At 48.5% G+C, this 54358-nt stretch overlaps 1 protein-coding gene across 2 annotated transcripts; it reads right to left on the bottom strand.

Moving 5' to 3' along the window:
* Positions 1-14415: 14415 nt before the first annotated feature.
* Positions 14416-53743, bottom strand: LOC309346055 (neuroglobin-like). Of its 2 annotated transcripts, none has more exons than XM_081869718.1 (6): positions 49883-49922; positions 43959-44238; positions 19805-19912; positions 17317-17437; positions 16072-16152; positions 14416-14730 (listed from the first exon to the last, which is right to left on the bottom strand). In XM_081869718.1, the coding sequence occupies exons 2-6, from the start codon at positions 44180-44182 to the stop codon at positions 14605-14607; spliced, it is 660 nt and encodes a 219-aa protein (XP_081725844.1). In that variant the 5' UTR covers positions 44183-44238; positions 49883-49922; the 3' UTR covers positions 14416-14604. The 2 variants fall into 2 exon arrangements, with proteins under 2 accessions (XP_081725844.1, XP_081725843.1); XM_081869717.1 differs by lacking the exon at positions 49883-49922 and adding an exon at positions 53321-53743 and having other exon boundaries at positions 14417-14730.
* Positions 53744-54358: the final 615 nt, after the last annotated feature.

Raw genomic sequence — 54358 nt, 5'->3', positions numbered from 1 at the left:
GGTGCCCTGTCTGTCTACTGGGTGGCAACTCTTATGCAGCCACAAGAATACCCTGCCACATTCAAGGGTATTAGGTGTGGAGTTACCAGGCCCAATAGTTCAGGCAGTATTCTGGGATTTTGGGAGACTCGAGCCACCACAATAATCAGAGGTGGGACTGCAGAATTTACAGGCACCTGTTCAGCAATTTTAATGTGCACCTGATTCAGACACCCTCCCATGCAACACCTGGAGTAAGATTTTGGCCTGGTTTGTCAAATGGGGTTGATATATCGCTTTACCATGTAACCAGCGGGCTATTCTCCCACAACCACAAGAGCAGTCTAGAACTCGATAGATTTCGACCGATCCTGCAGCTCTCCGGAGGAGCCACATCCAAGTGCGCTGGGCAATGCAGTGAATAAAGAGCCACAGTGGGAGAGTGGGATGCTGTACTGCGGCCGCCCTATTGAACCCTCGTTCCCAAGAGCCAACGCGTATGCCGTCCCTTACCACCGGCAAGACGAACCAGTCATAGCAGAGGTCAGCAGGCCAATAGGGTTGGTATGGCTCGGTAGGGTCAGGGCAATAAGACATAGAGCAAATCAATACAGAAAATAAGAGAGAAAATATAAAGTCTTTGTGACTGTCCTTGTGATGAGTAGTCGCAGGATCTCGTTGCCCGTGGCTCAACGCATTCCCGGTAGCGTCAAACACAAGGTGATGATCAGCTTCAGAGGGTCAGCAGGATTTCAGACGCGTGTGATGTACCCAGGGGATCACCTCGGCTACTTTCACTGCAGTTGGGGATGAGGGGGTCGCCAGACGCTGTCACCCAGAGGAACTGGTGAACCGGCTCAGTGAGACTGCCGCGGGACTGCACGATGTACGCTCGAGGGAATACCTGGAAAGGAAGCAAACACACACACGACAAACAAAGGGATTGCACTTGTCCTTGGGTGATGTGATTTTTTCATCTGCCCCAAACTGGCGGGGATGTCTCGGACGAAAGGAGGTGGCCTGCCATATAAAAGCTCAAAGGGTGATAGTCTCTTGGTTGGTGCACAGGACACAGTTTTGGGATATAGCAGCAGTTAGTTATAGCAACAGTTAGTTGTAGCAGCAGTTAGTTGAGATAGGTTGGTGATGTAGAATATTCTCCCAAGGTGTGCTTTAGCAGCTGGGCTTCCCAAATGGGTGGATTCGTGGTAATTCTTCACAATCACGCTGGCCAGATGCTGGGGCACCAAAAACACGGCTGTCTGGTCCTTCCTGGAGCGTTGCTCCTTCTTGGCTGGCCCACTGCCGTTCATCAAGGGTGTAACGCGGTTCCACATCATCTGGAGTGAGTTCTGGGATTATTCTTTTGGCATAGCAGGCATTTCCTGGAAATCTGGGCTGCCAGTTGATAAAGGTTGGCTATATAGACATACTTCTCCAGCTGCTTGGTTGTGGCATCTGGCCTCATGTGGGTGGACTCATAGTATCTGGTTTGTTAGCAGTGCTTAAGATCGCTTCTGGGACCACTGCTCCAATAACTGAGGCTGGGGCTGGTTACCGGGCTGCTTCCTTGGCCACTCTGTCTGCCAATCGATTTCCCTTGGCCACTTCTCCTGGTCCAGTCTTGTGTCCATAATCTCAATGCAATCGTGCGTCTGCTCCTCACCTTCTCCTACCGGCAACAGGGTAGCTGGGTTGAGGGCGGTGGTGACCATGTCCCGACCTCTGCTATGGCCTTTGCAGTGCATCACATCAATCTCTTTGGGGGCCCATACAGCTTCTAGTAACGTCTCAACTTCTGGACCGTATTTCAGAGCTTTCCCGGCTCTTTCCATAGGGCGCCATGCGCATGCAGGGTTAAGAAGGCATATTTAGAATCAGTATAGATGTTAGCCTTGCATCCAGCTGCCAATTGCATGGCAATGCCTTTCGCTGTTGGACTTCACCTCAAAGGACAAATAACTCTTGGAGACTTTGGCCTCCTCAGAACTCTTGGAATGGCTTGCCTGGCCTGCACCCCCACTTTTGGGTGCTCTATTGCCTGAGGAACAGCTTGCCACTGCCTTTTCAGCCTTTCTCCAACACACAGTCCATCACACAGATGCATTGAACCATAGAAACAACTTCCCAAAGCAACCTCAGCCCCCTCTGGGCTTGGTACTCTTTCTGGGCATCCTCTAGGTCCCTCTGGGCTTTCTGGGCGTCCCACAGACCCTTCTGGGCTTCCAGGTCCCTCTGGTCTGGCTTCTACTGCAGCCTGACATGCCGTCTTCACTGCTTGCCACACAACCCAGGGCTGCTCAAGAGCATCAACCACGTCTGCTTCACAAGCCTCCACTGCGCCTGTAAACTTCTTAATGGGCTGGGCAAAGCCTGTTTCAGCCTGTGTACTTTCCCATAGCTGCTTTTCTGCCAGTCAGTAATACATGCATTTTGACCAGACTTCCCAATTGGCTCCATGCAGCCTTTTACAGGGGTAATTCTTATGGCCTTGCTGTTGCTGAGCAGGCATCTTCCTCCCCTTGGCTGCGGGTCTCTGAATGGCTACGGCGGACCCCTCGGATCCCTGGGCTGTGAGCCATTGCCGTGCCTAACACTGCTGCCTTTTCTTTCCTCCACTGCTTTTTTTCTCCCTCTTCTCAGTCTCTCCTCTTTGTTTAAACACCTTCTGGGCGATGGCCATGAGCTGAGATCTGGACATGTCCTGGAACCCAGGCTGTTTTGGATTTTGGTTCTAATGTCCTTTGCACATTGTCCTATGATAGGTACTTAGAGCATTGCGATTGTCCACATTATTTGGGTCCCACTGTGGGTTGGTTAAGGGATATCGTTGAGGCCACTCTGCCTCCTGAACCTGCTGTTCTTTTAGGTGTTCTAAAGCCTGTGTATTAATTCTCCTCCTTTCCTCTGAAGTAAAGAGAGTGTTCAGCAATTGCTGACAGTCTGTCCAGGTAGGCTCATGTGCTGCAAATATAGAGGATAGTAAGTCCACAATTGCCTGGGGCTTCTCGGCAAACGCAGGGGTGTGGGTCTTCCAATTCATCAAATCAGTGGTGGTGAGGGGGACATATTGAAGGGTGAATGTCCTAGGCTGCGGTGGCGGGGCAGGTGGGGCAGAGACATTGTGAGCACCGTCTTGCCCTGCCGGAGGTGCAGGGGGTGGAGGTGGTGGATTGTCAAAAACCACGCGAAGGGGGGTCAGGACTGCTGTCCCTGCCTCTACACTGGACGTGGGCTGATTGGATCTGCACTGTTTTAGGTACTTTCAAAAGGCTTTTTCTCGACCCCTGTGATAAGCGTCTGCAGCATCTCGATACATAGTGGTCGAACTTCTGTATTTGCTCATCTTTTTCCTCAATTCTGTAAGACTGGGGTATAATTCATCCAGGACCTGGTCACTGGGCTCTGCCTTGTGTACTTCTGGGCTGGCTGGCAGCCCCCCCTTTCCTGCTTTGGCTCCTGGGGCCGCATATCGGGGCAGCGGTGGAGCTTTGAGGATATGGGGCTGTCCCTGTCCTCCCAAGGGGCCACCACGGCACTTTTGCCTCGGATCCCTGGTAAATGGGCTTCTTGAGGCGTTTTCCTGCCTGTACTCCTTTAATTTCATTGAGCAGTCTTATATTTCTTCAGCCAGGGGGGTGGGGGGGTTCTCTATTATCACGTAAACCTCTAGAACTTCATCCATGTTCACAAACTCATCCAAGTTAAATGGAGAAAGTTCTTCCTCTTTTTTTTACAGGTTTTTTTTTTTTTTTTTTTTAAACTTCTAGTAGCTCTGCCAGCAGACACCTGACCTTGGCTGCTCACACCCTGTGGTCAGCTTCAGGTGTCCGGCTTGCTTCTTCATCTGTTCCCTCATCCTTTTTCTGTGGCAACTAACTTGTCAACTGTGGTGGCCACAAAGATGCAGGTCTTCTCTTGAGGCTCCTCTGCCTAAGCCTCAAACCAGGGGTCTGTTACAGTGTTCTCTGAGACACACCTGAGCTCTGAGCCATCCAGCTGGTGCCTGATTAAGAACACCAATTAAATTGTCCTCCCTGTCTCAACTGTAACTGCTATAGGTCTGAAAGCATTTCGTATTTCCTAGCCATAGACCACCTCTCACTAGTCATCAGAGAAACTAGGGGGCTGCTGGTGGTTTCCCCTGATGTGTTCCAAATTGCCGCTGGTCACAGAGGTACCCAGCTCTTCCCTAACTAAGTTCTGGGATTTAGGTTGACCTCCCTGGTCAAGCTGTAGCTACTATAGGGATCAAAACTATTGGAGGTCTGCAAGGCTCATGTGCTTCCCAGTTCAGTAATGGGCTTTGGAGAAACTAGGAGGCTTGCCTTACTACCAAAGCCACAGCTCAGCAGAGAATTCTCCAGCTCTGCCTGGCTGAACTCTTGCCTTCACTGAGGTCCAGAGATCTGAAAGCTTTGTATGCACTCTAGTTCTATATACTAACTTGGATAACCTAAGGGATCTCTGGAGCGATCCCCTCCATCGCTCCCAGAGCTGCATCTGAGTCTGAAACTCTTCCCTAAGTAGATACTCAGCCTCAAAAGAGATACTCCTTGTTGCCCTGTCCCAGCTAGGGCCTCTATGTTTCTGAAAGATTTGATGCCTGATGACTGAGGAACAGGCATCAGAAAAATTTGGGGGTGGTTATTCCTTTGAGGCCTCCTCTCTCTGATTGCAAGCAGTTTGGGCCAAATCAAAAGCATTCAAAAGGACTACATTGGCTTGCTTCAGACCCCATTTTTTCAGATACTCCGCTGAATCCTTTCTTGAAATTGTTCAGCATGCACTGTAGGGGAGTTATTGGACCTTTCGAGCCACCCCCTCCCATATTTAATATGGTCCTTGTGCAGCGTCCCCAAACACCAAACACACACATATGCAGTTCCCAATTTTCCTTGCCCAGTCGAGCTTGCGCTGCTGGGAAACGAAGTACTTATTGGTTCTACCCCAGGGGAATACCCTGGGGTTGCACACACACACGCACCAAGTGCCTCTTTCACTGGACGCTGTACCATACACTAGCCTCCCGGTTCCCCCCCTTTTTCCTTTCTGCCTTCCTTATACCTTTAAATCCTTAAGCGTGGGTGGTTTTCAGGGGCCAACTCTACCCTTACTGCCACCAAGCACGCTGGACAGGTGATCAGTCTGTCCCTTCTCCTTAGCCAAGGAGGTTTCCTATGTCCTCAGGGCCCTTTGCCCATGTACTCACCCCAGCCGGCTGGTCTCTGCCCTGTTCTCCCAACCTCGGTTCTTCAATCCGTTGTCTCCTCTCACAGGATCCAGCAGAAGGGTCAAATTGGCTTCGCCCTCCTCCGAAGAAAAACCTCGGTGGCGCCAGGAGTAAGCGGCCTATTGGCCCTTCCCCTGCGTCCTGCCTAGAAAAGGACAAGGGAGCTGCCTTCTGGTCTTTTTGAGGACTTAAGGTCCTTGATCCGAGTCACCTGTGGCACCAGAAATGTTAGAGACTTCAGATTCTGTAAATTCAGAATCTAGACCAGAATGGAAAAATCCAGGCAGCAATATTTTTATTGACTTTGGTTTATTTGTCAGACAAGCAAAGCAAAGTGGGTACATTCAGGAAAAATGAGAGAATGCCCACGAACACCAGGGGCAGACAACTTTTATACCTTTTGGCAAAAGCACAGTTCAGCCCTTGACCCACCCCTTACACATTCCTGCTCAACCAATTAAAGAATTGATGGTGGCCCTTCGGTTCCAGGCTGCGTTATCCACTAGGTGGCGCTGCAAGTTTAAAATCTATCTGACCTCTTTGCAATTCCTGGTAAAACCACATCGGCCATCCGTGTTCTCACCTTATTTTGTGGTGGGCTACATCTTTCCTGTTGTTCGCTCTATTCTCGGTCTGTTTACTGGAATTGGGTCAGCAGCTAGAGCAGGTGTGAAGTGCTCAGACCACATTTGCTGCATTTGCAAAGAATGCTTTTGCAAACAGAAGAGAGATAGCTTTTAGCCTTTTAGTTTGCTTTCTAAGATGGCTTTCAGCTTATAAAATGGCTCCAGCCTGGCTCTCCAAAGTGGACCCAGGTGGACCCCTGGTCCTCACTCCTTCAATAGCAAGGCCATTAAAGGCTTCAGATTGCATAATAGATGGATGTTTATCTTCCCAGGCTCCAAGTATGAGTCGGTTTGCACTTGCAAAGGCTCATAAAGCCCAGTTTTGTGGTTCAGTGTTATTGTTTGGATGCATTTACATAAAACGTCGATGCCGATAAAAACAGGGCTCGACAACCCCACTTGTGTGATTTCTGCTCCTGACCTCAAGCAAAGACATTAATTGCGAGAAGCTCCCATTCTCATTTTGGATAAAACGCTCAGCCGACCCAATTGTACAAATAAACCTTTCGCCATTCTCCCCTTGCCTCCTTTCAGGGCAGGCAGAAATCCAACTGGTCCATTTCCAGGCAAACCTCAGAGGGGCTTGTTGCTGATCTGTATAGAACTCTGTGCAACTTAAGGGCCAGGTTATCAGAAAGGTGGCATTCCTCCATAGAAGACAGCTTGGTTTTTTTAAGAAAGATATCTGGGAGATGTCTGACCCTTTCACCAACGTCTGAGGCCCATTTGGTGGAAATTCAGGGAAGGGCCTTCTCAGGCTAAGCAGGGCCAGATTTAGGTTCGATGAGGCCCTCAGCTCCTGAAGGTAATGGGGCCCTTTCTATGTCCAGCTGTCCTTTGACCACAACAAATTGTCACTGTTTTTTGTGTTGAATAGACGCTAGATGGTAATTTGTGGACCTAATAGGTATCTCAAGCCATTTGCACATGTTTCCATGCAACCAGTTCATGCAGAATGTAGGCACCCTATATATATAATTTTTTTTTTGACCCCTGACCATTAGGTCCAGTCGTGGCCGACTCTGGGGTTGCGGCGCTCATCTCGCTTCATTGGCCGAGGGAGCCGGCGTACAGCTTCCGGGTCATGTGGCCAGCATGACTAAGCCGCTTCTGGAGAACCAGAGCAGCGCACGGAAACGCTGTTTACCTTCCCGTCGGAGCGGTACCTATTTATCTACTTGCACTTTGACATGCTTTCAAACTGCTAGGTGGGCAGGAGCAGGGACTGAGCAACGGGAGCTCGCCCCGTCATGGGGATTCGAACCGCTGACCTTCTGATCGGCAAGTCCTAGGCTCTGTGGTTTAACCCACAGCACAACCCTATATATAGAAAGGAGCAAAGCAGTGATATTTTAGGGAGCAGGCTAGGAGGCGGGGCCCATGACTTACATCATAGGAGCCGACACAACACAAAACACTGTTGCTGTAGGTAGGTTTTGTTTCATTTGTTTTTTATCTTATATTTTGGAAATGTACATCCAGTTTTTTCTCCCTTTAATTTTTTTGGGGCCCCCAAGAGAGTGGGGCCCTAAGCTAGAGCTTATTTAGCTTATACATAAATCTGGCACTGGGCGTGACGGACTGAGTTCTGCTCATTTTGTTGGGTCTGCTCCGAGTGGCTGCAGTAGTGTCGCGTGTGGGGCAGTTGCCCCGGGTGCAAAATTCAAAAGGGTGCAAAACTGTGACACCAGGTGCTGCCTCAACACAACTGTTCACTTCCATTGCTGGGCTCCACTGAAAATGGTTTCCCAATGCAATCAATCAATCAATCAATATTTATTTATTTATTTATTTATTTATTTATTTATTTATTTATTTATTATTTATACCCGGCCCATCTGGCTGGGCTTCCCCGGCCATTCTGGGTAGCTTCCAACAAAATATTAAAATACAGTGGTCTGTTAAACATTAAAAGCTTCCTTAAACAGGGCTGCCTTCAGATGTCTTCTAAAATCCTGGTAGTTCGTTATTTCCTTGACACCTGGTGGGAGGGCGTTCCACAAGGCGGGTGCCACTACCGAGAAGGCCCTCTGCCTGGTTCCCTGTAACCTCACTTCTTGCAGCGAGGGAACCACCAGAAGGCCCTCAGCACTGGACCTCAGTGTCCGGGTAGAACGATGGGGGTGGAGACGCTCCTTCAGGTATACTGGGCTGAGGCCGTTTAGGGCTTTCAAGGTCAGCATCAACACTTTGAATTGTGATTGGAAACGTACTGGGAGCCAATGTAGGTCTTTCAGGACCGGTGTTACGTGGTCCCGACGGCCACTCCCAGTCACCAGTCTAGCTGCCACATTCTGGATTAGTTTTCCGGACCTCTCCAGACAATGGAACGACTCTTCTGTTCTCACCTCCGCCACTGAGATTTCCTGGTTGATGCGGACGCCATTAAGCAGTTGGATATGCATGCATACTCCATCCGGCCCAGCCCCTCAAATGTTTTATGGGGGGCTGACGGGACCTCGGCCCCTAGGAGTTGGCTCTTATGGCTGACGGTTTTTAATTGTTTTAGAGCAGGGGTCAGCAAACATTTCCAGCAGGGGGCTGGTCCACTGTTCCCCAGACTATATTTTGGAGGGGGGGGGAATGAAAGAATTCCTATGCCCCACAAATAACTCAGAGATGCATTTGAAATAAAAGCACACATTCTACTCATGTAAAAACACACTGGTTCCCAGACCGTCCAGGGGCTGGATTTAGAAGGCGATTGGGCCGCATCCGGCCCCCGGGCCTTAGTTTGCCTCCCCATGTTTTAGAATATCACACACAGATGCAGAGCTCCCCTCATCCAACTGCACATTTCGCTCGGTCCGTTCCGGCTAGCTGCAAAGACACGGAAGGCAATAAATAGGAAGAGGCAGGAAAGCGGAACTGCTGTGCTTTTGTTTTTTCAGTTTTCTAAACTTTTATTAGGAATCTGATAGTACAGAAGCCAGCAGCAGGCTGGGAAAGCCCCAAAGGCACATCTTTCTGAAAGTACAAGGGATGGAAAGGAGATGGGAATCAAAAGGCTCCTCTGTTGGGGGTCCAAAAGTCACCGGGATCCAGCGGCGTAGCGTTGGTTGTCAGCACCCGGGGCAAGGCAAGTAATTTGCGCCCCTAACCCCTAACCCCTAACCTGCTGCCGCTGCCTGGGCTGGGTAGCCACGGCGGCGGCGGCGGCGGATCCTTGTCAGGTGATCTGAGGCGAGTTGCCGCTGGCGCTGCCGCCCAAACGATGCCGCTTGCCCGGAGGAGGAGGAGGGCAGAGAGGCGAGGAAAATGCAACATGGCCCAGCAGCTGCAGCAGCAGCGGCGGCGGCGGGGCTGTGAGGAGGGGCTGCCTGGTGCGCCCTCTGTGGCCCTGACGTGCGGGGACCACGGCGAGCGCTGAGAGCCGCTGCCTGCCGGACGCCTTCAGCCTGGACGCGCGCATAGCTCGTCGGTTCCGCGAGACATGGGGCTCTGCTACAGCCTGCGCCCGAGGCTCTTCGGCGACTCCAGAGGCGGCGAGCGCCCCCCCAGATGTTGCGCCCGGTGCAGCCGGCCCCCCTGACCCCCCATGCTACGCTACTGCCGGGCTCGCAGATGTCCCACCCAGATGTTGGGAGCCGGTGTGGTGTGGTGGTTAAGAGCGATAGATTCGTAATCTGGGGAACCGGGTTCGCGTCTCCGCTCCTCCACCTGCAGCTGCTGGGTGAGCTTGGGCCAGTCCCACTTCTCTGAAGTCTCTCAGCCTCACTCACCTCACAGAGTGTTTGTTGTGGGGGAGGAAGGAAAGGAGAATGTGAGCCGCTTTGAGACTCCTGAAGGGGAGTGAAAGGCGGGATATCAAATCCAAACTCCTCTCCTCCAGAGGGAGCCAAGGTGGCTCAGTGGGGCAACTGTCGGCATGGAGGGGGGAGATCGGGGAAGCTGTTAAAGCCAAGTGGGTGGGAGGCAGTCCCACCATGGGACCGATCAACCAGGAAGTTCTCCTGCCCAATTCAATTATTTCAATCTGGAATGCAAAAGATTTCCCAAGTCTGTTTTGATGCCACATGGCTAACAGCATAAAAGACTTATCATCTGTAAATGCATTTGTCCTGGAAGACAACACTTCGCGCTTGGTAGTTTTAATTTTTTGCCCGGAAAGTTTGTAATAATTGTAAAAAATTAAGAATAATGTAAATGAGGTCCTGGGCAGGAGAGCTTTCCGGTGGGCTCAATCTCTGCAGGCCTCTTTCGAGATATAGCCTGCCCTCTATTTTCTTTTGCAAAACGATCAGACTGCTTTCAAAGCAATTAACGCCAGTGAGTAACCAACTACACATCGCAGCCCTAAATTATAGAGAGGGGTGGGGGGTAATTACAGAGAAGGAAAAACTGCTCTGGGAATATCCTGTGGGCAAACCATTTGATGGAAAGCGAGAGCACATTTCAAGGCAGCCTAATTGCCGAAATCGCAAGCAAATCATTTTGCAAAGCAGCAGGGCTTGAGGAGCGCGAGGCAGTAAAAGGCAGGAGGAACAGGAGCTGACGTATCAAGGGCTCACGGTTTGCTCACAGGTGATGCAAAGCAAGCTCCCAAATGCTCCATCCCCGTGAGATGGGACAAAAACATCTGGAGCGCAGGTGTGGCCAGTCTGACGGTATCTGCAACCCAAAGCAATATCTTCAAGGGCAGCAGTGAGGCTACAAAACAAAGTAAAACCAGGTCAGGCTATTTTTTTGTCTAGGGATGGTAGGCAAATCTGTCCGTCTGGGTCCATTTCTTCCTTTCTTTAATTTCTGGTTTTTATTGGCATTATAAACAACCCCAAAGTGATGTAGTCGGGTATTGCTTATGGAAAGCAAATAAGCAATAAAAAACAGACACCTCACCTTGCCAACAAAGGTCCGTATAGTTAAAGCTATGGTTTTCTCAGTAGTGATGTATGGAAGCGAGAGCTGGACCACAAAGAAGGCTGATCGCCGAAGAATGGATGCTTTTGAATTCTGGTGCTGGAGGAGACTCTTGAGAGTCCCATGGACTGCAAGAAGATCAAACCTCTCCATTCTGAAGGAAATCAGACCTGTGTGCTGACTGGAAGGACAGATCCTGAAGCTGAGGCTCCAAGACTTTGGCCACCTCAGGAGAAGAGAAGACTCCCTGGAAAAGACCCTGATGTTGGGAAAGATGGAGGGCACAAGGAGAAGGGGACGACAGAGGACGAGATGGCTGGACAGTGTTCTCGAAGCTACCAGCATGAGTTTGACCAAACTGTGGGAGGCAGTGGAAGACAGGAGGGCCTGGCGTGCTCTGGTCCAGGGGGTCACGAAGAGGAGGACACGACTAAACGACTAAACAACAAGAACAATAGAAATGGCGATGTACTGATATCAACAGAGCCATCTCTATTTCCTAAGGAGGCATGGATGGTGGATGTTGAGCATCTGAGTCCGAAAACATAGAAAATAAAATGCCGCCAGATAGCACAGAAATATTCTGGATCCTCCACCTGCCTGGAAACGTGCGGTTCATGCGTATTCCCCGCCCCCCAACAATAGCCAAAGACCCTAAGCCTTATGCCACATGTAAGTTCTTTCCCATTACTGAGCCCTCGAAATCCTGGCTGCAGCTAAGACCCATGACGAAAGCTCTATTGGGTGACAAGCTTTCATGTTATTCGTTCACATATTGAGTGATGGCAGTTGTGGGGGAGCCTGAACAACTGGATTTAATTATTTTAGAGATTTCTTGGGACCAGAACAATGAAACGCAAGGGCATTCCCATCAAAGTTTCTCATTTTTCCAGTCATGTTCAGCCCTCTCTCTCTCTCTCTCTCTCTCTCTCTAATATTCATGAAAATTAATTAGCATTTTAGTGTGAACGTCTAATATATGTGTTTTTCTATGCAAGTTTCCTAATATTTTTGCAAAGCAATCTCCCTAATATGATTGATTCTTGTATGTATGTTCTTTTATTAATAAATGCATTTTGGGGCCTACTTCATTCTAGCGCATGCATTTTAAAAAATACAAATCTGCATTACAAAAGTGCAAGTTTCGAAGGACGGGCTGTGCTTTGGGTTCATGGGCTGCAAATGCGAATCAATGCAAACCAAATCTTTTTCTTCTTCTTCAAGCCTAATTGGGTTGTCAGAGGCTTTCTAAGGAAACGCGTCTCCCCCATCACCACAACCCTTTTAAAACCGGAGTCGCTGGGGGGGGGCACGGTTCAACCTGGGGCATTCTGCATGCATTTGAAACAGGCGTTCTGCCGCTGAAAGGCACAAACTAGACGCTTCCTTTTCCTGGATCTACAGCAGAACTACCGTACTTTCCCGTACGGTACCTGCACTCGTTGTAGACATATGACTGTATTTCATCTGATCCATCCACTGTAATTATTTAGTTTGCAGATGATACCACCATAATGGGCCTAACTGCAGGTGGAGATCAAACAGTGTACAGGGGGGAGGTTCAAAAAGTATCTACATGGTGCTTAGAGAATAACTTGCGGGTGGCGCTGTGGGTTAAACCACAGAGCCTAGGACATGCTGATCAGAAGGTTGGCGGTTCGAATCCCTGCAATGGGGTGAGCTCCCGTTGCTCAGTCCCTGCTCCTGCCAACCTAGCAGTTTGAAAGCACATCAAAGTGCAAGTAGATAAATAGGTACCGCTCCGGCGGGAAGGTAAATGGCGTTTCCGTGCGCTGCTCTGGTTCGCCAGAAGCGGCTTAGTCATGCTGGCCACATGACCCGGAAGCTGTACGCTGGCTCCCTCAGCCAGTAAAGCAAGATGAGCGCTGCAACCCCAGAGTCGGTCACGACTGAACCTAATGTTCAGAGGTCCCTTTACCTTTAAATATTAGTAAGACAAAGGAGATGGTGTTGGACTTCTGGAGGAAGAGAGGGGAACCTGTGCCGTTGTATATTGGGGGGCTGTGTGGAGGGAGTCTCCTCCTTTAAATTTTTAAAAAATCAAAGATAGACAGTCTGAATGATTTTCGCCCTGTGGTGTTGACACCCATTATAATGAAATGTTTCGAAAATCTGGTGAGGAACCGCATCATATCTTGTCTGCCAGTGGGACTTGACCCTTACCAGTTTGCGTACAAGGCCAGAGATCCACGGAGGATGCTGTGGCAATGGCTTTACATGTTGTCCTGACTCATTTGGAGAAGAAAGGGAACTATGAGAGACTGTTATTTGTAGACTTTAGTTCTGCATTTAATACTATTCTTCCGCATAGATTGGTGCCCAAACTATTAGACCTGCGACTTCCACCGTGTTTGTGCAGGTGGATATTAGACTTTCTATCAAACCATTCCCAAAGGGTCAGGTTGGGTTCCCACGTCTCTGCGGATCTCATCATGAATACGGGGTGCGTGTTGAGCCCGCTTTTATATATGCTCTATACAGCTGGCTGTGCCCCCCAAAACCCCAATAATAAGATCATTAAGTTTGCAGATGATACAACGATGGTTGGTTTAATCATGGCTGGAGAGGGAGAGGCAGCCTATAGGAAGGAAGCTGAGCAGTTGGGGGAGTGGTGCAGGAAAAACAACTTACTCCTTAACTTAAAGAAAACAAAAGAGATTAGTGTGGACTTTAGGAAATGTAAATTGAATATTCAGCCACTCATTATTGAGGGGAAGTGCGTGGAACAGGTCTTGGTGTTTCAATTTCTGGGAATGCAGTTGAGAGATGACCTAACCTGGGGAGAAAACAGCAAAGACCGGGTGAAGAGAGCACAGCAGAAGTTATATTTTCTGAGAATCCTCTGGAAAAACAATCTCTCAAAGGACCTGTTGATGGCATTTTCCCATTGTACTGCTGAGAGTGTATTAACTTATGGCCTGTGTGTGTGGTTTGGGAGCTGCACCATCAGGGAAAAAACAATGCTGTCCAGGGTTGTAAAGACTGCGGGGAGAATAATTGGGTGCACTCTTCCCACCTTGGATCAAATCTACACTTCCAGGTGCCATAAGAAAGCTGCAGAGATCGCGCAGGATAGTGCGCACCCCGGAAACGATCTCTTTCAGCTCCTGCCTTCTGGAAGAAGGTCCAGGGTTATAAAGACTAGGACCAGCCGCCTGAGAAACAGTTTTTATCCAAATGCAATTTTGGTTCTAAACGCAGTGTAAGGTAGTCTCTATGGGAGTATATGGTATTTAATTATGGGGTATCAGAGTTTTTAGGGGGCTAACCAGGCTGGGATAGCTGGGATAGCAGGCTTGTGGGTTTTTGAATGTCTGATGTAGTTTTTTCAATTTCGTTGTTCTGTGTGGGGCAATGACAATAAAGTTTATTGTATTGCATCGAAAATAATTTAGCGAAATTGACTTGCAAGGTGGTGTGTTGTTCGATAAGAGATTGAGTGGGGAGGGAGGGAGGGAGGGAGGGAGGCTCATTTAATTTCATTGCACAGAGGTTGTACAATGACAATAAAAGTATTATTATTATTATTATTATTATTATTATTATTATTATTATTATCAGGAGCCCTCTGAAACAGCAGGGCAACTCAGCTGAGCAGGACTCCATTCCTGCAACAATCCCTTCCAAACATAAATACGCATTTATAAAGCTCACGAGAAGGAGATTGATGGATGATTGGGTCCTTCTTTCAAGGACCCACAAATCCTTGCCTCGGGTTTCTTTAAAAAAAATATTATTACCAACCCCTGTTTCCAACAGAGATAGAATCACTGCAAAGGACTTTTCCTGCACCTGGGAGTTCCACTTGGAAGAGAGGAGCAAAAAGGGGGGGAGTCCAGGGGGGTTGTCCATCGTCGAGTCACATCAAGAGCAGATTTTGTCTTGCTAGTTTTTGTTTGGAGTTGACTCAGCGCAAGCCTTCCTCGAGGAAAGAGACTTGCCGGTTCCCGCAGTCTTCTCCTCCGTGTAGAAGCCTCGCCGCATGGTGGCCGCCAAATATTTGAAGAGGCTCTGGGGGGGAAGAGGGAAGAGAGAGGCAAATGTTTACTGGGTGAATCCTGCCCCCCAAAAGGGGGAGGGATGGGGGGCATGGAGGGCTATGGCAGAACCAGGGGGTGAAACGGTAGGACAGACCACGTTCCAAAAACACAGACACAACACCCGACCGATGCTTGCCATTTTTACGTCAATCTGAAATTTGCTATGGCCTAAGTCAGATAAGGGGGGACGCGGGTGGCGCTGTGGGTTAAACCAAAGCCTAGGGCTTGCCGATCAGTCAGCCCAGAGTCAGCCACAACTAGACCTAATGGTCAGGGGTCCCTTTCCCTTTCCCTTTACGTCAGATAAACAACAGGTGCTAGATTCAGAAAGAAAACCCACATGGAATGATTAAAAAAAGACACACCATATTCTTGTTTTAAGAGAAAACAAGAATAGGATATTTCTATGGAGCGGAAATCTAATTAAGGGCCTATGAAATCAAACCCGATCATGCTTGTCCAACGGTTTGTCGGAAGGTACCCAAAAGAGGCGCCTCCCCATTGATTGGAAATAGCACATTGGACTGGCAAGCTCAGTCCCACACAGGTTTAATCGGGGGAAACTGTTTAATCGGGGATAGGAGGACCAGAGGGAGGGGCGGTGGGGGGGGGAATAACATAGTTCTTGTTAAGTTGTGGGTGAACATATCAGACGACACAGCGATTCTTCCAAAGCAGCTCTTTATTTGTAAGCTGGAACAGAACTGGCTGAGGAGCTCAGTCAGCCTGCTTATATAGAGCTCCAGAACAATGTAACTGTTGCCATTTTCTAAAACTATCCAATCACTGAATGTCACTTTCGATCCTTCATTTGCATACAAACTATCCAATCACTGAACGTCACTTTCAATCCTTCATTTGCATAACTATTTACAGTACCCCCCTGCTGGGCCAGGGTGAGAACTTCCGTACATAACAGTTCTGTCCCATGCTGCTTTCATGCATTAAAAAAAGAAATGCCCAGAACTGTTTCGTCTCATGCTGCTTGTGTGAGGGTGTTTATTTATTTCAGAAATATCCCCCCCCCCCAAAAAAAATGGTTTGTCAATTTTTACCAAAAAAAAAAAGAAAACACTGTTGCTGTATGTAGGTTTTATTTTATTTGTTTTTTATCTTATATTTTGGAAATGTACATCAAGGTTTTTCCCCTTTACAATTTTTTGGGCCCCCCAAGAGAGTGGGGCCCTAAGCTAGAGCTTGTTTAGCTTTTACGTAAACCCGGCCCTGGGCGTGACGGACTGAGTTCTGCTCATTTCGTTGGGTCTGCTCCGAGTGGAACTTAACTGGAGTCAACCCTGCAAGTTTCTCTTACCTGCCAAGCCTTCTCGACCTCCGAAGTCCAGTGTTCTTTTAGAATGGGCTGGACAGCTTGGATGAACTGAGCGCCTACGTACTGGGGGAGAAATCCAGAGAAGGGAGGGTTATTCTGGGAGGTGAAAAGAGAGAGGAAGAAGAGAAGGGCAGCTTGTATTCTCTGCTCAGCTCCATCTTTTGATTCTGGAAATGAGGAGAAGGGAAGAACCATCCAGTTCTGGCAAAATCTGGGGGTCCTTAATACTCTTTTTCTTGGATGGTTTGGATGCACAGCGCATAGGAATGGGTGAATCTGCCATTTACCTTCCCGCCAGAGTGGTACCTAATTATCTACTTGTACTTTTTGGCGTGCTTTTGAACTGCTAGGTTGGCAGGAGCCGGGACTGAGCAACAGGAGCTCACCCTGTCGCGGGGGTTTGAACCGCCAGCCTTCCGATCGGCAAGCCCAAGAGGCTCAGTGGTTTAGACCACAGCGCCACCCGCGTCCCTAACAATAATTGACGACCCTCAAAAAGTGACAATAAACTAAAAACAGATTGAAACTCACATCAACTTTCTAAATAGCTGGGTAAAAGGTAAAGGTAAAGGGACCCCTGACCATTAGGTCCAGTCATGACCAACTCTGGGGTTGCGGCGCTCATCTTGCTTTATTGGCCGAGGGAGCCGGCGTACAGCTTCCAGGTCATGTGGCCAGCATGACTAAGCCACTTCTGCCAAACCAGAGCAGCGCATGGAAATGCCATTTACCTTCCCGCCGGAGTGCTACCTATTTATCTACTTGCACTTCGTGCTTTCGAGCTGCTAGGTTGGCAGGAGCAGGGACCGAGCAACGGGAGCTCACCCCGTCGCGGGGATTCGAACCTCCGACCTTCTGATCGGCAAACCCTAGGCTCTGCGGTTTAACCCACAGTGCCACCCGCGTCCCCTAAATAGCTGGGTAGGCATGTCTAAATGAAAATGGTTTTTTGCAGCCGCAGGAAAGCATACAGGGAAGGCACCTGCCTGATATCAAAGTGCAGTGAGTTCCGCAGATGCCGCCACACTGAAAGATCGATTTCTCCCAAATGTGGACCAGGTTATTACCTGGCACCTGTAGCAATGCCAGTTCTGACTGAGGTGAAGTATCAATCAAGGATTTCCTGGCTGCAGCTTCCAGATCTAACAAATTCCTCTCCCGTCTTTCCCGCGAACTACGTTAATCTGCGGGGCCGCAGAGGGGACCGCCTGCCCCTGCCTTCCTCACCTCATAGTACTTGGGGGGTGCTTTGTACCGGAAGTGATTCCTGCCTAGCTCGAAGGCCAAGTGCTCCAGTTTGTCCTCCTGGTCGAGTCTGGCCACGCTCTTCTCGATGAACGACATCACTCTGGCGATGGAAAGAGGGCATGGAAGAGACAGAGAAGGAAGCTTGGCGTCAGAACAGCCACGGGAGAGAGCCCACAACGCGCATTCAGACACATGCTATCCCTGTGGGATCATAGAATCATAGAGTTGGAAGAGACCACAAGGGCCATCGAGTCCAAGCCCCTGCCAAGCAGGAAACACCATCAGAGCACTCCTGACATATGGTTGTCAAGCCTCTGCTTCAAGACCTCCAAAGAAGGAGACTCCACCACACTCCTTGGCAGCAAATTCCACTGTCAAACAGCTCTTACTGTCAGGAAGTTCTTCCTAATTGTTACGGCTAAAATCTGGGTGCGAGGCTGCTCTGCCACCCAGCTCGTCGGACTAAGTCCGTGGGTCCCTGTGGAGGAAAATGAGCTCAGCCGGAGACAGGAGCAAGCAGCAGAAGATCCAAGTTTATTGCGCAACAGGTTCAAGGCGAGATTGAACAGTGAGAAAGGGGTGACATGAGTTTTTGAAACTCCCTCCATGTCCCAGAATACAGTGCAAAACATGTCATGAATACATTAAAGAGAGGTTTGGTTACACAGATTACATCATGAATATATTAAAGGGAGGTTGGGTTACACAGATTAACATATGGAGGAGGGAGGGGGGAATATGCAGAGTCGGAGATATGCGCAGATAAACACTTCCTGAGTATTGGAGATGAGAAGACAATGGTCCAGTCTGCCACCTGACATTGCCTGGAGGAAAGGCTGATCAGAGCGATTTGACCGGATTAGGGTCTTGACACCTTGAGGGATTATGGAGGACAGGGGAGGGGTGATGGAGTCCTAGAGAAATTGAGCAAATATATTGTAGCGAAGAAGGTGAAGAAGACATGCCCCCCCCTTCCGTAACATAATGTTTAGGTGGAATCTTCTTTCTTGTAGTTTGGATCCATTGCTCCGTGTCCGCTTCTCTGGAGCAGCAGAAAACAACCTTTCTCCCTCCTCTATGTGACATCCTTTTATATATTTGAACATGGCTATCATATCACCCCTTAACCTTGTTGCAGGAAGTAGGAGGCATACAAGGCCCCACCCAACTGTCTTGAGGACTCCTGATAAAGATGGTCCTTGCCAGGGAACTGCCATCAGCTCGGAGGGGAGGAAAAGAAGGGGAGTTGTGTTACAGGGAGCCTCTGAAAATCTTGTTCCTCTTCCAGGGAGGAGGAAAGCCCCACCTCTAGTGGGGAAGAGGTGCAAGAACCAGAGGATGCTGGTGGGAGCCTTGACAGCTCCTGGGCAAGGCGGACAGGAGGGAAACACACCCTTCATAGAATCATAGAATCATAGAGTTGGAAGAGACCACAAGGGCTATCGAGTCCAACCCCCTGCCAAGCAGGAAACACCATCAGAGCACTCCTGACATATGGTTGTCAAGCCTCTGCTTAAAGACCTCCAAAGAAGGAGACTCCACCACACTCCTTGGCAGCAAATTCCACTGTCAAACAGCTCTTACTGTCAGGAAGTTCTTCCTAATGTTTAGGTGGAATCTTCTTTCTTGTAGTTTGGAACCATTGCTCCGTGTCCGCTTCTCTGGAGCAGCAGAAAACAACCTTTCTCCCTCCTCTATGTGACATCCCTTTACATATTTGAACATGGCCATCATATCACCCCTTAACCTCCTCTTCTCCAGGCTAAACATGCCCAGCTCCCTTAGCCGTTCCTCATAAGGCATCGTTTCCAGGCCTTTGACCATTTTGGTTGCCCTCCTCTGGACATGTTCCAGTTTGTCAGTGTCCTTCTTGAACTGTGGTGCCCAGAACTGGACACAGTACTCCAGGTGAGGTCTGACCAGAGCAGAATACAGTGGCCCTATTACTTCCCTTGATCTAGATGCTATACTCCTATTGATGCAGCCCAGAATTGCATTGGCTTTTTTAGCTGCCGCGTCACACTGTTGGCTCATGTCAAGTTTGTGGTCAACCAAGACTCCTAGATCCTTTTCACATGTGCTGCTCTCAAGCCAGGTGTCACCCTTGCCAATGCCCATCCTGCACAGTAGCCTAAGGCACAAAGAGGGAAGGAGAAGGTTGGGGGTAACAAAACTCTTATGTTGGGGGAGGTCCAAAAAAAGACCACTCCCGGATTCTGCTAGCGATTGAGCCAGACATGAGCTTTGGGGCTCTTCACTGTAAATAGTTTGCACCAAAATAAAAACCTGTAAAACACAGGTCTGGAGTCCTGCCTGGTTACTCTCGAGCAACCGCAACAGCCATCTGACAGGCGGGGTATAAATAAAAAATTATTATTATATTATTATTATTATTATCATCTGTCCTGAATCTTCCAACTTTCAGCTTCGGACCCAGAGAAGAGGGGCTGTTTTTGGCACTACCCACCTGAGGCCGTGGGCTTGCAGTTCCTTGCTCATCTTCAGCTGCTGCAGGTCATCGATGTCCCGGAAGAGGAAGAAAACGTCTTTGCACTCGGGGTGGGTCTCAAAGAGTCTGCAGAGGGAATAAGAGGAGAAGCTTCAGTTCTCTGGGTTATCCAGAGGGAAGGCTTTCCTCACCGTAAGGCTCGCCCACCGACGCCACTCTCCGACCACCAGGGCCAGATTTCGATGGACTAGAAGGAAATGGAAGAGTGTTATAAACAAAACTGAGTGAAGCCAAGGATGACGACGGGGATTTGAAATCCTGCAATTCACAATTTCTCCTCTAAAGGGTGTAAGATGTTATTGTTAAAACACAGTGGTTTTAAAAAATGCATAAAAGTTAAAATTAACACTGAAAAACTTTTGCACTAACCAAACTTTTTTTTTTTAAAGAATAGAGCTGCAACTTTATTTTCCTAAAAATGAATGCTTATTCCATGAAAGGTTTACAATGTTCAGTTATTGCGAAAGTTTTTCAGTGTTAAAAAAGGCACAAAAGTTAAAATTAACACTGAAAAACTTTCGCAATAACCGAACTTTTCAAACCTTTTGTGGAATAAGCATTCATTTTTAGGAAAATAAAGTTGCAGCTCTATTCTTATCCCATTACTTATCCCATTCTTCGGCGATCAGCCTTCTTTATGGTCCAGCTCTCACTTCCATACATCACTCCTGGGAAAACCAGAGCTTGAACTATACGGACCTTTGTTGGCAAGGTGATGTCTCTGCTTTTTAAGATACTGTCTACCTTTAAATACGGCCAGCTCCAATCCACACAGAAATACTTGCTCCCAGGAGAGGGTGGTGTTGGCCAGCTGATTCCGAGCTCTTTGCAGCTGATCTTTGTTCCTGCCACAAAGTCCTGCTTTGGGGAATTTAACAGGAAATGTCTAATGCATTGCAGCTGGAGTCGGTTATGGGGAAATATGCAAATAATCCATTTGTTTTAAGAAGACAAGAAGAGTTAAGTGGGATCGCCACAGTTCTTTTTTTTTTTAACTCAGCATCCTGACAGCAGCCACCCAAATGCGTACTTGGGAAACCTACAAGCAGGAGATGATGTTCTGATGTGTGGAAGCTGCTAGCCATAGTTTCCCAGCGTGGATGTAACAGGAGAGAGAGGGATGGAGCTCCTGCAATGGTGTTCAATGTGGGATGTGATCCATGAGAAGCAGTCAAGTACAGTGGTGCCTCGCAAGACGAAATTAATTCGTTCTGCAAGTTTTTTCTTCTTGCGAGTTTTTCGTCTTGCGAAGCACGGTTTCCCATAGGAATGCATTGAAAATCAATCAATGCGTTCCTATGGAAACCGCCTTCAGACCAGGTCCGGGGACAGTCTGTCCCCCGACCTCTTCTGAAGGCGGGGGGGGGGGGGACAAGGGCTTTTCTTCCCACCGCCAGCCTTCAGAAGGCTGTTCTGAAGGCTGGCGGTGGGAAGAAAAGCCCTTCTCCCCACCTCCCGCCCCGCAAGCTCCGGGGACAGGAGGGCTTTGCTGCCGACCCCCAGCATTTTAAAAGCCCCCGGGACAGCGGAGAAGACTTTCGCCCACCGCCTGCCTTCAGAAGACCTCCGCTGTCCCGGGGGCTTTTAAAGTGCTTGCTGTCCCGGGGCGATCTTAAAATGCTGGCGGGCGGCAGCGAAGCCTTCGCTGCCGACTCCCAGCATTTTAAAAGCCCCCGGGACAGCGGAGGTCTTCTGAAGGCAGGCGGTGGTCGAAAGTCTTTGCTCCCCCCCGCCTGCCTTCAAAAGCCGTCCGGGATAGCGGAGAAACGCGCTGCGCTTCTCCGCTATCCCGGGAGGGCAGGCGGGGGGGGGAGCAAAAACTTTTGCCCCCCGCCGGCCTTCAGAAGAGGTCCAGGACCTCTTCTGAAGGCCGGAGGGGGGGCGAAAGGCTTTGCTCCCCACCGCCAGCATTTAAAAGAGGTCCCCGGAGATTTCCCTATGGGCTTTCTTCTTGCGAAGCAAGCCCATAGGGAAATTCGTCTTGCGGAACGACTCAAAAGCGGAAAACTCTTTCGTCTTGCGAGTTTTTCGTTTTGCGAGGCGTTCGTCTTGCGAGGCACCACTGTACAACATTCCTTGTTTTCCTAGAGGGGACATGCAAGGGGATGTTTGGTCCAGCCAGACAAAACTTCCTGTTCTTCCTGGCTGGAGCATCCTTCCTTTTGCATGTGATAGAAGGTGGGCGTGTCCTAACCTGTCCAGGTAACAAAAGGACGAGTCACGCAGCACACCTCTCTCTTTTTGACTTCCTTCTTCGTTTGACCAGCTTCTAGCTAGAACTGGATTATTCCCCTGATGGGGTAGATCCACATGTACATACAGTGGTAGCTCTACTTACGTTCACCTCCGGTTACGTATCCTTTGGGATATGTACGCAACAAACCCGGAACTATTTTTCCGGATTTCACCGTGCATGCATGCACAGAAGTGCTCTACGTATCTTGCACATGCGCAGAAGCAGCACCTCCAGTTGCAAATTCCTCAGGATCCGACCGGAGCTCCGGAACGGATCCTGTTCACACCTGGAGGTACCACTGTATTTGTAACTAAGTCTGCCTTCAGGGATCCAACTGTGAACTGATGTAAGTAAACTTCTTTTATTGACTTTGAATAAGATGGTGGCGTCTTTATTCTTTTAAGAGGGATTAAAGGGAATTTACCAGGAACGTACAATTCAATCTGAGACAGACTGAATTGTATAATAGTGAGAGGCTCACACGAGCCTGCAACCAGTTATCTGCTGTGCTTGTAAAAAAGGGAATGTACAGTGGTACCTCGCAAGACGAATGCCTTGTAAGACGAAAAACTCGCAAGACGAAAGAGTTTTTCGTTTTTTGAGTAGCTTCGCAAGACGAATTTCCCTATGGGCTTGCTTCGCAAGACAAAAACATCTTGCAAGTTTGTTTCCTTTTTCTTAAAACCGTGCATTCAGTGGGTGCAGTTGCGACTTGACTTCGAGGAGCAACTCATAGCACGTGGTGTGGTAGCCTTTTTTGAAGACTTTGGTGATTTTTGAAGCTTTTCCAAAATCCGTGCTTCGCAAGATGAAAAAATCGCAAGACGAAAAAACTCGCAGAACGAATTAATTTCGTCTTGCGAGGTACCACTGTAAACTCTGCTAATGAATAAGACTGTGGTGTCTTTATTCTGTTAAGAGGGATTCAAGGGAACTTTCCAGGAACGTACAATTCAATAATAGTGAGGGGCTTACACGAGCCTGCAACCAGCTATCTGCTGTGCATGTAAAAGGGGAATATAAACTCTGCTAAGTAATGAAACTTGCTAGGGCAAGTTAGGATGGATATTAATAAACAATATATACCCTCCTGCCACCCTGGACATTCCCACACTCAGCTCCTCAACTGCTGAGATTGGGGCAGTATGCTTCTTGCTACCGGCTATCCCAGAGACATTAGACCTTTACTTTCCACCCTTGTCTGCAAATGCCAGATGAGATTAGGGGACGCATCCTGGGCAAGGGTCACAGTCTGTCTACCACAGCGCCTGGCCTGCAATTCTACATTCTGACTGACAATGGGGTGGCGCCACCGAGCCAGCAACCAAACAAGGCCAAGCACTGCAAGCAGCCAAAAACACTGCTTCCCTGCAGGCAGGCAGCAATGGCACTGGTGCAGACAACACTCAGGCCGATGTAGGCAGGCTGGGAGAGCAGACCAGGCAGGGGCCAAGGTGGTGCAAATGAGTCCCTCCCTGCTTACTCCTCTGTAGGTCCGCTTCCCAGGCAAAGACAAATTGTATGGGATGGGGAGGTTTTGATATAGGGTTGCCATATTTCAGAAAGTAAAACTGCTGAGCTTTTTTTAAAAGGGGAAACCACTGAAATTGTTTCGCTTTCTTAAGGAAACCCCCCAAAATGCCAAAAAACCATGATTTTCCAGTTGACTTGCCTAAGATCCATCGTATAGCAACCCTATTTTGTAATATTTTTAGCATGAGAATTAGTACTTTTTACGACTTTGGTGGTCAACGGAATGGTCTGTCCAGCTTGAAAGAAAGTACTCTTATATTTTTGTTTTTGGTATTTCTTGAAGAATAGTAATAATAATAATAATAATTTATTATTTATACCCCGTCCATCTGGCTGGGTTTCCCCAGCCACTCTGGGCGGCTTCCAACAAAACACTAAAATACAATAAGCTATTAAACATTAAAAGCTTCCCTAAACAGGGCTGCCTTCAGATGTCTTCTAAATGTCAGGTAGTTGTTTATCTCTTTGACATCTGGTGGGAGGTCGTTCCACATGGCGGGCGCCACCACCGAGAAGGCCCTATGCCTGGTTCCCTGTAACTTCACTTCTCGCAAGGAGGGAACCGCCAGAAGGCCCTCAGCGCTGGATCTCAGTGTCTGGGCAGAACGATGGGGGTGGAGACGCTCCTTCAGGTATACTAGGCTGAGGCTGTTTAGGGCTTTAAAGGTCAGCACCAACACTTTGAATTGTGGAGATGCTCCTTCTGGTTTACTGGGCCTTTGAGTCCGTTTAGGGCTTTCAAGGTCAGCACCAACATTTTGAGTTACACATTCTTACATATCAGAGATTTACAGCACAGCTCCAGACATGCCTCCTCAGAAGACTGTCCCCTTGATTTCAAAGCATCTCTTCAGCCCTAAGAGGAAGATTATTTCCGGTTTCATGGTACTTCATAAACAAGTTCTCACCCAGTATGGTAAATAGCAAAAAAAATTCCCCGAGGGATGTATTTGAGCTACTCTGCCTTCCATAATAATGACTGACACACAGGAGAGGTGGAAAGGCATTTAGAACCTAAAGCGAAAGAAGTAGGACCGGGAGGAAAATCTTCTCTTAATGTATTTTGCTGTCTGTCTGCTGGCTCTCAGCCAGCAGCACATGGGCTCAGTCCCCATACGTATAAGTTAAACAAGCTATAGAAGAAGAAGAGGAGTTTGGATTTGATATCCCGCTTTATCACTATCCAAAGGAGTCTCAAAGCAGCTAACATTCTCCTTTCCCTTCCTCCCCCACAACAAACACTCTGTGAGGTGAGTGGGGCTGAGAGACTTCAGAGAAGTGTGACTGGCCCAAGGCCACCCAGCAGCTGCATGTGGAGGAGCGGAGACACGAACCCAGTTCACCAGATTATGAGTCCACCGCTCTTAACCACTACACCACACTAGCTTAGCTTCAGTAGCTTCGGGCCTCATCAAACCTCAATCCGGCCTGCCCATAAGGGATGAACTCACACTATGTTCTGTAAGGTAAAGGTAAAGGGACCCTGACCATTAGGTCCAGTCGTGGATGACTCTGGTGTTGCGGCACTCATCTCACAATATTTAACGCTGTACTGTTTTTAACACTTGATTGGAAGCCACCCAGAGTGGCTGGGGAAACTCAGCCAGATGGGTGGGGTATAAATAAATTTATTATTATTATTATTATTATTATTATTATTATTATTATTATCTCGCTTTATAGGCCGAGGGAGCCGGCGTACAGCTTCCGGGTCATGTGGCCAGCATGACTAAGCTGTTTCTGGCGAACCAGAGCAGTGCACGGAAACGCCGTTTACCTTCCCGCCGGAGCGGTACCTATTGATCTACTTGCACTTTGACGTGCTTTTGAACTGCTAGGTTGGCAGGAGCAGGGACCGAGCAACGGGAGCTCACCCCGTCGCGGGGATTTGAACCACCAACCTTCTGATCGGGAAGCCCTAGGCTCTGTGGTTTAACCCACAGAGCCACCCGCGTCCCTTACTATGTTCTGTGACTACTAGCTAAAGCCTGCCTTCAGGGATCATACTGTGAACTGAATGTGAGTAAACTTCTTGTTGCTTTTAAGGAGAGACTCATGTGTCTTTATTCTTTTAAGGGGGATAAAAGGGGACACGAGGAATAATCCAATCTGCTTAACTAAAGAGATTTAAAGAAATGGAGGCAGTGAGAGATTTTACTTTCTTGGGCTCCATGATCACTGCAGATGGTGACAGCAGCCACGAAATTAAAAGTTGCCTGCTCCTTGGGAGAAACGCGATGGCAAACCTAGACAGCATCTTAAAAAGTAGAGACATCACCATGCCAACAAAGGTCCGTACAGTTAAAGCCATGGTTTTCCCAGTAGTGATGTATGGAAGTGAGAGCTGGACCATAAAGAAGGCTGATCGCCAAAGAATGGATGCTTTTGAATTCTGGTGCTGGAGGAGACTCTGGAGAGTCCCATGGACTGCAAGAAGATCAAACCTCTCTATTCTGAAGGAAATCAGCCCTGAGTGCTCACTGGAAGGACAGATCCTGAAGCTGAGGCTGCAAGACTTTGGCCTCCTCATGAGAAGAGAAGACTTCCTGGAAAAGACCCTGATGTTGGGAAAGATGGAGGGCACAAGGAGAAGGGGACGACAGAGGACGAGATGGTGGGACAGTGTTCTCGAAGCTACCAGCATGAGTTTGACCAAACTGCGGGAGGCAGTGGAAGACAGGAGTGCCTGGGGTGCTCTGGTCCAGGGGGTCACAAAGAGGCAGACACGACTAAATGACTAAACGACAACGACAACAACAGCAACGAGATTCAGATACAGATAGGTAGCCGTGTTGGTCTGCCATAGTCAAAACAAAATAAAAAAATTCCTTCCAGTAGCACCTTAAAGACCAACTAAGTTAGTTCTTGGTATGAGCTTTCGTGTGCATGCACACTTCTTCAGATACCCAACGAGATTCAGAGAAATCTGGAAACTAGCTTCCTGCTGTATTGAGGGGAATCTAGTTTGCTACATGACTCACTAGCGTAAGTGAAGAAGCCTTCACTGAAGACTCAGTGAAGACCTTAACGTTCCCACAAGGACAGAAGCAGATTCACTCCCCTTCAAGGGCTGGACTGGATTAAGGCAGAGGCAACTGTTGATTTGGCCTCTTGCTTGTCACTGACAGGGCAGCGTTTAATATCAAAGGCTGAGGAGGAGGCGATAAAACTCTTGCAAAAGGCAGGCGGTGTTTGATTCTTGCAAAATCCCCCGAAGATTTGCCATGGCTTTATTAGCCATTATCTGTGAGTTTTTCAACATGCTCAGGTATAAGTTAAACATGGATAAGGGGTTTAAAGCAGAGAAGGCTCAGCAAGCAGGATATAAGCTTTGAAAATTGGATTGGAATTTAATAACGTGTCCTAATTAACCAAGGAGAAGGATTAGCTCAGACCTGAGCGAACGGATTAGATTGAATCAGGAGACAATGTTTGCACCAACCCAGGAGGATTTTGATCAGTGGGGGAAATTCAATAAATCACGACCGGCTATTAAAATATCAGTTGTATGCCTAAATTCGTGTTATTTTTGCAGGGTCCCCGTACGGTGGTAAAATGCTTCTCTGTGGCTGTGTACACCTCAGAACTTTAAGGCACATGATTCCGCCCCCTCCCCCCCAAAAAAGAAGTGATGTTTGTTAAGGGTGCTGGGAATTATAGCTCAGCGGGGTTGGTGCAAGCAACAGTTCCCAGCAAACACGAGGCACTTGCAGACTGTCAGTTTTTGCAGGGGTGATGCCAGGAACTGTGCTGAGGAGGGCTGCACTGAGGACGACAGTATTGATTTGGAACAGCGGTTTGCAGAGGGGCATAGTTCAGAAGGCAGAAGCTGGGAAATACGGGATGGGGAACAGCTCGGAGGAAAAACAATGGAAGATTCACAGTCTCTGGACAGCATTCCTCTGCTCTTCCCAAGGACAAGAAGAGCTCAGAAAGCGGCAAAACAGAAAACACACACAGCACAGAGGGAACAAGATCAGATTACAAGACATAGACATGACGTAGATTAATAGGGACGTAAGGTGGTGAAATCCTTAATTGGGAGTACCGCCATTCCTAGGAGATAATAGTAGTAGTAGTAGTAATAATAATAATAATAATAATAATAATAATAATAATAATAATAATTTATTTATACCCCGCCCATCTGGCTGGGTTTCCCCAGCCACTCTGGGCGGCTTCCGACCGAATATTAAAAACAATACAGCATCAAACATTAAAAACTTCCCTAAACAGGGCTGCCTTCAGTTGTCTTTTAAAAGTAAAATATTTCTTTGACATCTGCTGGGAGGGCGTTTCACAGGGCGGGCGCCACCACTGAGAAGGCCCTCTGCCTGGTTCCCTGTAACTTGGCTTCTCGCAGGGAGGGAACCGCCAGAAGCCCCTTGGCGCTGGACCTCAGTGTCCGGGCTGAACAATGGGGGTGGAGACGCTCCTTCAGGTATACAGAACCAAGACTGTTTAGGGCTTTAAAGGTCAGCACCAACACCTTGAATTGTGCTCAGAAACGTCCTGGGAGCCAATGTAGGTCTTTCAGGACTGGTGTTATATGGTCTCGGCGTCCACTCCCAGTCACCAGTCTGGATTAGTTGTAGTTTCCGGATCACCTTCAAAGGTAGCCCCACTAGAGCGCATTGCAGTAGTCCAAGCGGGAGATAACCAGAACATGCACCACTCTGGTGAAACCTTCTGTTGACAGTTATAGCGCAATTCAAAAGAAGACAGTCTTTGTCTACTGACAGTTCCAAAGTTTAAGCAGTGGATTTTAAGCTCTTTCCCTCTCTCTTGCAGGTATGCACAGTCCAAAACGTCCCCCTCCTTCCCTGCTCCCTAGGAGGGGGGTTCAAAACTTTATCGTGTTAGAAGTCAGTCCTTTCCAGGCGAAATCCCAAAACTTTAGCTTAGAGTCTCTTTGCTTTGATCTATTTACAAAAGTGGAAGGCGGACTTCCTGTTTAAACCTCCCCGCTTCGGTATCCAATTGAGTCTTTTTATTTTTCCTTTTTAAATAAATCCAATTTCCTCTACTCACGGGTAGTTACTTTTGTAGTCGAAATGTCCCAAGAAAAAGTCAGCGCTCTCTGGCAACGGCTATGCGGCATCGCTTCGTGAAAAGAGCAATTGACTCACAGCACCGCGCCACTCACCCCGTTTCGCTCCGGAGCCCGTAAACGGGTTTCCTTGCAAATTGGGGGCGCGCGAAAGGTGCCCGCCGAGTCCCACGTTCACAGGCTTCACCTGCCTGTGATTTTGAAGGGTCCCCGCTTCGCCGTAGCGGTGAAGACCCAATTTCCACGGAGCCGGTCCCTCTGAGTTAGAGGGAATCCGCTATTCGCCAATGGCGCTAACCCGGAAGTCCAGATAGGGTCTCATCCTGCGTACCAGATGGAGCTGGTAGACAGCTGCCCTGGACACAGAATGGACCTGCGCCTCCATGGACAGCAGTGAGTCCAAAATGACTCCCAGGCTGCGCACCTGGTCCTTCAGGGGCACAGTTACCCCATTCAGGACCAGGGAGTCCTCCACACCTGCCTGCCCCCTGTCCCCCCAGGATTCTGTCTTGTCAGGATTCAACCTCAATCCTGAGATGGGCTCTTTGTTCTCTCACTGCGATTATTAAAGCTTCTATTTGGTAAGAAGGCTCCTTTTCCTTTGTTCTGCTTGCCTGCTGCCACGGGGGGGGGGGGGGAGCCAATTCCCTAACACAGCGACATTTGGGGAATACTTTCCCCAAAGGTCAAACTTTTTGCAAGAAGGGATGTGACCGGGGATCACACTGGGAAATGAGAAAGCAAGAGCATAAAGGCAAGCCTGCTGTGTCAGGCCGATGGCCCGTCCAGCCCAGCAGCCAACCAGATACCCAAATGGGAAACCAGGAAGCAGGATTCGAACACAAGGCCAGCTCTCCCCTGCTGTAGTTTCCAGCAGCTGGGATTCTGAAGTAGTGCTGCCTCCGACCGTGGAGTCAAGATCATAGTTTGGGCCCTGAAATCTCGGGGTCTGGGGTGCAGCTAACTTGCTCCCCTCACATTTATTCGAGTCTTTGTTTTTATCATGCCAGTTAATTTTCATTTGCCATTCGAATTCGTCATTTTCAATTTTTGGAAGCCAGCTTGGAGCTTCGTGGTTTAGAAGAAGGAAGGCCAAGGCTATCCCTGACGAATCAATAAATAAATCAGCTGAAATATTATAATTGCCAGGCAGACAAATGACGACCACACACACATGTCCAGGTTTGTGAAATAATAATGGTGGAAAAGCATTAAATTGTCTTTTGTAATGACCAGCCTTTATACCGTTGTTAAAATTGCCAGTTTAATCGGGTTCAATTTGAGCACGAAAGATGTAAAATTTGTTTTTATACATAACAACAGCGGCAAGAGTATTGTTAGCCCAGAAATAGAAGCAAGAAGAAATTGCGACGAAAGAAGAGTGGCAAGCGAAATTAATGGACTATGCAGAATTGGACAAAATGACAGGAAGGATTCGAAACCTGCGGGACCAGAGATTTAGAGAAGATTGGAAGAAATATACAAATTATTTGAAGAGCAACTGTAATCAACAAATTACGCTAGTGGGATTACAAGAAGCTGTGTAAGGAGAAATGTATGAAGCATTGCAAATTAGTGACAGAATAGTGATATTAGTTGTGAGCTAAATGTAATTGAAGAAATGGGAAATGAGTATTTAGTGATTAGATTGGAAAATTTTCAGATGAGATTGATGGAAGTCAAAAAAAAATTGTATAAGATGTTAAAATGTGTTTAATTACTGTTGAAAATGATATGCTGAAAAATTTATGTGTATATATATATATAAAAATTGAGCACAAAATGTGAGTGGGCAGAACCTTTTGGGGGGAGAGAGAGAGAGAGAGAGAGAGAGAGAGAGAGAGAGAGAGAGAGAGGTTCCTTCTGTTCTATTTTGGAATAACCGCTTGCAAAAGGACATCTGTTTCCTGTCTAGTAACATGTGTGGTTTTCATCTTCTCTAAAGCAACATTTGAAAAATCACCGGTGAGAACCGGGCAGCTAACAGTGCGGTCCGAGGTGGGTTTAAAGGTAGTAAAGGTAAAGGGACCCCTGACCATTAGGTCCAGTCGTGGCAGACTCTGGGGTTGCGGCGCTCATCTCGCTTTACTGGCCGAGGGAGCCGGCGTACAGCTTCCGGGTCATGTGGCCAGCAGGACTAACCCGCTTCTGGCGAACCAGAGCAGCGCACGGAAATGCCGTTTACCTTCCCGCCGGAGTGGTACCTACTTATCTACTTGCACTTTGACGTGCTTTCAAACTCCTAGGTTGGCAGGAGCTGGGACCGAGCAAAGGGAGCTCACCCCGTCACTGGGATTTGAACCGCCGACCTTCCAATCGGCAAGTCCTAGCCTCTGTGGTTTAACCCACAGCGCCATCCGTGTCCCTAACAATAATTGACGACCCTCAAAAAGTGACAATGAACTAAAAACAGATTGAAACTCACATCAACTTTCTAAATAGCTGGGTAAAAGGTAAAGGTAAAAGGACCCCTGACCGTTAGGTCCAGTGGCCGATGACTCTGGTGTTGCGGTGCTCATCTCGCTTTACTGGCTGAGGGAGCCGGCATACAGCTTCCGGGTCATGTGGCCAGCATGACCACGTCGCTTCTGGCGAACCAGAGCAGCACACGGAAATGCTGTTTATCTTCCTGCAGGAGTGGTACCTATTTATCTACTTGCACTTTGACATGCTTTCGAACTGGTAGGTTGGCAGGAGCAGGGACTGAGCAACAGGAGCTCACCCTGTTGCGAGGATTCGAACCACCAACCTTCGAACCTTCTGATTGGCAACCCCTAGGCTCTGTGGTTTATCCCACAGCGCCACCCATGTCCCACCGAGGCGAGTTTACTCAGCGGCAAATCCCACGGTGTTCCGTGGGACATACTCCCGAGTAAGCGTGTGGGCTCACCGCTTCAAATGCCTTCGAGGATCCGCTCACTTCCCGGCCGGTCAATCATTTGCTGCCACGCAAATCAGGTTAAACGCTGGGGAGGAGGGCAAGGGGATTTAATGAGTGCTCTTGTGGGGAGAGAGAAATAGAAAAGAGAGGTGCTAATTAAGGAAGGGGGGCGGCTATGGGGTGCCTCTTGCATGTGGGCTGCCTGGGGTGAAGTCTGAGGGGGTGCTATTTACTTAGCCGCATCTGACCCAGTTGCAGCCTGTTAATTAGGGAGAGAGCGCAAAATATGGTCTGAAGCTCAACATCAAAAAAACAAAGATCGTGGCCACTGGTCCCATCACCTCCTGGCAAACAGAAGGGGAAGAAATGGAGGCAGTGAGAGATTTGACTTTCTTGGGCTCCATGATCACTGCAGATGGTGACAGCAGCCACGAAATTAAAAGACACCTGCTTCTTGGGAGAAAAGCAATGACAAACCTAGACAGCATCTTAAAAAGCAGAGACATCACCTTGCCAACAAAGGTCCGTATAGTTAAAGCTCTGGTTTTCCCAGTAGTGATGGATGGAAGTGAGAGCTGGACCACAAAGAAGGCTGATCGCCAAAGAATGGATGCTTTTGAATTCTGGTGCTGGAGGAGACTCTTGAGAGTCCCATGGACTGCAAGAAGATCCAACCTCTCCATTCTGAAGGAAATCAGCCCTGAGTGCTCACTGGAAGGACAGATCCTGAAGCTGAGACTCCAAGACTTTGGCCACCTCATGAGAAGAGAAGACTCCCTGGAAAAGACCCTGATGTTGGGAAAGATGGAGGGCGCAAGGAGAAGGGGACGACGGAGGACGAGATGGTGGGACAGTGTTCTCGAAGCTACAAACATGAGTCTGACCAAACTGCGGGAGGCAGTGGAAGACAGGAGGGCCTGGTGTGCTCTGGTCCAGGGGGTCACAAAGAGGCAGACACGACTAAATGACTAGACAACAAACAACAGAATTAGGGAGAGGATGCAGGCAGCCAAGAAGCCAAAAGATGGAGAGGTGTTGATGCATTTCAAGGCAGCAGCGTGATCACCCGAGGGAGCCCAGCAGGGGGTGCACACGAGTCACACTTAAACCGTTTGCAGCCAGGAGAGTTTTTTAAAAATAAGAAATTATCCCTCCCACTCACCTTTCCTTTTTGTCTCCCCTTCCCAGGGCTGGATTTAGGTTTGATGAGGCCCTAAGGAGCTCTTGAAGGTAATAGGGTCCTTTCTATGTCCAGCTGTCCTTTGCCAACAACAAATGATCACTGTTTTTTGTGTGTTGAGTATATGCTATATGGTAATTTATGGACCTCATAGGTATCTCAAGCCATTTGCACGTGTTTCTGTGCAACCAGTCCATGCAGACTGTAGGCACCCTATATATAGAAAGGAGCAAACCAGGGATATTTGAGGGAGCAGGCGGGGCCCATGACTTACATCATAGGAGCCGACACAACACAAAACACGGTTGCTGTGTGTAGGTTTTATTTTATTTGTTTATTTTATATTTTGGAAATGTACATCCAGTGGTGTTTTTCTTCCTTTAAATTTTTTTGGGGGACCCCCAAGAGAGTGGGGCCCTGAGCTATATGTAAATCCTGCACTGCTCACTCCCACCCTTCCTTTCTGTCTCCCCTTCGTCCCATTTTTTTTTTTTTTTTTTTTTTACAACAGGGATTGTATCTGACTGGACTGCTCGGCCAGCTCAGAATTCTGCATCAGATTTGGCAACCAGGGGAGCCTCCATTTTTTTTCAATTTCAACCTGATTATAAATGTGTATATAGAGAGTTTAAAATTCTACCCATGTTAGATTGTTTTGTAATGATTTCCCCCTAGGCTTTTAGCTTCTCTTGTTCCTATCTGTAAGCCTTATGTCCCTGTCAGGGGAAAACACAGTGTGTTTAATCATCATCATCATCATCATCATCATCATCATCATCATCATCAGTGCTTTTTTGTTAAAAAATGTTTAGGGGTTCAGTCATACCTCATGTTATGTTTGCTTCAGGTTGAGCATTTTCAGGTTGCGTCCCGCAGTGACCCGGAAGTACCGGAAAGGGTTACTTCTGGGTTTCGCCGCTCGCGCATGCGCAGACGCACAAAAGGACATCACGCGCATGCGCAGAAACGGCAAATCGTGACCTGCGCAGACGCACAGACGTGGGTTGCGTTCCTTTCAGGTTGCAAACAGGCCTCCGGAACAGATCCCATTCGCAACCAGCAGTACCACTGTACTCTGATTTTGACTCAAGAAAAATCACCATTTTATACTTCAAATCGGGGGAAATAAATACAGCAAATGGACAAAAGTACAAAGATTCACAAAATGTTTAGGGGTATGCATTTCCTTGGTTTCTGAATGTTGGAAGGTCCAGGGCCAGAGTATTGTTGGCCCAGAAATGGAAGCAAGAAGAATTACCAATGAAAGAAGAATGGAAGACAAAATTAATGAACTACGCAGAATTAGATAAGACGACAGGAAGGATTTGAAACCTGCGGGACCAGAGAGTTACAGAAGATTGGAATAAATACACGAAGTATTTGAAGAGCAACTGTAATCAACAAATTATCCTAGTAGGACCACAAGAAGTTGTGTAAGGAGGAATATATGAAATATTGCAAAGAAGAAAAAAAGAGAGATACATTAGTTATGATACTTAAATGTAATAGGGAAAGTAAGAAATGTAAACTAAGTGGAAAAGATTGGAAAATTTTCCAGATGTGATTGACGGAAGTAAAAAAAAAATTGTACAGTGGTACCTCGGGTTAAGTACTTAATTCGTTCCGGAGGTCCGTACTTAACCTGAGGTAGCACTTTAGCTAATGGGGCCTCCCGCTGCAGTCGCGCGATTTCTGTTCTCATCCTGAAGCAAAGTTCTGAACCCAAGGTACTATTTCTGGGTTAGCGGAGTCTGTAACTTGAAGCGTCTGTAACCTGAAGCGTCTGTAACCCAAGGTACCACTGTATAAGACATAAAAGTATGTTGAAAATGATATGTTAAAAAACTAATAAATATATATATACATATATAAAGGAAGGTCCAGGGCTGATAAAAGTAAGTACCTTTTCAGTGCTCATTTAACTGCGGAACTCACTGCCACCAACTCAGACGGACAAATTCATGGAGGAAAGAAAGGCTACTAGCCTAAGATGACCAGATTTTTTCCCCAATGAATCTGGGGACACTTTCCAACTTCAATGGATTTTGTATGGGGACTGATTTGTAAATCCGGGGACTGTCCCCAGGAAACGGGGACGTCTGGTAACCTTATACTAGCCCCAACGGCTCCGCTCAGCCCGCTCGGCCTGAGTCAGCCGAGCTTCTAAACAGCCAGTTGTTGGAAAAAGCAGGAGGCGAGAGGGCTCTTGAGTTCGAATCCTGCTGGTGGTTTTTCCAGAACAAGCGTCTGGTTGGCCACTGTGAAAACAGGGGGGCACATTGGTCTGATCCAGCTGATTCTTCTTATGTTCTTATGCGCCCCCCCCCCCATGGTGAGGTTGGGTCTGGGCCCAGCGGTGCAAATTGGGAGACCCCAACAGCCTCGGAGGAGATGATTGCCTCTCCTGCAGCTTCTGATATTTGCCTAAGAACTTGGCACGCTCGGCTCCGTCGCGAACAAATAAAAAGTTCCTTCCACAAACATGAGATCAGGGCGATCCCACCCTGTCTGAACGAAGCGGAGGGCAGGTCAAGTTCCAGAACGGGGTGGGTGGGAGAAAAAATATGGGCTGTCTCCAGATCCCCTGCCTGAAATTCCCCTTCTCTCCACTGCGTCTCTCCCTCTCTCTCTCTCTCACACACAGCCACCTGCAAAACTGCTTTCCTGAAAGCCAATTCGATTTAGACAGACACAAAACAGATCCCTGGAAAAAAACAAAACGCATTGCTCAGCGCAGGTCAAAAACAAACACGCATGCCAAGAACGGCCTCAAGAAGACCGCACCAGAGTTAAAAGCATGTCCCCAACAAGAACCCTGGAGAAGGCAGTTTGTTAAGGGTGCTGGGAATTATAGTTCTGCATGATGTAAATGTTACGAGAATTACAAGGTCTAAGATATAGAATAAATGTTCATAAATGTACCAGGCAAACACATACATAAATATAGAAACCACGTGTCTGAAACAGTACAGTGGTACCTCAGGTTACATACGCTTCAGGTTACAGACGCTTCAGGTTACAGACTCCGCTAACCCAGAAATAGTGCTTCAGCTTAAGAACTTTGCTTCAGGATGAGAACAGAAATTGTGCTCCTGCGGCGCGGAGGCAGCAGGAGGCCCCATTAGCTAAAGTGGTGCTTCAGGTTAAGAACAGTTTCAGGTTAAGTACGGACCTCCGGAACAAATTAAGTACTTAACCCAAGGTACCACTGTACAGGAGAAACAGTCCTAAAGCCATTTTGACTCTTTCACTGACCTCAAGTATTCCTCTGCAGTTTGGATGGAAATGGGAAAAGCCCCCCATTGTCTCTGTGCTCACTAATCCTGTCTTAAGGGCATCTTTGTGTATGAATAGGGTGAGCCTGTGTCCTGGACTCAGGAATTACCGTATTTACCATCACAAAAGAATGCCCAGGCAATGCAATCAGTGACCATTATCAGGTATCCTGGCAGACAGGATTTCTGCTGTAGACCGCCTCCTTCTGTGATGTATGTATGATGTTTTGGGGGGTGGTCTTGAGCTACAGGGTGGGCAGATTCAAAAGTCTATACAAGGGCTTGCACACCATTGTTCTGGGTCCTCCTCCCTCCTGCATGGGGTGAGTGGGGACCCGGTTGCAACAGATCAATAAAGATCAGGCTTACTAGCTGCTTTGCTTCTCAATATTCTCTGGTTGGCCTCTGTTATTTTCTCCTACCAATAGGGAACCTACGTAAGGATACTATATACGGGCTCTTGGGTCCCCCATAAGGGAAAAGAAGCAGATTTTTTTCTTATAAGATAAACTACACTTCCCAAAGTTCTTTTTTAGAGGGGTGCTAGAAAAGGCTTGTTTCAGCTCAAAATGCCTTGGTTCCTCTCCTTTTGCTCCCCAACGCTAAGGCGGCCCCACACCCTGCTGCTGCGCGTAAATACCTCTGAGCGTGTGTGAAGTGCATTCCCCCATACTACTACTACTACTAAAATTTTATTTATATCCCGCCCTCCCCAGCCGGAGCCGGGCTCAGAGCGGCTAACAGCAATAAAAGTAATACAGCATTCTAAATTCATTCTAAAATCAATTCAAAATCAAATGACAACCACTGGGCCAGAGTTCTACGAGGCTCACCAAAGGAGGGGGTCAGACTGTGCCTTGGCCAAAGGCCTTGGTGGAACAGCTCCGTCTTGCAGGCCCTGCAGAGAGATGTCAAGTCCCGCAGGGCCCTAGTGTCTTGGGACAGAGCGTTCCACCAGATCGGGGCCACAGCTGAAAAAGCCCTGGCTCTGGTTGAGGCCAGCCTAACCTCTCTGTGGCCTGGGATCTCCAAGATGTTTTTGTTTGCAGAACGTAAGGTCCTCCATGGGGCATACCAGAAGAGGTGGTCCCGTAGGTATGAGGGTCCTAGGCGTATAGGGCTTTAAAGGTTAAAACCAGCACCTTAAACCTGACCCTGTACTCCACTGGGAGTCAGTGCAGCTGGTATAGCACCGGATGAATGTGATCTCGCAGCGAAGACCCCATAAGGAGTCTCGCTGCAGCATTCTGCACCCGCTGGAGTTTCTGGGTCAGTCTCAAGGGCAGCCCCATGTAGAGTGGGTTACAATAATCCAGTCTGGAGGTGACCGTCGTGTGGATCACAGTGGCTAGGTCAGGGCGAGAGAGGTAAGGAGCCAACTGCTTAGCTTGGTGGAGATGGAAAAACGCCGCCTTTGTTATAGCTGCAATCTGCGCCTCCATGGAGAGGGAGGTGTCGAAGATTACACCCAAACTCTTAACGGACGGCGCTGGCACTAATTGCGCCCCCGCAAGAGATGGGAGTTGCCCCCCCCCATCCCATATCGTCCCGTCCCAGCTAAAGGACCTCTGTCTTCGAAGGATTTAACTTCAACCTGCTCCCACATAACCATCCACCCGCCTGCTTTCTTTGTACATCTAAAACAAAGAAGTTCTTCCTTGAAGGCCGGAGGGCAGGTGGTTCAATGGACCACTGGGCACTTCCTCTTGCAAGAAGTTAAAAACATAATCATCCACACACAGGAAGGCTAAAAGAACAGGTTGAGAAGGAAATCATCTCTCATGGTCTACACGGAGCTGCTCATCTGCAAACTGGATTGCTATCTTTACAGCACACTCACTAAACCAGCCTCGGAATTCCTGGTTTCAAGGGGTGGGGTGGGGAATACACTGAGACAGAAAGAAAAGATGTTTTATCTGAAGAAGTGTGCATGCACACGAAAGCTCATACCTAGAACTAACTCAGTTGGTCTTTAAGGTGCTACTGGAAGGATTTTTTTTATTATGTTTCTGCAATGTCAGTATTCAAGCACATGCACCAGAAATGTAGGCTAAACTGGATTAACAAAGTGCAGCAAAGCCACTTTAAAAAGAAACACGCACAATTCTGGATTTTTTGCAGTTAGGAAAGTGAGCAGGAAATGCATCAAAAAGCGTTGGATGAACGGATTGCTAATAGAAAGCCATCTGGTGGGAGGGCGTTCCACAGGGCAGGTGCCACCACCAAGAAGGCCCTCTGCCTGGTTCCCTGTAACTTTGCTTCTTGCAGTGATGGAAGGGCCAGAAGGCCCTCGGAGCTGGACCTCAGCGTCCAGGCAGAACGATGAGGGGGGAGACGCTCTTTGGGGTGTACTGGGCCTTTGAGGTCAGCACCAACACTTTGAATTGTACCCGGAAAAGTACTGGGAGCCAATGTATGTCTTTCCGGACCAGTGTTATGTGGTCCCGGCTAAACATCAGGAAGAACGTTCTGGCAATAAGAGCTGTTCAACAGTGGAACGGACTCCCTTGGAAGGTTTTGGGCTCCCCTTCCTTGTTTGTTTTTAAAGAGATCTGTCCTGGATGCTGAGGGTTGGGCTGGATCAGGGCCAGATTTAGGTCTGATGAGGCCCTCAGCTACTGAAGGTAATGGGGCCCTTTCTATGTCCAGCTGTCCTTTGTCAACAACAAATTGTTGCTATTTTTTGTGTTGAATATATGCTAGATGGTAACTGATGGACCTAATAGGTATCTCAAGCCATTTGCACATGTTGCCCTGCAACCAGTCCATGCAGAATGTTGGCAACCTATATATAGAAAGGAGCAAACCAGGGATATTTTAGGGAGCAGGCTAGCAGGTGGGAGCCATGTATTACATCATAGGAGCCAACACAACACAAAACACGGTTGCTGGATGTAGGTTTTGTTTCATTTGTTTTTTATCTTATACAGTCATATCTCATAACAAAATAAAAGAAAAAAAAATCCTTCCAGTAGCACCTTAAAGACCAACTAAGTTAGTTCTAGGTATGAACTAACTAACTAAGTTCACTTACGTGAACTAAGTTAGTTCACGTAAGCTCATACCTAGAACTAACTTAGTTGGTCTTTAAGGTGCTACTGGAAGGAATTTTTTTTCTTTTATTTTGTTTTGACTATGGCAGACCAACACGGCTACCTACCTGTAACTAGTCATATCTCATGTTGCGCTTGCTTCGGGTGGAGCGTTTTCAGGTGGCGTCCCGCGACGACCTGGAAGTACCTGAAAGGGTTACTTTCAGGTTTCGCCGCTCGCGCATGCGCAGATGCTCAAAATGACGTCATGCGCATGCGCAGAAGCAGCGAATCGCGACCCGCGCATGCGCAGACGCGGGTTGTGTTCTGCTCAGGTTGTGAACGAGGCTCCAGAATTTGCAACCAGAGGTGCCACTGTATTTTGGAAATGTACATCCAGTTTGTTTTTTCCTTTAATTTTTTTTGGGACCCCCCCCCCCCAAGAAAGTGGGGCCCTAAGCTATAGCTTGTTTAGATTATACGTAAATCCGGCACTGGATTTACAGTTCTATGATTCAGCAAAGATGGAGGACGCTTGTGAAGGAGGCATCTCGCCTGAAGGAAACTGACATTCCCCCCCTCCCCTTGAGCAGTTGCCCATTTTTACTTTGCTTTAAAATCCTAAAGTGAATCGTCCGCTTGCCAGGGAAATGCACAAACAGCAAGAACAACAACACCCCCCCAGTGAACGTCCAGGCAGGCGGGCTGCTTGCTCTCGCCATTACCTGGGAATCAATATCGAGGCATCCTGAGCGCGGTAACCACAAATGCCCCATTTTCTCCTGGAATCAATCCCTTCTAATGCAGAGAGAGAGCACAGGGAAAGCAAACTCAAGGAGATCAATGGTAACTTGCTCTCAACATCTCTGGATCCCTAAGCATGTCGGCAAACAAAAGGGAGGTCGCCACGGCGACGGGACTCAGCCCAGCGGCCGAATGCATGTTTGGAAAGGGAGTCACCAAAGGTTTGTTCCGCAATGGCGTTGGGAAAGACTTCTGCCTGAAGCCTCGGGAAGCAGCTGCAGTGTGGGCAACACTAAACAGCCTCAGTCCAGTATATGTGAAGGAGCATCTCCACCTCCACTGTTCTGCCCGGACACTGAGGTCCAGCTCCGAGGGCCTTCTGGCGGTTCCCTCCCTGCGAGAGGCCAAGTTGCAGGGAAGGCAGAGGGCCTTCTTGGTGGTGGCACCCGCCCTGTGGAATGCCCTCCCATCGGATGTCAAGGCGATGGACAACTACCTGACATTCAGAAGACATCTGAAGGCAGCCCTGTTCAGGGAAGTATTTAATATGTGACATTTTAGTGTATTTTTTATCTCTGTTGGAAGCCGCCCAGAGTGGCTGGGGAAACCCAGCCAGATGGGCGGGGTACAAATAATAAATTATTATTATTATTATTATTATTATTATTATTATTATTATTATTATTATAAATTATTTATTAATACCCCGCCCATCTGGCTGGGTTTCCCCAGCCACTCTGGGCAGCCTCCAACAAATATTAAAATACTATAATACATCAAACATTAAAAGCTTCTCTAAACAGGGCTGCCTTCAGATGTTGTCTAAAATTCTGGTAGTTGTTGTTCTCTTTGACATCTGATGGGAGGGTGTTCCACAGGGAGGGTGCCACCACCAAGAAGGCCCTCTGCCTGGTTCCCTGTAACTTGGCTTCTCGCAGGGAGGGAACCGCCAGAAGAATGGGAGGTTTGAGACTGGGCGATAATTGGCCATCGTGGCCGCATCTAAAGATGGTTTTTTAAGAAGCGGTTTAATAACCGCCTCTTTCAGCGGGTCTGGGAAGGCTCCCTCACGGAGGGAAGCATTCACCACCCCACGAAGCCCATCGCCCAGTCCTTCCCGGCTAGCTTTTATAAGCCAGGATGGGCAAGGATCCAGGAGACAGGTGGTTGGCTTCACTCGTCCAAGCAGCCTGTCCACATCCTCGGAGGTAACAGATTGAAATTGATCCCACACAACTTGACCAGACAGGACTCTAGCACTCTCCCGCCCCGGCCCTGCTCCCACGGTGGAGTCTACTTCTTCCCGAATCTGAGCGATTTTATCTGCAAAAAAATTTGCAAAATCATTGCAGGAGAACATGTGGCCCGTACTGGGCCCCGATGTTACAGGTGGTTCCGCTAAATTGCGAACCACCTGAAAGAGTCTCCTGCTGCTGTTTTCTGCAGATGCAATAGAGGCGGCGAAGAAAGTCTTCTTCGCCGTCGCTATCGCCACTTGGTAGGCTCGACGTTGAGCTCTAACCCGTGTCCGGTCAGATTCAGAATGAGTTATCCGCCACCGGCGCTCTAGCCGTCTCAACGATTGTTTCATTGCCCTCAGATCCGTGGAAAACCACGGGGCTCTCCGGGCTTCATGCAATCGGAGAGGGCGCTTCGGAGCCAAACAGTCAATAGCCCTGGTTAACTCCACATTCCAACGGGCCACCAGGGAATCGGCTGAAAGGCCATCAACATGGGATAAAGCATCCCCAACCACTCTCTGGAAACCATTTGGATCCATTAAGTGGCGGGGGCGGACCATCCGAATCGGTCCCACCTCCCTGCAGAGGGGATGGGTCGCGGAGAAGTCCAGTTGCACCAGGAAGTGATCTGACCATGGCACTTCTTTCGTTTCGCTTTTACTTAGTGTCAGATCACCAACATCCGTAGAGGTAAACACCAGGTCCAAGGCATGTCCGCGGCTATGGGTTGGGCCAGACTTATTCAGGGACAGCCCCATGGAGGCCATGCTTTCCACGAAGTCCCGAGCGGCCCCTTGTAAGGTCGTGTCGGCATGGATGTTAAAATCCCCTAGGACGACCAAGCTAGGTGTCTCCAGGAGAACATCCGCCACGACCTGAAGCATATTATTATTATTATAATATTATTATTATTATTATTATTATTAGGCTGGGCTAGGGAAAGGCCGCTTCCTAACAGCTCATACCGGTCCAATGCTTGCTGTCAAGGTACCCCAAAAGAGAAGAAGAGCCTGATGGATCATTCAGTCCAGCACCCTGATCTCACAGTGGTCAGATGCCCCTAAGAACCTAGGGATCTAGATAGACTGCTCTTGGGCCTGGAGGTTCCATTAGGACCGCCTGACTCCTGGATCATGTCAAGGGCCCATCTTGTTCTCCCAGGGAACCAGGTGCCCCAATGAGAAACCTCCAAGCGGGACCCGCAAGATCACTATCCCTTCTTGTGGTTTCCAGCAACTGGTACCCAAAAGCAGAGCCGCCTTTGGTGGTGATGGCAGAGCAGCGCCATCATGGCCAGTTGCCATCAATAGATGGTGGGCACCACTGTTTCCTGCTGGAGGGAGTTCCGTCATTTAACTACGCAATGCTGGGATGCAGAATGAATGGGGCCGTGCACCCGATCTGGATGAAGCCCGAATCCTCAACCGAAATCAGGGAGATTTGGGTGGCTCCTGGCTTCGGCCGAATCAGGTTGAGACAGCGCCTGCCCAGAGCGATCCGGGGCTCTCAAAAGGTGGGAGAGGGAGTCGCAGGTCGCCTCTGCAAAGAGCAACATGGGGCGCTTTGCAAAAGGGCTTTGAAACAGCCCTGCACTGAGCCTTTACACAAGACAAATGAAATACCGTGAAAATCCCTGAAACGAGAAGTAATCGACTAGAAATATTATCTTATAGAATTAAACTAAATAACAAAAATCAAAAAGTTTAAGGAAAACCTAGAATTGAAGCAAGCCTTAACGGGATGCTGGCTACAAACCTCGTTTCACTGAACTATTCAGTTTCCTCAGAAGGAAATAGAGAAATCATAAACCTTAAATGATTTTAAACAAGAACATGGCTGAAACGCTCCCCTGAGTTTACAAAAAAGGTTTGAAAACCTAAATGGCAATTTTTGAACAGGGCCGAAATGCTCCTTTGGTCTAGATGTTACTGCTGATGTTAAAGACTGTTCTTGAGTTTGTTAAAAATGTAAAACAGCTTATCTTGCATTCCTTTCTTTGAATTTGTGCTGTGTAGGTTTTTAAAAACCTTTTTGTAAAGGCAATACTAGAGTTTTCACAGCCGAGTCCTCAACTCCTCATTACTACTGCTTGGCTTTCTTTAAATAAGGCTGTCAAAAATCTCGTTTCAGGGATTTTCAAGGTATTTCATTTGTTTTGCCTTTCTCGGTTCCGTGACTGTCCTTTTTCCTACTGCACTGAGCCTTGGCTGTGCACGCCCTTCTTCCCCAAGCAGGGGAACACACCTGCAAAGCCAAAGTGAGCAGGATTGAACCCTCTGTTCGCCACGGTTCGATCCTGCTAGTTGCAGGGGTCTGCTCCAGTGCATTCCCCACAGGTTCGTGAAATAGCAGAACTTTTTTCCTCTCTTTTTTTTTTTTTTTGAGAACTTGGCTTGTACCTTATCATATCACAGAATTATAGGATTCTAGACCTGGGAGGGGGGTCCTCCATTTAGCCCAATGCCCTGAAAAGCAAGAATCGCAACTAACGATGAGAGGTGGCCACCCAACCCCTGCTTAGAAACCTCCAGTGGAGTCCACCGCCTTCCGAGGAGACCGTCCCGCTGTCCATGGGCTCCTAATGCATCAGCTGCACCTGTGGGATTCCTACGCATCACAAGGATCTTCAGTTCTGACCAGTTCTGTTCCAAATGAATCCGGACTTCAAAGTCTAAAATCCCTGGTAGAGGACAAGGATCCTGAGATCACGTTAAGGGTGGCCAAATTCTGTGCGATTGCCATAAAACTTGGGGAACAAGCTGTGCTATCATAATGATTAAGGCCTTAAATGATAAATTCAGGTTGTATTTTCGTGACTACCGGAAGTATTAATTTATATGTTTAATAGCGTATGTGAGCTAGTACTGGTCTGTGACCGAAATAATAAATTCGAAAGGAAACCCTCCGTGCCACACACACACACACACACACGGCCCTTACCTGATGAAGACTATGACCCCGACCCTTGCAATGTCTTTGTGCAGGATTTTCCAGGACTCTCGGATCAGGGCCTTCTGAGACTCTGAAAGGGAGAGCGGCTCAGGGTTTTCCCCGCACTCAGTCTCCTTGCTCAAGTCCAGCCCGCCTTCCACAAACGACCCTCTCTTTTCCACGTCAAAAGTTGACTCCGGTGTGACACCTGGTCCAGATAAGGCACACCCCATCTTTCTCCGGGGGGACGGACTCTGGCACCCTGGGTCCTCCTTTCCCTCCACGCCAGCTAAAGCAAACAGAAATTTTTTATTTCAAAGATAGCTGGAGATGGAACAAACAGGCATTAATTGAATCAGCTCTCAGGGGAGAAGGAAGAAGCGCTGGCAGTGGTTTCGCGGCACACATTGTTCCCGTTGAAAATTGTACGCAAGCAGAAAATGGTCCGTCAGGCCTACTTTGTTTCACAGAATTGGAAGGGACCCCGAGGGTCATCTAGTCCAACCCCCTGCAATGCAGGAATCTTTCCCACAACTCTGAGATTAAGAGCTTCATGCTCTGCCTACTGAGCTATCCCACATAAGCTAGTTTCAACTATATTCCTATCCAGACCTCTCCTTGAAGTGCAGAGGGCAGACTCACCCCACCCCACCCCAGAGAACCTCATCACGACCTTGTGAGGTAGGGCGGCTTGACAGACAGCAGCGACCCAGGACATTCAAGGGCTGGAGAGGGATTTGAACCCAGAGCTCAGGTTAAAAACACTCGTGCACACACTCAACCAAATGAAAAGGATAGATGTGGGTGGAGGCTGTGAAAAAGACAAATGCTAGGGATCGTTATGAAAGGAACTGAATATAAAACTGCTGTTATCAGAATAAGGCCGTTATGCAAATGTATAGTGCATCTGGAACACTGTGTAGCATTCTGGTCGCCTTGCCTCAAAATGGATATTGCAGAGTTGGAAAAGGGAACCCAAACGACCCAATTCCCTGTGAGAAAAGGTTGCTGCCTTTGGAACTTAGAATAGGGTTGCCTGACGTCCCCGGTTCCTGGGGACAGTCACCAGATTTGCAAATCTGTCCCCGGACAAATTCCGTCCCCGGAATGTCCCCTGATTGTAAATCTGTCCCCGGGAAACGTGGCAGCGGCAGCCTCAGCAACCCGGAGCCAGCCTGGTAGCACAGTTGGCTCTGGCTGGCTTCAGGAGCTGTTCACTGCCCGCTGCTATGGCACCCACCATTTTTCCTGCACCACGAGAGCAAGCAGCTCCTGAAGCTAGCCAGAGCCAACTGTGCTACCAGGCTAGCCCTTCCTGGACAATGGCCGCCCGCCCGTGACTCCTGAGCCTCCCCTGATCTGTCAAAACAAAGGGGGAAGGGGGCAAGAGATTGGGGAAGGCTTGGGAGTCACGGGTGCGGGGCACGCCGTTGCCCACTCTCTGCACATTTACGTTTCACAGGGTGCGAAAGAAGGGCTTTGCACCTTTATACAATGTGCATGAGTGCTTAGGCCCAGGGTCCTTTGTCTCGCCATCCCTACTACTGACTCCCTGTTGCTACTCAGCTTCAAAAAAGAAAAAAAGAAAAAAAAAGTGTCCCCGGATTCATTGAAAAAAATCTGGTAACCATAACTTAGAATCAGAGTTGAGACCCTAAGGGTCATCTAGACCAACCCGCTGCAATGCAGGAGTCTCAACTCAAGCATCCATGACAGATGGCCGTCCAGCCTCTGCTTCGAAACCTCCGAGGAAGAAGAGGCCACCAACTGCGAGAGGCAGTGGAAGACAGGAGTGCCTGGCGTGCTCCGGTCCAGGGGGTCACGAAGAGGCGGACACCACTAAACAACAACAACAACAACATGTTTTTATACTGTATTTTAATCTGCTTTTATAATTAAGTGTTTTAAAGTGTTTTAAATTTGTTGTTAGCCACCCTGAGCCCGGTTTTCGAACTGGTAAAGGGCGGGGTATAAAATAATAATAATAGTAATAATAGTAATAATAGTAATAATAATAAATAAATAAATAAATAATAATAATAATAATAATAATAATAGTGTGTATATTTTAAATTGGTTTCTCTTCTCATTATAAGCAGGCCCCAGGCTGTACACAGAGCGGCGTGAGAATGCCTAAACTCAGTAAACGCAGGGTGCATGTTGCAATTAAAAGTGTTCCTTGCACTTCGACAAAGAGCTTGAGGTTTTGCAGTGGGGGGGGGGCAGGTGGTGGATGGGAAGCGGTTGGCGCCAGCCGGGGGGGGGACTTCTTGCCCCCCACCCACTGTCTCTGCTGGTACACATGGCCACTTGGGAGCCGCTGCCAGGCTGCGAACGGAAGCCTCTGAGCTGCTGGAGGAGATCCATGGAGAGGCGCCGGCAAACCAGAGTGTTTGGCTGAAGCGGTGCCAGTTCCCACCCGGAGAAGTACGAGGGTGGGTGGGAGAGACTGGGGAATCTCTGAGGACCCAAAAGGAGCATGGAGATGGGGGAATGGGGGAAAGGAAACCCCAAAGCTAGCAAGGAGCATCTCAGGCCCCGAGTTTACGGGGCACAACTTTAGGGCAGACTCTGGCGATGTTACAAGGTGGGCCCTGGAGTTGTTGTTTAGTCGTTTAGTCGTGTCCTCTCTTGGTGACCCCCTGGACCAGAGCACGCCAGGCACTCCTGTCTTCCACTTCCTCCAGCAGTTTGGTCAAACTCATGCTGGTAGCTTCGAGAACACTGTCCCACCATCTCGTCCTCTGTCGTCCCCTTCTCCTTGTGCGCTCCATCTTTACCAACATCAGGGTCTTTTCCAGAGAGTCTTCTCTTCTCCTGAGGTGGCCAAAGTCTTGGAGCCTCAGCTTCAGGAACACTCAGGGCTGATTTCCTTCAAAATGGAGAGGTTGGATCTTCTTGCAGTCCATGGGACTCTCAAGAGTCTCCTCCAGCACCAGAATTCAAAAGCATCCATTCTTTGGCGATCAGCCTTCTTTATGGTCCAGCTTTCACTTCCATACATCACGAATGGGAAAACCAGAGCTTGAACTATACAGACCTTTGTCGGCAAGGGGATGTCTCTGCTAGGCCCTGGAGATGGAGGTTAATTGGGAAGGCAGACCGGCCTTGCTCAGAGCACCTTTGCTGTGATGTGCAGCCAACATCTTAATATTTTTGTTGAAGTTATTTCTAAGGGTGCTCTTGTGCACCTGGCGATTCAAGCCCTTCCTCCCCCTGCCCACCTGGAGGGGGCCAGGGCAACCTGGAGACTTCAGATCAGGCCTGGAGGTCTGGCAGCCCTAAACCACATCCTTTCTCCCCAGGTGTGCCCCTTCTCAGCCCTCGTCTCTCTGCGCCATTCTTGCGTGCTGTTACCTGCCTGGAAGGTGTGGCTGTGTCTCTTCCCAAATTGGACTGTGAGTTGTTGTTGTTGTTTATAATTTTTAAATTTTTATTAAAATAATTCACCATTAATACATACATATTACAAATATACAGACAAACATATATTTCATACAATTCTTAAAATATTCATACATACCCCCACTCAGTCCCACAGATACTTCCTTTTCCCACCACCATCCCTCACCCCACCCTTGTGTTAGACTTCCAATCTACTCAACTGCAATTTCTTTCCACTTCTATTACTTTCTTTCACACACTTTTAAACCAACTTTCTACTTCTTTTTCTATTACACACTGTTATCCATCTTATTTAGTATTTCAGTATTTACAACGGAACTTATTTATTCTAATAGGAGTTCTGGTTTTTCACTATGATTTCGCAAATATCCTTTAAACACCTTTCAGTCCTCGTCTATCTTCTCTTCTGAGATCTTTCCAATTTCTCCCATTGTTTCGGATATATTGTAATACTCCAATAATTTGGCAAGCCACTTTTGTCGGTATTATACCGTCAGTTGTGTGCCTGTGTGTAGCTGTAGAAACTCATGTGTGGCCGGAATTCAGCCAACAGGACAAAGGCAAGAGTCGTGCCACCAACTCCCGTTAGAATGCAGCCATTGAGGGGTTTACACGAACAGGAATGTGTCCCCTGACCTTAATTTCTCGCATTGCACTGTGACAAACCCGGGTTTGCAACTGAGCAAAAACTCAACACACACCAGGAGACAGATGCGCTTCTGAACACCCGACTGACACCCCCCGCATGCTAAATGCTTCAGGCTACACCAAAGAGACTTAATTTGCGAACAAGTTAGGTAGGAGATAGGGACGCGGGTGGCGCTGTGGGTTAAACCACAGAGCCTAGGGCTTGCCGATCAGAAGGTCGGCGGTTCGAATCCCCGCGATGGGGTGAGCTCCCATTGCTCGGTCCCTGCTCCTGCCAACCTAGCAGTTCGAAAGCACGTCAAAGTGCAAGTAGGTAAATAGGTGCCGCTCCGGCGGGAAGATAAACGGCGTTTCCGTGCACTGCTCTGGTTTGCCAGAAGCGGCTTAGTCCTGCTGGCCACATGACCTGGAAGCTGTACGCCGGCTCCCTTGGCCAGTAAAGCGAGATGAGCGCCCCAACCCCAGAGTCGTCCGTGACTGGACTTAATGGTCAGGGGTCCCCTTACCTTTACCTTTAGGTAGGAGATAAAGGAGGAAATGTAGACACGCAACCAGAGATCTCTAATAGAATCACTTTTTTCAAATGGTCTGGGGGTTTTATTTTAACTAACAGATTAATCAACTCAGTTTTTTTGTTGATTAACAACCAGTCGAAGCCAGGAAGGGAGCAGTCTTTTGTTTCTTGTGTGTTGGTGTGTTAATGTAAGGAATAGTGAAAGAGAAATATTCTCAAAGAATGGATACCTTTTGTTGTTGTTGTTGATGATGATGATTAACAACCAGGACCGTTTATTAACCGGAGGGGTGGGGGCTTCGGTCCAGCTCGTTTACATCCTGGACTCGGCGCTGCACTTAAGTAAGAGGCTCCCGGATCGCAGTCCAGGCGCCCTCCCGCGCCCTCTAAGCGCCCCTTACCTGTGCCCGTCCGGGGAAGTCCGCAAGACAGGAGGCCCAGCAACCAGATCAGGTGGCTCTCCAGCTGTGCCATCCTCACTCGGCTCCGGGATCGCACTGGGCGCTTCCCTGCTCCGCTGGCAGACTCCGCAGGGAGGCGGCAGGCGGCGAGGTGGACAGAGAGGGGCGGGAGAGACACGCCTTGCGCCCGCCCCGATTGCGCCCGCCAGGTGCCCAGGCAGCCCCGGAGGGAGGGGACGCGAAGGGGCTTCCCTGAGCCGGACGCAGCGCGCTCGGATGGGCGGCTGAGAGGAGCAGAGCCGGGAAGGGTGCGCGCCCCGACTCTCCTTCCCCGACACTCAGCCTGTGGCGCTCTCCAAAATCTGGCGCCCCTGCGCCACTAATCTCTGTGGGTAAGACGCCCCTGTATCTTAGCTGTCAACCTTTCCCTTTTCTTGCGAGGAATCCTATTCGGAATAAGGGAATTTCCCTTTTAAAAAAAGGGGAAATTTGACAGCTATGCCCTGTGTAGCAGCAACAACAATATTTAATCAAGCAAAGGAACCTATAGCGAGGCTTTTCTGGGTTATTAGAAAGTAACCGATTCATCAGTTAAGAAAGCCAAGGATCAAATTCCTTAATTGGCAAGGTTCTCAAGCTGTGGGTCCCTCCAGATGTTGTTGAACTACAACTCCCATCAGCCCTAGCTAGCAAGGCCAGAGCTCAGGGATGGTGGGAGTTGTAGTCCAACAACATCTGGGGACCCCCAGGTTGACCAGGTCTGTGCAAAGAATGATACTGAGCGGGGCCAAATTTCCTGCATATCACTTAACAAATGTAAGAAGAACTTGCTAGACTAGGCCAATGGCCCCTCTTGTCATAAAATCATAGATCTGTAGAGTTGGAAGGGACCTCCAGAGTCATCTAGTTCACCCCCCCCCCCCCGCTATGCAGGAAGACGCACTTGTCCCATCTGGGGCTCGAACCTGCAATGTTGGTGTTCTCAGCACCACTCCAGGATCCTGCCGCCACAAGCAGGATGCCAGCACAATTAGCAACTCTCCCTTCCTGCGGTTTCCAGTAGCTGGGATTCAGAAGCACGGCTGCCTCGACTGTGGAATCGGAACACAGCCATTCTGGCTAGCAACCATCAATTGTTGTTGTTGTTTAGTCGTTTAGTCGTGTCCGCCTCTTCGTGACCCCCTGGACCAGAGCACACCAGGCACTGCTGTCTTCCACTGCCTCACGCAGTTTGGTCAGACTCATGCTGGTAGCTTCAAGAACACTGTCCAACCATCTCATCCTCTGTCGTCCCCTTCTCCTTCCGCCCTCCATCTTTCCCAACATCAGGGTCTTTTCCAGGGAGTCTTCTCTTCTCCTGAGGTGGCCAAAGTCTTGGAGCCTCAGCTTCAGGATCTGTCCTTCCACTGAGCACTCAGGGCTGATTTCCTTCAGAATGGATCGGTTGGATCTTCTTGCAGTCCATGGGACTCTCAAGAGTCTCCTCCAGCACCAGAGTTCAAAAGCATCAATTCTTCGTCGATCAGCCTTCTTGATGGTCCAGCTCTCACTTCCATACAGCACGACTGGGAAAACCAGAGCTTGAACTATACGGACCTTTGTTGGCAAGGTGATGTCTCTGCGACCATCAATAGCCTCCATGAACTGGTCCCCTCTTCCTTCAAAGTCCTACAAGCTGTTGGATATCACTGTTTCTAGTGGGAGGGAGTTCCATAGTTTAATTCTCTGCCCTAAATCTCCCAAGGTTGAGCATTTTCAGACGTCCACTTCCAAGCCACATCAGCGAGACAAGGGGGCAAGGATGGGGCTGACAGGTGGGGCTTGGGGACTGGGTGAACCCTGGAGCAGCACCCAGGCTGAAGTGCTCCAGGGTAGGTTTTGCTGAACTGCCAGGAGGGCTGATAATAATATAATAATTTTTTTTATATACCCTGCCCTTCACGGTTCAGAAAACCAGGCTCAGGGCGGCTAACAACAAATTTAAAACACTTAATTGATGCAACAAAAAACAGCATAAAATACAGTATCAATAACAATAAATTCAGAATTCAAAAATCAATTTAAGGGGGAAATCCATCCAATAAACATTATATGAGCACCAGGGCTAGCTGGGTAAGTTAGTCCTATTTGGGCCAGCGAGGAGACCAGGGGAGAATTAGCTGTGGGATCCCTGAGTGGGTAATCTTCATAAAAAGGGAAGGAAGGGAAATAAATAAGAACTGGAGGAGAGGTCAGCCTCCGATCCACCCAGCGGCACAGAAAACAAACTCAGACTGAGGTTGCAATCCTGTGCACACTTACTTGGGAGCAAGCCCCACCAAACTACCGTATTTTTCGCTCTATAAGACGCACCAGACCACAAGACGCACCTAGTTTTTGGAGGAGGAAAACAAGAATAAAAATATTTTGAATCTCAGAAGCCAGAACAGCAAGAGGGATCACTGCGCAGTGAAAGCAGCGATCCCTCTTGCTGTTCTGGCTTCTGGGATAGCTGCGCAGCCTGGATTCGCTCCATAAGACGCACACACATTTCCCCTTACTTTTTAGGATGGAAAAAGTGAGTTTTATAGAGCAAAAAATACAGTAAATGAATTTGTTTCTGGGTAGACGCACATAGGATTGTGCTGTGATGCAAGAAAGGTCAAGCTAGAATAAAATTCACAAGCAAAGGAAGATTCACTTTGATCCCCACCCCTGTCAACACTCTGCTGGAGCACAGAGACTTTTGGGGCGTGTGTGTGTTTATCTCCAACTCCTCGAAAGATTCCATCAACCGCGTCTCCAAAAATTTTCACACATCACTTGGGAAGACAGGCGAACTAATGCCAGTGGACTGGAAGAAGCAAAGATCACGAGTGTTGAAGCAATGATTCTTCAACATCAACTTCGTTGGACTGGTCATGTTGTGCGGATGCCTGATGATCGTCTTCCAAAGCAACTACTCTATTCTGAACTTAAGAAGGGAAAGTGTAAAGCTGGTGGTCAACAAAAGAGGTTTAAAGACTCTCTCAAGGCAAATCTAAAAAAATGTAGTATAAACACCAACAATTGGGAAACACTGGCCTGTGAGTGCTCCAGTTGGAGAACAGCCTTGACCAAAGGTGTCCTGGGCTTTGAAGACACTCGAACTCAGGATGCAAGGGAGAAACGTGCTAAGAGGAAGGCACGCTTGGCAAATCCACACCGGGATCAACTCCCACCCAGAAACCAATGTCCCCCCTGTGGAAGGACGTGTGGATCCAGAATTGGCCTCCACAGTCACTTACGGACTCACTGTTCAAACCGTGTTCATGGAAGACAATTCTACTCGGCTATTTGCCCAATAGACCACTATTTATATCGGTGATGGCAGAGAAAGTGATACCATCTTAGAACAGCAAGGGAGGCAGTGTGCTGTAATGGTTAGAGTGTCACAGAGTAGTACCTGGGAACCAGGGTTCAAACCCGCCCCCTTCAGCCATGAAGCTTGGGCCAGTCACTGCCTCTCAGCCTGACCTACCTCTCAGGGTTGTTGTGTGAGCATAAAATGGGCAGAAGAACCATTTATGCCCCCTTAACCTCCTTGGAGAAAAGGGTGCATTAATACAACAAAACTTCAACAAATATTGCAGGTTGGGGGGGGGGCGGATCTGGAAACGATGCCTTATGAGGAACGGCTAAGGGAGCTGGGCATGTTTAGCCTGGAGAAGAGGAGATTAAGGGGTGATATGATAGCCATGTTCAAATATATAAAAGGATGTCACATAGAGGAGGGAGAAAGGTTGTTTTCTGCTGCTCCAGAGAAGCGGACACGGAGCAATGGATCCAAAATACAAGAAAGAAGATTCCACCTAAACATTAGGAAGAACTTCCTGACAGTGAGAGCTGTTTGACAGTGGAATTTGCTGCCCAGGAGTGTGGTGGAGTCTCCTTCTTTGGAGGTCTTTAAGCAGAGGCTTGACAACCATATGTCAGGAGTGCTCTGATGGTGTTTCCTGCTTGGCAGGGGGTTGGACTCGATGGCCCTTGGGGTCTCTTCCAACTCTAGGATTCTATGATTCTATGATCTCATTCCCTAGCAATGCAACAGACCGAAAAGCGCCCACTGTCCACATTTAGTTTGCAAGCTCTCTGGGGCAGACACCTGTTCCCTGCTTTGTGTGTGCGTGGGGGGGGCGCTATGTGGGCTTATTTCCTCGTGCCTATCTATGAAATTAATGCAATGTTAGAACTGCAGCCAGCGGGGCAGGGGGAGAGATCTCATTCCCTGGCAACGAAACAGACCCCAGAATGCCCACTGTCCACAGTTAAGTTTGCAAGTTCTCTGGCGCAGATACTTATTTTCGCCTCGGTTTGGGGTAAGGAGGAGGGCAAAGACTCTGATTTCCTCAGCCTTGATAAAAGACCAAAAAGTGCCCACTTACCCGCGCAAGTTCTTCTCCGCAAGGGCTGGGGGGGGAAAAACCACCCGGTTCAGCAACTCCAGGAGGAAATTCCAGAGTGGAGAAAAGCAAAAAACTGTCTTTGGAAGGAAATTCCCTCCTGCGCTGCTGTGATTCTTGCTCACACTCTTCCCTCTCCTCTCCAGCAGGTGAATCCCATATGCAGTCTGCAGATCAAGCGCCCAAGGGCAGCTTCAGGATCTTAGAGCCTGCCTCGTTCAGACCCGCGCTCCCTCCTTCCTCTCCCGAGACAGCAGAGCAAAGCCATCATCATCATTTAGCTCTCCTGCCGCTGCTCTATTTAAATACAAATGGATCATTCTCCCTTTCATCTCCACCTGAAGCAATGAAAGCAGAGGTTCAATTAAGGCGCAGAAGAGATGGAGGGGGGAATGTTTGCCGGCGCCCATCTGTGCACAACAAGCGCGTTGGAGAGGATTTCTCCCTCCCTCCTGGGGAATAAGGACTGGCAGGCAGGAGGGCTGGGCGCCAGGAATGGGAGAAAGGAAGGAAAAGGAGCGTTGCATTTTGGCACCCGGGTGGGCTGCATTTCCAGCACCCCACGCCCTGTGCTGAGCATTTGCCAGTGCCGGATTTATGTACAGTGGTACCTCGGGTTACAATCGCTTCAGGTTACAGACTCCGCTAACCCAAAAATAGTACCTTGGGTTAAGAGAAGAAGAAGAAGAGTTTGGATTTGATATCCCACTTTATCACTCCCCCTCAGGAGTCTCAAAGCGGCTAACATTCTCCTTTCCCTTCCTCCCCCACAACAAACACTCTGTGAGGTGAGTGGGGCTGAGAGACTTCAGAGAAGTGTAACTGGCCCAAGGTCACCCAGCAGCTGCATGTGGAGGAGCGGAGACGCGAACCCGGTTCCCCAGATTACGAATCCACCGCTCTTAACCACTACACCACACTGAACTTTGCTTCAGGATGAGAACAGAAATTGTGCTCCGGTGGCGCAGCAGCAGGAGGAGGCCCCATTTGCTAAAGTGGTGCTTCAGGTTAAGAACAGTT

This window comes from Podarcis erhardii (genome assembly GCF_964252035.2).
Source record: "Podarcis erhardii genome assembly, chromosome: 7".
NCBI lineage: Eukaryota > Metazoa > Chordata > Lepidosauria > Squamata > Lacertidae > Podarcis > Podarcis erhardii.
This window is presented reverse-complemented; position numbering and strand designations above follow the sequence as displayed.

Coding starts and splice junctions, on each gene's coding strand:
- LOC309346055 (XM_081869717.1), bottom strand. CDS start 44,182: ATGGGGTGTGCCTTATCTGGACCAGGTGTCACACCGGAGTCAACTTTT. Junction 19,913..43,958: donor GGGGTCATAGTCTTCATCAG/GTAAGGGCCGTG, acceptor TTCCCTCTGCAG/ACTCTTTGAGACCCACCCCG. Junction 14,731..16,071: donor AGGTCGAGAAGGCTTGGCAG/GTAAGAGAAACT, acceptor CTTCCCCCCCAG/AGCCTCTTCAAATATTTGGC.